General features: G+C 29.3%; 4 protein-coding genes and 1 long non-coding RNA gene across 7 annotated transcripts; 2 read left to right on the top strand and 3 right to left on the bottom strand.

Annotated features, from left to right (window-relative positions):
- Positions 1-6,849: 6,849 nt before the first annotated feature.
- LOC109809438 (polynucleotide 5'-hydroxyl-kinase NOL9) lies at positions 6,850-12,633 on the bottom strand. Its single transcript, XM_020372754.3, has 9 exons — positions 12,507-12,633; positions 11,322-11,593; positions 11,201-11,234; positions 10,034-10,203; positions 9,718-9,901; positions 9,427-9,607; positions 8,981-9,080; positions 8,285-8,412; positions 6,850-7,042 (listed from the first exon to the last, which is right to left on the bottom strand). The coding sequence occupies exons 2-9, from the start codon at positions 11,581-11,583 to the stop codon at positions 6,989-6,991; spliced, it is 1,113 nt and encodes a 370-aa protein (XP_020228343.2). The 5' UTR covers positions 11,584-11,593; positions 12,507-12,633; the 3' UTR covers positions 6,850-6,988.
- Positions 12,634-14,390: 1,757 nt separating this feature from the next.
- On the top strand, positions 14,391-18,418 carry LOC109808827 (Transducin/WD40 repeat-like superfamily protein). The gene is made up of 17 exons (XM_029273218.2): positions 14,391-14,600; positions 14,682-14,794; positions 14,987-15,095; positions 15,214-15,278; positions 15,379-15,417; positions 15,658-15,754; positions 15,871-15,967; positions 16,087-16,150; positions 16,226-16,302; positions 16,378-16,456; positions 16,707-16,783; positions 16,880-16,964; positions 17,044-17,112; positions 17,201-17,268; positions 17,345-17,393; positions 17,573-18,064; positions 18,149-18,418. Exons 1-16 carry the CDS (start codon positions 14,435-14,437, stop codon positions 17,951-17,953), a joined length of 1,635 nt encoding a protein of 544 aa, XP_029129051.1. The 5' UTR covers positions 14,391-14,434; the 3' UTR covers positions 17,954-18,064; positions 18,149-18,418.
- Positions 18,419-19,467: 1,049 nt separating this feature from the next.
- MKK3 (mitogen-activated protein kinase kinase 3) lies at positions 19,468-24,299 on the bottom strand. Its single transcript, XM_020373245.3, has 9 exons — positions 23,985-24,299; positions 23,615-23,869; positions 22,237-22,455; positions 22,013-22,150; positions 21,703-21,870; positions 21,134-21,247; positions 20,751-20,858; positions 20,331-20,422; positions 19,468-20,000 (listed from the first exon to the last, which is right to left on the bottom strand). The coding sequence occupies exons 1-9, from the start codon at positions 24,084-24,086 to the stop codon at positions 19,640-19,642; spliced, it is 1,557 nt and encodes a 518-aa protein (XP_020228834.2). The 5' UTR covers positions 24,087-24,299; the 3' UTR covers positions 19,468-19,639.
- Positions 24,300-58,657: 34,358 nt separating this feature from the next.
- LOC109806954 (LOB domain-containing protein 25) lies at positions 58,658-60,641 on the top strand. Of its 3 annotated transcripts, none has more exons than XM_029273577.2 (2): positions 58,658-59,076; positions 60,044-60,641. In XM_029273577.2, exon 2 carries the CDS (start codon positions 60,058-60,060, stop codon positions 60,559-60,561), a length of 504 nt encoding a protein of 167 aa, XP_029129410.2. In that variant the 5' UTR covers positions 58,658-59,076; positions 60,044-60,057; the 3' UTR covers positions 60,562-60,641. The 3 variants fall into 3 exon arrangements, with proteins under 3 accessions (XP_029129410.2, XP_029129409.2, XP_020225072.2); XM_029273576.2 differs by having other exon boundaries at positions 58,661-59,013; positions 60,026-60,641; XM_020369483.3 differs by having other exon boundaries at positions 58,668-59,013.
- A 9,684-nt stretch (positions 60,642-70,325) lies between these two features.
- Positions 70,326-70,667, bottom strand: LOC145955220 (uncharacterized). Its single transcript, XR_014431866.1, has 2 exons — positions 70,603-70,667; positions 70,326-70,510 (listed from the first exon to the last, which is right to left on the bottom strand). It is a non-coding gene; the product is annotated as an uncharacterized LOC145955220 (long non-coding RNA).
- Between the last annotated feature and the right edge of the window lie 1,422 nt (positions 70,668-72,089).

Raw genomic sequence — 72,089 nt, 5'->3', positions numbered from 1 at the left:
AAATAATTATACTTCAATTATTTATTCAACTAGTCATCAACATGTTTAGTTTATATATGCCCTTATAATTGTTTTTCTAATCAATTTAAATTCTAAACAGAATTTTATCTTGCATCTAACCCATTATTTTAATCATTTTTTATTGGGACTTAATAAAGGATAATGGTTGTCCTAACCTAAATATTGCATGTTTTCATGAGATTTTCAGCTTTGGGAATATTATGACCCAATTTTCTCCTTAAACATACCGACATGAAAACCCTAAAAAATTTAAATTATATAATTATTATACTTGACAGAAAAAAAACAGATTTAAACCTTAGATATTAAATAAAATCACAATATTTTTTCAATAAACAACTGTTTAGAATTTGAAGCACAAAAAAGATAAAATCATAAATTTACCAAACGCCAGTGACAAGACAGAAGAATATAAATTTTCAAAAAGTATGCACAATGTGAAGACCTTGCATATGTGCTAGCTAGCCATACAAGGATATTGAATGCCTATAGGTAGAGACAAGAAACAATAATCTTAACACACATTATTATTAAAATTTCAGGTTACTTGAGTTTTCAAAACTCAAAGAGTGTCATTCTATGGTGATTAGGGATGACAATATGCCGGATTGGGTACATGTTTCATGATACCCATTCTTATTTCTTGCGAGTCAAACTTATTTTTGTTTCTGTTTTCGTACTCGTTAGATATATAATTTTTATCCTCATTTCCATCCCTGTCAGGCATCGGGCATACTCGTATACGTCAAAAATTATTTTTTTGTAAAAATACTTAATATTTATAAATTAATTTTCTATTTTATATTATAATAAATAATCACACATAATAAAATATCAAAAAAATTTAACACATTAAATTAAAAACAAGTATTAAATTAAGAATGGAAACAAGAATAGGAAAGGAGATAGATACGGGTACGAGACGAGTAAGTATATATCCATACCTGTATTCAATTTAATATATCAAATTTTACCATATTTAATCAAATTGAGTATTTTTTATCAAAATCAGAACGAATTCAAGTATTACAAGTATTTATCATCCCTAATGATGACAGCTAAACTTACAAATTAGTCATCAACAAAATATTAAAGTTGATGGTAAAAATCAAAGTCACGATCTTATAACATATGAAGCTAGATCAATATTTTATTGATTCAAATAGATCATTATTTATTATTATTATGATGTGGTGACATTTGAATAAAGTTAGGTGGGGCATAGATACATTCCATGATATACGCAAGAGCTGAAACAGCCCTGCTGCAGGCAGAACAGTGGTGACAAAGCAAGTGGTACTATAAACAAACAAACAAACAAACAATCTTGCTCTATGTCTTAGATGAAGCAATAGGGTCAGAAGCTATATATGGTAGCACCATAAATAGGGTTTTTTTTTAATTATTATTTTTTGAACTATATAGGGTTATTTAACCTCAAGAGGATCAATCTCTCAAATTAACACAACAGTACCAAACAAATTAAGACGATGAATGCGGAAATATTAAGCCCTTAATTTGCTCATTAAGTATATCTTGATTGATTGATTAGACATACATGCCCCCATGTTAAAAGTTATGTTAAAGTTGGATATACAACAAATATCTTTAAGAATCTTTCATTGTGTTGTGCTAGAATCTACATCAAAGTCAAGCATTCACGCTACAAATGTGAGAAACTTCGTTAATTTAGGTACAACTTATAACTTTATATTCTCTTCAAGTGTGAAAAACTATATTCTATATGTATCTAATATACATATATATATATAAAATAAACAATAGCCTGATTTAATTTTATATTGAAGATAAATTGACACTTCTCAAATCCATATTTTAGATAAATGTTAACAATTTTGTTTTATATTGAGGATTTATTTTTAGTTCGTAATTAGATTTTGACTTGAAACGACTTCAAGTGGCTTTTACATGAAATACCAAAATATATATTAATTTTATCTATTAATTTTGTAAAAACATTCAAATATAAATTATATAATTCCAAAATCAATTTTGTAAAATCAACTTTGCAAATGTTCATCCAAACATGCAGTAAATACATGTTTGGATAAAATCAATTAATACTTCTTTTATGTACTTTCAAGTTCTGTAGTCCACAATCTAAACACATAATAGATTTAATTATATTTTTAATCTTCCAAATTTAAGATATATATATATTTTAGGTTCTTAAATTAAATTTTTTTATTTTAAATTCATAGATATCAAAAATATTATTTTATTTCCTTAAATTTAATTTTTTTATTTTATAATCTCAATAAATATTATTTTAGTCACTACTTAATATCATAACTGATAATAAAAAATTGAAAGGAACTAAAATAATAACTTTTGTTATTTTAAGGATTAAAAACACAAATTTTAAATTTGAAAGATCAAAAATACATACCAAACTTGAAGAATAAAAATATATTTAAATTTATATATATTTAAATTCAAATAAATATATATATATATATATATTTGAATTTACATTGAATTATTACAAACTCGTTGAAATGCGAGATAACATAGTTTGATGCGTGCTTGGATATACATTTTCAACTCAAATGTCACTATTTTTTCACATCAAATTAAAAATATAAAAAAACTCATAAGCTACTTCTTCTGTAGCTTATTCTAAACATGGATCTATTTTGAGCAAATATATTATCAATTATGCAATTAAGACAAATATTCACATATTTAATCTTGCCTTAAAGAATTGTTTTACATAATTGTAGAATTAAAAATACATCATAATACAAATTAAATTTATAAACGCTTCCTTAAATAGACTCTTAGTAGATCACTAAAAACGGTATAATGATAAAAAAAATTATAGTAGAATATACATAATCATAAGTTTAACTTGATATTATTATTGTACTTATGATAGATAAAAAAAAAAAAAAAAAAAACTCTTAACAACCCAAGTGAAGAAAGTCACTTAGGTACATCTTATCCAAAAGAAGTCTATGGTTAGAAGAAAAATGGCAAGAAAAAAGTAAACATGGAAATGTGTTGTGGAAATGAAGAATATATTTTGGTATGAATGGAATTGAATTGGGTATAGATTTTGATAAAGTAGTCCCCTCATAATTGCTTTGGTCCCCTAATTTAGTAATTAGACACTGCCATGGCGTATCCACAATTTTAGTGGAGAAAATGCTAGTAAGTTCTAGCATGTTATTTAATACTCTCATTTATTATTTTAGGTCAAATTTTACATGAACTCAGTCAATAATAAACAAGCAACGTGTGAGGTACTCCAATGGAGTAGTATCAAACACAACCTAACTAATGTGTGGGTTGTTCGAAGTGTATATTTTATTCAACAACCCATATATGTTACCACCACCAGATTTCTAACATTATTTAGCTAATTCTTAAGCCATAAATATTTTTTAAAAGGGTTATCCATCAAGTAATGAAAATAATGTCATAAAATTTGAATTTACACCTATGAAAAAGGTAGAAATTTATACCAAATTTTTAATTATATGTGTGAATTAGGGATAAAAATAAGTAAAATTATGTTAACTATAAACTATTTGATAATATTTGATTCAACTTGAATCTCGACTTGAGTTCACTATAAACTATTTTTATAACTCGAACTTGACAAGATTCAAACTCTTGAATAACTCGATTTAGTTCGTTAGTTTGAATCACATGAATTAAGTCATGTTTTTTTTAATATAAATTTCAAATTTTTAATATATTAATATATTTTAGATAACATAATATTTTTTAAAAGAAAAATATAATTTATTCTATTAACTTTGCAAGACTAAAAGGTATGATAAAAAAAAATTAATTATAATTAAAGTTAACATGATAAAAATTATTCAACCTTACATAAAATAATAAAAAATTGAATCCATAACTAAGAAACCTTAAAATGCTCACTTCTTATATCCTTATTAACTATAACTACATTTTGAATGTTTTTTTTTTTTTTTTAATTTAGTAAACTAGTATCAAATAAAAAGTCAATTATATAAATTAAATTTATATATCAATTAAGTTGATTCATTATCCAAATAAGTTAAATAATATGTAACTCAAGTTCAACTTATTTATTTATTAAGTTTAATTTTTAACTTAACTTCAACTCATTTAATTCATAAACCAAGTTCAATAAATTAATTATCAAATAAGTTTTAAATTATTTTTGAAATGATTTAATTCATTCCTCCAAGTGCCCACCTATCTACCAAATTTGTGAATTCATTGACATAATTATTTCACCTTAAACAGTGATATTGATTTCAAGTTCTAAATATATAGTTATATAAAGAAAAAGTTTTATCATTGGAAGATATAATTTTATTTGACTCCAGCATAACAATACGTGTGGTTAAGACCAACAAAAATAAAAAGGGTATTCAAAACGTACTTTATGAAAATCGCAGACATGAGAGTTTGGTGTCTTTGCAAAAGCACCACTTCAAGTCTTTGTCCAACATTTTCCCCCTTTTCTTGCATAATTTCAATTTATCGTCATACACTCATTTTTATTTTGGTTTTTGGGATGAGATCGTGAAGCTAATTCTGAATTTGTTTGGACAATAGTTGACAGCGTTTATCTCAAAGCAAATAGAGTGAAATGGGGTGAGCGATGAGTGTAAGAAAAAAGAGAATGAGTGTACTAGGAAGGAAATTTGTTGTTCCGACCTATGTCCATTGTCATCGTTAAGATCATTGTTTTTGAGATGTTATCCGCTTTAACGTTTATTGGATCGTCACAGTTTTGTTCTTGAAAAGATATCTTAGTGGGTTAATGAGAGAAAGTGTTTATAAATTATCATTAATCTCAATTCTTAAGTAATGAGACTTTTTAGATATATCGGAACAAGACCCCTAGTCGAAGCTAAGGGACAAGAGTGATCTAGATCCTATTTTTAGTACCAATGTTCTGACCGTAAGTTGCTATCATCATTAAGGTCATCGTATCTAAGATATTGTCTGTTTTGACACTTGTCGGACTGTTATGATTTTGTTCTTAAAAAGACACCTCAGTAGATTAAAGAAAGAAAATATTTATAAACTACTCTTAATTTTGATTCCTAAGCGATATAAGACATTTTAGGCATATCGAAACATTTGTGAAGTGCAGTTTCTTAAAAGTATAAATTAGAAATAAAAATTAAAAGTATTCAAAAAATAAATAATAGAATAAAAGGGGAATAATAATAATAATAAAGGTGTTTTGTATTTAATTTATTTTTACTTAATACATCTTTAATGAGAGTCGAAGACCTTAAAGTATGACTAAATTTTACGGTCCAATCAAACTAGTTCAGTTCACATTCAATCAATCATTAGCTTACAAGTTGTATATAAGAAATTTCAGTAAAATAAAATGCGGAACAGCTAGAAGACAACCCAATTTTGTATTCCCATGTTTAATTAAAGAAACATTTCACTCCGGGATAAATAAAATAATATTCTCCTTGTAATCTTTTAAAATATGAAGAAAAAAAAATTACAACAATTTTGAAAAGATAAAAATGGCTTTATAATGTCTTATACAAAGATATTAAAAAAAATAAAGTAAAAATAAAAAATATTTTAAACTATTGTATATTGTAAGTAATCGATTAAAATAATTTAATAATTGCTAAAATAAAAAATATAATATATAAAATATTTATATATTATAACATTGAAACTAACAAAATAATATTTATAAACAAGATTAAAAAATGCTTAAGAAATATAAGTCATAAAATAAATAAATCATTAATTTGCAGAAAAATAAAAAAAACCTATATTATATATTTTTTAATAAATAATAAACTATTTTCATTTTATAGTGAAATAACATATTAAAAGTATATAATAAATATCAGTATCTTATAATTCATCATTTATGAAAATATGTAATATGTGATTTTTTTCAAAGAAAGAAATATCTCCTTTTGATCTCATACAACACATTTTCACAAATGAAAAGCTAAAAATTAACAATAGTCTACTTAAAAAGAATAAAGATAATTCATTTTCTATTACAATAATAAATTTATTTAGATTTATTTCACTCAATAATTCATGTTTTATATTAAATTTTATCAATCTAATCATTGAGTTAAATGACTTTAATACATAAATCAATAATATATATAAAGCCAGTAAGAATTCAAGAGCAGTTGATTCTACACATAAAAAGCATATAACAGAAAACAACATGATTATACTCTTTATAAACATGCTTTTTCTTGGCTGATCTTTTATATCCTCCGATCCGAGATTGAAGCACTAAAATTAACCAAAAAAATATAGAAAAAACTGAGGCTTAAATTGAAGTGTGGTATAATAATTTTAATCTGATGTTAACTACTAGCCCTAGTTTAGACCTCGTAAGTATAGTTGCTCAACATCATAATCCCCATGCAATAGAAATAAACCAATGTTATAAAGACATGAACTGTTTCATCCAATGATTTAGCGATTTCAAGCAATAGTACATATTCATCCTTAAAATGAATGATTATCCTACTAAAATATAAATAAATAAATGGATTTAAAACATTTAATATTCTCAAAACATTGCAAACAATTGAAATGCAATTTTAGTAATTTAAATGTAGAACAAACAAGCATTTTGAAATAGTTAATAAACAAAAACAAAATTATATTATAAGAAAAATATATTCTGTAAAATGAGTCAGGTTTTAAATCTCTAAAAATTATGAGGTCATTTTTCATTCTCCCATTTTTCAACATATGTCATATATGAGACAAAAAGTATAACATTTTTTTGGTACAAGAATCACGTATGACACATTTTTTTGTCAATAAAAATCAGTCAATTTGTAGAGATTAAAACCATAAATAACCTTTATATATTTTATTTTATAAAATAACAAAACAAAACAATTAAAGGGTCAATACTCTTTGCTACAAACTAGTAATTGGATAAGGAATGACAAAGTGTCAGAAAATAGAAACACATGAATAACTAGTTTGTGGTCAAAGTATTTGCTGACATGTAAGGTGAGATACATCCCTGAACCTGAAAAGAAGTCATTTTTTTTTTCATGAGAAGAAGCATACATTATTTAATCATGACATCGTGAATAATAATAATAATAATAATAAATAAATAAATAAATGAATAAAATGTGTTTTAGCACATGTAGTACATTGATGTTCAGCATTATAGGTTCAGGCTTAGAGAAGGACAAATAGAAAGAAGGACGGCAGGTAATAAGCTGAAAATATTATTGATAGATGTAATGTGTTAGAAATAGAATATCTTGACTTTTCCATAAATTAAAATTTGATTATACATAAATTAAAAAACATGTTTTGGAGTAATAAATATGAGAAAACTTTTCAAAATAACTTATGCGTAAGCTAGTTTCATCTTTTGGAAAAAAAAATAATTTCTAAAAGTGTTTATGTAGAAGTTTAACTAAAAAGGTCCTTATACTAATTGGTCAAGTACTACTACCACATCAACAATAAGAATATACCAACTAATATAAAGAAACAGATCAAGAGACATGTTCTAAGATAATTAAATATATCTTAAATATTATCTAACACCACCTCCTTAAAAGTAATAAACCCCAAAACATAAGATAAAGGACATAGCCTAACTAGCAAATGAACATAGGCAACTATCACTCCCTTCAAATCACAAAAGTGTCAGTAACTTTGACCTGAACTTATAATAAGACAGATCCAAACAGCTAGATAGAAGAGAAGTAACTGCAATCCATTTTAATAGGAAAGAATCACCAAGGGAACAGAAAAACCCAACAACCCAATACAGCATAGACAAGAAAGAGAGAAACAATGTTGGACTGCCAATAGTCCAAGAAACTTTGAGCTCCTGCTCCCAAACATGCAATGTCTCCCTTTTGAATGGCCAAAACCACAAGAAACTTGGGACAACTCTTGTTCCCAGACTCGCATCATGACACCCACAGAAACACTTTATTGGCTAAAAACACTAATCTAAGGTGGCTCCAGCTAGTTACTTTCATCCTAGCATAGGCCAAATACCTAGTGGCAGGCAGCTCAATCTTACAGGCAACCACTTCATCTAATATCTCTAGGGATAGCTTCACCATGTTAGTTGTCTTTGCCTCTCACAGAAGCAGCCCTTTGCTCTTATAGATAGAAATATTTAACAGAACACATTCTAACAACTAGTAAAAAAGCTGTAAGACAACAAAAGAAAGCAGTCTGGATAAACATTAACATATTATCTACCGTTTCTACAAAGGAATGTAAAGCAATATCTTGCCTGCAATAAACAAGAGGGAATTTGGATATAGCCATGTAGCAAGAGGTTGACTTTTTCCAAAGAACTATGTGGCACAGGAGTAATGACATAGAGCACACCTTTGACCATGTCAATGCCCCTCACAATCCCTGAAACATAAGAAGTAAAGATGTGTTTAACAAAGGAATATACTTAGAATGACCGAAATACATAACAACTACTAAACTAGAATAGTAACTGTATGATATGTACCAATCATGAATACACTTTTATTTTTCTTTATCTTCTACATTTTTGGAAGTATGATAACCTAAATAGATAGAGATCCGTTAAGCTATATTGCACTTGAGAATTGAAATGTTATTGCAAAGCTAAGAGACACTGATAAACTTGTTACAACTAACAAATGCACATTAGCTCACAGTATTTTTGATTGCCATACTAATACCAAAATTTTGAAAAGTGATTTTATTTACAAGTTTAATTTTTCTTTTATAAATAATTATACTTCTCATTTCATTTACGAGGCATTTGATGTTTTCAAGACTTGTAAAATACAGAATTGAGCATTTTCAGCTAGTTTGCAATACTATTACCACCTAAAAAATTGCTTTTTAAATTTGAAATTTCAATTTTGCGAAATATTTCAGGAAAATGTCCTTCTTTCAGAGCAAGACATAATGAGACATTTTAAAATTCAGTATTCAAATCACCTACCAAGACCAAGACACCATGGTAAATTTTCAAGTCCTTCAGAATCAACTGCTAAGCCAACAATGGAAGCATTCAAAGTGAAGAATATTTCAGAGCTTGGGACCTACAAAGATAAGGATAGACCAAAAAAAAAAATTGCTCTCAGTACCTTAATATAAATAAAATAGATATATGAAATATTGTTCAAATTCCTAATGAGAAAACAGCCAATTTAATATTCATATTTATATTTTATATTAAAAATATTTGAAAATGAATAAAATGCATGAAAACCAAACATATAAAGGGCAGCTCAATCACAAGACTCCACTATTGTGGTTCTTGGGAAGGGTCAAATTTATGCAACTAAAACTTCTAAACCATCAAATCACAAGGAATCAAGCAACCATATATTATAACTGAGGTGTGACTCATAATCAGAACTGGCAACTAGTAAAATTTAAATCAACCTCACAATGAAGATGTTGAATCTTTATGCTTGCAATGGGAACTTCATAAGGACAGTGGGAGGCCAAGGCATGTGCAAGTTCTTTGATCGTAGAAATACTTGAATCTCTAGAAATGCACTGTCTGAAATAAGCCATTATTCGGAATTCACGTAGGAGACGTGCATCCTTCCGAACAATCATCCTAGGGGAACAAATAGTCATATTCTAAGATACTTGATGCATAAAAAATGGAAAAAGAAGAACCAAACTAGCAGCCACAATTGATAAGTTTCTGATCAGGTTCAAACTTACGATCTATTTAACAAGTTCTGATGAGCTGAATTTATTTCAATTAAGTTAATTGTTTCATCATGTTCTCCATCTAACCAGAATTCACCGGAAGGTAGGTTCTTACTTTCCCTGGATATGCTTATCTTAACTACATGTGTTGGGGAAATATATTTCAACATGTCCACTAATACATCATAACCAACACCTGAAATGCAAGAGAACATAAACCATGAACAAGTACTATAAATCATAACAAATGATATATTGCTACCATTCTAGAAAAGAAATAGTTTCTGTGCAGCAAAAGTACAAAAGAAAAGTGAAAAAGCGAGCTTACCTTTCACCCAGCCAGGAGTATTCACAATAAGAGGTAACTCGATCTTAAAAGGATTTTTTCCCTTCTCAGAGATGCAATACTCTTTTTGATAATAATCATACAAGGCAAATACGTAACTTAAGTATGTTGATGGATCTCTCTTAGATGAAACATCACCAAAGAAAAGGCACCTGTTACATAATAAATGACAATTACTGAAGAGATTCCATCACATGTTCAATCAAATCATACCCAACGAATTGCCTAACAGTTACATGATTGAATACAAAGATCCAACACACAATAAGGGCTCATTTAGATAAACTTTTCTAGAAACACTTCTAGGTAAAAAAATAAGAAAGAAAAATGAACTAAGTTTCTCTACAAGCTAATTTATACATTCTTTTGTATTAGCTTTTCCAAAATCGAAATTGGGAGGTGAGTTTTGCTCACATAATGCGTGAAGACAATGCAGTAGCTGACCATATGGCTGGGTTATCTCATGCATATAGTGTCGAGTTTATGCATTTTCAAGCCCCTCCTGGGGTTTGCTGGAACCTGCTCAGGCAGGATGCTATGAGGGCTTTGTAGCCTGGTTTTCCCCCACCTTTGGCAGTTTTGATAAGCCAAAAAAAAAAAAAAAAAAAAAATTCCAAAATTATATTTTTAACTTATGCATAAGCTACTTTTAGATCATACAAAAGTTTATTTCAATTTTCCTTCCTATTTTTTCTCTTAAAAATTTTTCTGGAGAAGTTTATCCAAACATACCCTAAATATCATTCACAACAATGAAAAAAGGCCTCCAATCCTAACCACTGTATCCCCGTCCCCTTCCACGCACAAAAAAAACATGAGACTAGAATGCCTGGGACCCTTGACTCTTACAGCATCGCCAGAAAAAAGGCACAACCGTGTACAGAACAAAATCATATAAAAAAGCATCATAATATAAAATATTGGGATTCGTCAATATAAACAGTGATCTGATGCGAAGACAACTCTACTTAACAAGAAGAATTCAACATGCCTAAACTTCACGTAGTCCAATATACGTGACTACTGAATAGATGTTAAATTCCATTGCAAGTCAGCTGTCTCCTCATACTTCAAATTCAAAGCAACATTAATAAAATCATAAAACACAGATGCAGCTCCCAAGTTATGAGATGAGATAGCACTTCATACCTCTCCGGTGTTTTCATGCATGGAACTGTCAAATCTAAAATAATTGGAAAAAAATGAATAAATTTGAAATAAATTATATAACCTTTTTATGCAAAATTAAGATAGGGATTCACGATCCTACCTGGAGTTACTTTATGAACAATGGTTAGTGAAAGAAAAGCAGGAGGAGTAAACTCAGGTTGGCCAACATCAGTATCCAGATAAGCTACTTTGGGGTATTTGTGCAAAAGGACATTTAGGAGATAGCGGGAGAAGGTTGTTTTCCCACAATTCTTGGCACCGCATATAAGAATAATAGGAGGCCTTGAACTGTATACAATGGACTCTGCAGCCTCTGACCATTGCTCTGGGATGTGTATGTCCGGTGAAGGAGAAGAATCCATCTCTTTTTCTCTGTAAAATTGCAAGACAGCCTTGATTGATAAAACAACTTTTTTTTCAGCGAATTTCCAAATGATGTAAGGGTGGGCATGGTTTAAAGAGATGGATATGATTTACTTAAACCCTAAATCCTTAAAAATAAAACAATTAAGGGTCTGTTTGGTTGTGAAGATATAACATGGTATAATAGAATAATTATCCTATCATTCTATAATTAATTGTTTAGTGCAACAATAAGATATGATTTGCTTATCTTATTGTCTATCATATTTTGTTAGTGTATTTTTATCCTGAAAGGGGAGTTGGGTTAGAAAACAATAAGATAAGATAGATACTCTTCCTACCTCCCTCCCTCTCCCACCACCACCTCTATTGCAATCACCATTGCCACCAGTATCGTCACCACCACACTCACCATTATCTAGTCAATATCGAACACATGATAGGATAACACAATAATGTTATCCACTATGCAGCAAACATTTGATAGAATTAAAACTTACCATGCTCTTGTATTATTCTACTATATCATATCTTGGGCATCAAGCGAATCCTAACACCAATAATTGCTAATGTTTTTATCATGCTCTTATATCCTATCCTATTATATCACCACCAAACCCTAAAACCAATAGTTACCAATATTTCTGATGAGGTTATTCAGAGCTTGCAAGCACGCTAAATATCTAAAATAGATTCACGTTAATTCATCAACACACGTGAGGAACCATACCTGGAAACTATTGATTAGCTAGCTACCTATAAACCACATCCGAGAAAGAAAAACGGCGCTATACATAGATTTTCATGGCTATGATATAGACTAAGCATATGCATAATCATATTATAATTTTTCTAATTCCTAATGGCACACAGAAAATTAAGAAGAAATTTGAATGAAATAGCTTGAGTAAGGGCAACTAACCCAAGGAAGAGAGGGCAAATAGTGGTGTTGAGGTTGATGAACAAAGCAGGGTGAGAGAGGTGAATAAGATTTAAGAGGGGTTTTGTTATTTCGTTGAGACTGGGAAAAGCTAACTTCTATGGTTACTCCAAAAAAAATTAAATTTATATTAATTATTATTTTTAATTTTATATTAAATTATAAGTATGTTTTTATATCTTACTAAAATATGCCATTCCTGTTTTCCTTTTACACTATTATGAAATTATTTTTAATTATTTTTATTTTAATTAAAAGATTAAGTGATTGACCTAAATGATATTTGTAAATGATAATAATACTTATGTGATATATATATATATATATATATATATATATATATATTTAATTTAAACATGTTTTTAAATTTTGTAAAATTAAAAAGTTTTAATTTTGACTCGTATAATTTTTTTCATCTATATAAAATTGGAACTATTATTTTTAGTTGTTGTTTTTTAATGTGAATATTCTTAACTATTTTTTATTAAAAAATTTAAATAATCATATTAAGTATCTTTTATATTTGTTAATGTTATAATGTCCATATTTGATATCTTTTAATTTTTTTTTTTTTTTTATAAATTCTTAAAATAAATGTTATTATCTATTTTAAAGTGATAGTTATTTATTAGAGATTAAAAATAATGTGTTTCAATTTTAAAAAAAAAAAATAAAAAAGTATATATTTTAGTTAAAAAATATTTTAGTGTACTCCAATTTTCCTGTTTTATAAAAGACTAAAAATAATATTTACAAAATTTAAAATAATAAAAAATAAATAAATAATTACAAAGACTTAAATCAAAATTCATTATTTTTCAAAAATTGAACAATTATTTAATTCTAAATTATATCAATAAATATTATAAATATGTTATTATTTTTAAGTTAAAAAGAATATCTTATCTTAAGTCTTAATATTTTTGTTGTTTTCTAACATTATTATTATTATTATAACTGATATTTTAGTTTGTGTAGCATACTAAAATAATTATATAATATATAACTAATTTATAATAAACTAGTGAAAAAGGAAAGTACTATGTGATTATGTGCCTCCATAGCTACTATGTCTCCCTTTGAATATACATGTATTAAAGGAAGTAGTGTTCAGTAATGCAATAATAATTTAAGAAGAAAATTATTATATAATTTTTTTTTGTAATTTTTATTAATTATTATCATATAATTTTTATAAAAGATTAAACGAAAAAATTTCTCTAATAAATTTTCATATATAAGATTTATAAATTAAAATTATATTAATTATATAATATAATAACACATTAATTTAAAAAATGATAAAGACATCATAAAATATTAATCACATTAATTTTAAATTATTGTAGTTTTAAAGTAAAAATAATTTATAATTCACATAAAAATATTAATTATTAAAATTTGACGTGGTATTAAAAAAATAATAAAACATTACTAAAATTAGAATTATAAATTTTTCAAAACTTTTTAAAAAAATTACTTTCATTTATGTCGATAAATTTATGGTATATATTTGTTTTATTTAGTTATGAACATATTTTGATATTAATGTAACATATAATTGTATTATCTCTTGAAATTTTTTTGTTTGGTTCGTTCCTGGAGTATCCGACAGCTGACTAATCTCCTCGCTACGTTGGAAACACTTCAAAAAGTGTGATAGCTAGTCCCAAGATTTAACGTGACTGCATACACAAGTCAGGATTCAAACCCCTGACCTTCCTTAAACGTGAATCAACTTCTAGTGCTGAAAAATATATTTAATAATAAATTATTGTGAAAACATACATTGAAAAAGAAAAAAAAAAAAAAGAAAATCCCGTATAAATATAGGTGAACCAAACATAAGAATACGTAGTTATTTAAAATTTTTCTGAATTTCCCGCCTCTCTTCCAATGATGGCGCCGAAATGGTGGCCATTCATATGAACTCACAGTGCCAAATATATTCCTTGCATTTTCCTCTTCCAAACTCAAACCAAAACCCTAATCCCAATCCTCTTCTCTCCATGCTCATGGACACTCCAAGCTCCCACTCTCTCTTCACGCACGTCGCATCCAGAGAGCTCTTCCGAGGTTCGTAAACGCTTTCTTCGCTTCGAACTTCTCACTCGCTCTTCCTTTTCTCACTCTTTCTCTCTCTCTCTCTCTTCGCAGTTCGTAAACGACCTCGTATGGACGGATTCGTCTCTGGCTTCACCGAAACTGGAGTCGTCGCGCTGCAACACCACGCTGAAGACAGCATTCCTCTCTCCATTTCCTTCTGCAAGGTACTAACGCAAAATCTAACTCATCATAAGGTTCTAAAACCCTAAAGTTCGGTTATGAGGTTTTTGAACTCGTCGGCACTGTTATGGTGTTTGTATCTGTCGCATTTGTATGTAGTTTCATGCAATATTAACCGCAACTGCGATTTCGGTTAAAACTTTCTCTGTATCTTTGCTTATTTGTTTTTCTTGCAGACGTCAAAATTTGCGCATATCCTCGCTGTGTCTGATGAGGACGGGTATGTGAGCTTGTTTAATAGTCGACGTAAATTCTCCGAAACTGCAAGTTTTGAAGAAAACGCAGGTGTTTTTTTTTATTATTATTATTATTTTTTTTTATGATGTAATAAGTAAATAATTGTAGAGGTTGCGTAATTTTGTGGTTTGTTATGTGAGATTTATTTGTGCTGTTTTGCTCTCAGAGGAGGCGAAGATTTGTGATTGGGTTTCGCATCAGAATGCTGTGTTTGATCTCTGTTGGATTAAGGTAGGGGAAATCATTTGATAAATGAAGTAGTCATTAGTTTGAGTTGTTTGTTTTCTAGTGTTTTGTGTATGGATATGATATGGTTTATAATTGTTTGCAGGGAGATACACAGATTCTCACTGCTTCTGGTGATCAAACGGTAAGTGATTGCGTTATGTATTAGCTGAATTGTGGTTGTTTGTTAGCTTAGGACTGCGCTACTGAACTTGTTGATAAGATTTAGATGAAATTGGGAATTTGGATGGTGATTTGATGTTTACTGAGTTAGAATTGAATAGGAATTGTGAGTTTTATAATTGAATATATGAGTAGGTTTTGTTTGAGTGCGTTTTTTTTTTTTTTTTTGAATGTTCTTATGCTCCATTTTTATCTTTTACAGATAAAGTTATGGGATGTTCAAGAACGGAAGTGCCTTGGAGTTTTAACTGGGCACACAGGAAGCGTGAAATCTATGTGTTCTCATCCAACTAATAGTGGTAATGTTTTGTTTTACCTGCATTTCTGCATAGCTATGAGTTTTTCTGCAACTGCAGAGTGCACATTATGTATTATGTATTAGTTGTTAATACTTGTCTTTTCTCCAATTTTTCAGATATTATTATCTCTGGTTCAAGAGATGGATCCTTCCGCATTTGGGACTTGAGATGCAAGTCCACTGCTAGGAGTAGACGTGGAGAAGTTAACATATGGTTAGTGACATTTTCTTATTTGTAAAACTCCTGTAGTAATTGTTTTCTTGATCTGTTAATCACTTGTTTGTATTGATTCTTTTTTAAAATATTTTTTTCTCATTTGTTTGCTTTTCTAGTTCAATGGGTGGTGTCAAAGGAGCACATATTTCATCTCGGGCAAAACGAACTAGGAGGACAAAGGTTTGCTTTTGATAGACCAGTGTTCCTTCACATCTTGCAAATTAAATTTGTTTAACAATTCCTATTTTTTTTCAGACTGCTTCCATGAGTATTACATCTGTTCTTTGTCTCAAGGACCAGGTTTCCATAGCTACTGCAGGGGCGGTGGATAGGTTAGTTGGAAACGTTTATTTTTTCAATGTTTTACTTGAATTAATATATTTTACTAAGCCACTGGTTTATTTCAGCGTGGTGAAGTTTTGGGATACCAGAAATTTGAAAAGTATTGTCACTCAGACATGTCCTTGTCCTCAGTCAACTGAAAAGGTCGGTGGGAACTGTGATGTAAAATAATAGTTTGTTTCTTTATACATTCAAGAAGTTGCCAATTAATGGTGTTGGATAAACTGGGTCATGATTCTTGTGTTCAGTAAAAGGTTATATAATGGACTTATTGTCTCAACTCTAAGAATAGTGTTGAGACCTTAAGTCCATTATATCATAGGATTTTGTTTCCTATTAAAAAACTCGACGAAATAGTCTTGAGTCTTTTGACAGTTCTTTGTTGTCATTTCAGCAAAGCTTACATGGAATATCTAGTTTGTCCCAAGATGACAGTGGACTTCTTCTTTCAGCCTCCTGCATGGATAACCGGTATCATCCTTTGATAGTGTATCTATTTTATTTTTCTGAAGTAAGAATGTACAACAAAACTTAAAATGTACTATTTCTCCTTTTTGTTTTTTGCAGAGTTTATTTGTATGACACTCTTCAACTTGAAAAAGGACCTTTACAATCTTTTTCTGGGGGTCGAATTGAATCATTTTTTGTCAAGGTGAGAGTGTATCTAAAAAAATTTCAGCTTTCAGTTTGTGTCCTAACTCCTAACTTTATCTGATTTTGTGTAATTTCAGGCTGCAATTAGTCCTGATGCATCTAACCTTGTCTGTGGTTCTAGTGATGGAAATGCCTATGTTTGGAAGGTTACATTTTTTACTTTTAATGGAATATTGCAAGTTGGATACTTAGGTTGCATTTGTTATATAATATCACTGAACTTTCAAAATTCAGGTTGACAAGCCTCAGGATGATCCTACTATTTTGAAAAGTCATGATGGTGAAGTTACAGCAGTTAACTGGTAAATTGGAAATCTAGCGTGGTTCCAGTTCTCTTTATTTTAATATGCTTCTTTCTAACATTATTTATTTTAACAGGTGTAGCTCTGAAATTGGAAAATTAGCAACTTGTTCTGATGATTCTACAGTGAGCAAAACTAACCTATTCATTTGAGTTGAAGTTGTACTTGACTTCAACCCAAATATTGTTGCATATTATTTGCAGTGTCTTTCAGTTTGATATTGTATATTAGCCTTTTTTATATATATAAAATGCATCAGATGTTTCTTTCAGCATTGTAATTCTTCTCAAATTGCTCTTTTCAGGTTCGGACATGGAAGAAAAACAATTATGTCTCTAGAACACAGTGTGCATCTGCCATCCGAAGAAGAGTAATGGCAATGCCTAGTATAGAATGCAAAATGCTTTTAAATAATAATGGAAAAAAATACCCAAAGACAGCAGAAGATGCTTTTATATCTGATGATGCACACCACCCAATTACGTCACCCACTCCAATCACACCACCTAAAAGGAATATATCTGGAGGCGATACGAACCAAGTTTCCTCAGGATTTGATCTAATTGAATCGTCTGAAAAAACTCCAGAATCTGCTTTGAAGAGCCCCTCATCCGTATTGAACCCTCCATCCTCCCTTAAGAGAACCATCCGAGACTACTTTTTAGCATCTTCAAGAACCTTGTAGGCTTGTTAAAGCAGTGAAGTTCTGTTGTGAAGTAAGGATTCTTTTGCACATAGCGCTCTTGTTTTAGAGGTAGCATGGGTGGCTTGGAATTTTTGCAGCTCTGTTCTTTGGGTAAGGTTCTTTTTCCGACGTTTTAAACATTTCATTATTTGTAGCTGTATACTTGTGGTAAGGCTTTTGTTGTCGTTTCTACAGGTTATTTGAAATGTAAAGCACATATAAAGGAATTGTTATAGCAACAATATTTGTTTTTTTTACCCAAATTCAGATCAAGGGTGAAAACATGAAAATCTGTACAAATGTTTGCTTCTGCTGATTAGCTAGAGACAACCGGAGTGTGAGCTATATTTACTTGATGTTGATATGAATTCTGATTGTCAAGTTGTGGCCGTTGTGCAATACAATTAAAAAGTGATGTTGAATCATACCTCTTTAATGTGAATGAATGAACTGTTTGAAAGGAAAGCATGGCTAGATAACGCCTGGTGCAATTGAAAGCACGAGAACTGCGGTAGAGAAAACTAATTGCAAATGTTTTATGCACCTTATGCGAAATATCGTGTGGTGGCTTTCTCGTTTCTTCTACGGATCAGCATGTGCTTTCGTTAACCACGTCTCGGTTGCAAACATTTTATGAAACACTAAGAAAATATTGAAAATTATAATATTACTGAATAAATTTGCTTTTAACTTTATAATTTTTAATAAAGGTTTTAATGATTATTTTTTTCTAAAATTGTGGATTTTTGCTCCCCGTATTTGTTGGTCGCGGGTGCACCGTATCTCATTCCCCAACGGAGAGCGAGTGGTGCATGTGAAGTTGTTCGTTCTGCAAATCGTCGTTGCAATGCTGCGCCTAATATATAAATATGGTTCTTATAAGTATTTGATGTGAATTTAGTTACTCATAATTCGTGAAAGGCCGAGCATTTCTGACATTTTGAAAATGTTGAAAAAAATATGAAATAGATACAAGAAAAAGTAAAAATAGAATATTAAAACAAATATATTTTTAAGAAAGGGACACCAAGATTACTATAAAAAAAATTAATTAAAGAAAGTAGTGCAAGATTTCGACCTTTCCTATGATTTTGCCCTTTTACACGATGCTGCCTTAAGATTCGAATATTCCCTACTTTCCTTCCGTCCTTTTATCTTTTTTATGCTTGAAGATCAAATAAAACTATAATACTACACATTGTTGCGAGTGTTTCATATAGCTCGTCTCAATCTAATCTGGACAGCATAATAGCATTAAAAGCGTAGTCAATGTAAAACATTATTTTCAACAAAAAAAGAATGCCGATATAAAATATTGTATGTGGTCTGATGACAAATATAAAACTTAGTCTAATCCCTGTAATAATGTTGAACAATGTACGTGATAACTAATATATAAAATTAAATTAAATAAAGTCATAATTAAAAATAATAATTAATATCACCAGGGGAAAAAATATCTTCTAAAACGACGATTAAAAAGGTGCAAAGGGATTAAGGGAGTACTGAAGTAGTTGTAGCAAAATCACGTGTTAACTTTAAATGAATTCATATTCACATTTAACAATTTTTCATTAACATAGATACATGGCAAATTTGTAATGTTACATCTGGGAGACAGTGATTCTGTGTCAAGTGTGTTGAATTCTGAGTGACACAGTAACACCATAATGTAATAATATAACATTACTGATTAATGTAAAGCTCTTGTTTGACAATGGAATAACATCCAATAAGGCTTGTGGGCTCCACAATGAATTGTTCATGAAATGTACCCATTCTTTTGCTAGGAATATCAATTCCAAGATCCTTGAAGTTTGGCAAGCCCTCAACTTGAATGCCATCTCCACATATGAGGAATTGGTTTCCAACTATGAAGGATCCTGATACCCTGATTGCAACTCCATCTTCACCATGAGCACGGCATTGAAGCCTCTCAACAACATGCACCAACTTTTCAGGAGGCCAGTCACCAACCAATGTAGTTCTAATACTTGATAGAGATGTGAAGATATCACTTGGACCACAATGTTGTTTCCCAGAGAAACTACAAAATGTAAAAGGATAATGTTATTATTGTTACTGAGGTCAACAAAAGACTTTGGAAGGGAGTTCATAAAATGTCATTATCCATTTTTTGATATTCTAAACTGATTAACCATAGATCTACTCAGTTTGACCAGGCCATTGATATAGTGGACCAAAGTAGATCATAACAGAGCTTAATTAAGAACAAAATTTGCTGCCCTTATAGCAGCAACTTTCTTTCAAGTGAATTGTTTCTATTGTATTTCTTTTAATCGTAGTAGAAACAGAGTAAATTGATACAGATGACATTTTGTTGATGCAGAAATAAAACATACAAAACATTACGCACCTGAAAATTGAGCTTTCACTATATAAGCTCTTTGTATGTTGCCACAAATCATCAGGTCCATCAAATAGCAAGTAGTAATGTATTGTCAACATCTGAAGAGAAAAATGCAAAGTAAAATACGTTCCAATAGTAAGTACCAATTGAAACCTCTCTAAATCTCTAAAATCTTGACATAAACAGTTACCCACATAAGAAAAACAGTGAATCCAAGCGAAACAAACTAATGAAATTTTAATTTTCTTCATTTTGAACTCAAATGAATGTTTGGTGTTGTGAAGGGGGGGTTGTCATTTTATTTAGACATAGTTTGCAAGAAGGCCTAAAATATATAGTGCATCAAACCAACCCATGAAAAACGAAACTTCACACTCTTAAGTATGTCTGCTCAAATAATAGAGATAAAAATTGGCAGCCACTTACGTCTGCTAAGTCCTTCATTCTTTGTGTAGGATCAAAAACGCTTCGAACATATCCCTCTAAATCTACCTTGTCATTCTCATACTTAGTGATAAAGGGGTGCAAAAGCAGCTGCAATAGGGCAACACTGAATTACCAACTATGTAATCTGTATTTAATGGTTAGAACCAACACATTCTGAAGAAAAATAATATATTTTTCACCAGACAAGAATCCAAATGTCAAAAGGAAAGAAAATGAAACGATAAATGCGCGATCACCAAAATATTTGTGTTTAAGGTAGAGTGGTAGAAAAAGCATAGAACACTGAACAACCACAAAATAGCATACGGCAGATGCTAGACATCATGCTAATATCATATTAAGGTTAATCGCATTTCTCTCACCCGCTCTGCTGTTGGCCTAATATCTGGATCCTTCTGTAGGCAAACATCAACAAAGGAGCAGAATTCAGGTGAAAACTTGTTTTTTGTCGGTGATGGTGATGGATCATCCAGGATCTGTCACGAAACTAAGTATAATTATTTGCAGACAGAAAATGTACATCTGTGGAATCAGATTACTAGAATGGAATAGAAGTTCGTGGCAAACAACTAAGAATTTATGTGAAAAAATCAGGACGAGTTATTTTGACTTTTGAATACATTGTATGCTAAAAAACTAAGAATTTATGTGAAAAATCAGGATGAGTTATTTTGAGTACATTGTATACCATTGATACTACATATCATATGAATTATCTCATTTATCTGAAATTTATGGGATAATTGCAATGCTAAATCAGATATACTTTGCTTCCTTTTGCGTGATTAATGCTATTATTACTTCTGATGAAATTTTTCTACAAGTGACAAGAAAAAAGACGTGAAAACAATGATCACCTAGGATGTTTTTCCCAGACAACATGAACATTCAATCATACTAAAGGAAAAAAAATAAGCATTCACACACATACCTGCAACATAAGATTGACAGGACCTTCATTAGCTGTATATGGGAATTCTCCTGTCCCACACTCCAGAAGAGCAAGACCCAGGCTCCAAATATCAGCTGGATAAGAATAGCTTTCATTTCGAATTCTCTCAGGTGACATGTATGTAACAGTTCCAACAAATGTAGCACACTGCAAAGTAGCAATTTTTTTATGAAGAGGAACAGAATGGTTATAAATTTATCATAATGATCAAATGATTAAGTTGACATTTGCAAACAATTATATGGAAGCAGTAAGTGACAATAAATTAAATCTGATAGAATATACTAACCATTGCCACTGAATTCTCCAAGCCAGCACTAATACCAAAATCAGTGATTTTTGGCTCCCCTTTGAGATTTACTAATAGATTAGCAGGCTTTATGTCTCTGTGAACTAGATGTCTGACTCCATGCAGATAGCTTAGACCCTTCAAAAAGATAAAAAGCCAGTAAGCATATCTTTGTGCTTCTTGAAATTAAAAACTGAATAAAATTACAAGATTATTTTCCTTACATGTAGGAGCTTTTGAAACATGGATGACAAAATAGGTTCAGGTATCCTTCTATGCATTCGCAAGATATCTGCAAGTGATCCTCCATCCATGTACTCCAAAGCTATGCTTATCTGTCCAGAATCTGGGGTGTAAAATGCCCCATGAAATTCTACAAGACCCTGATAACAAGGTGCTTCGCATAATGTCCTTATCTCAGTAAGGAGTTGCTGCCTTTTCTCCTAATTGGTACAAAGAAATGCAACCATCAGGCAAGCATGTGATAAGGCCTTTTTAACTTTTTTGTGATTTTCTTGGAATCATTCATTGTTGCCCTGTTCTTATTTGGAGTCAGGTGCAATATATAGTGTACTACAGTACATGATTAGAAATCACAAAGATTATAAAGAGAGTTTAAATTTTATGCACTATAAGTGTAAATTTTTTTTACATAGTCAACTAATTAAAAATAACCCTTGAAATAACTTCTAAAGTAATTATTACAAACCAAAAGTTGTTAGCTCAAGTGGCCCGGCACTTGTACTCCTTAATCAAGAACCAGGGCTCAATTCTTGACTTGGATATGGAGTCACGATAGTTGGTACTACTTTACTCCTATAAGGACAGGCTCAATAGGAAGGAGTAATACTTCCTTATATAACCAAAAAAGTAATTATAAATAATGTATGTACTGCCAATATACAAAATTTTTCCACTCATCAAATTACTAACCACCATGTATGATAAGTTTATTGATTTTTACAATATTTATCTTAAAAATATTACTACCAACGATTTCTAATTAGTTGACAATGTAAACAAATTTGCACAACCAGTGCATTAAAATTAAACTCTATTACAAAATGTCATCAAACCAGCCTGAAAACCGGATTAAACCGATGAAATCCAATTTTCAGACAGACCAGTGACAAGTTTGTGTGCATGTCGCTCAAGGCTCTTGACATGTTTGCGTGTGCTTCACAAGAGGAGATGCGTGCGGCTCGAGGTACAAGTGATGCCCAAGGAGGTACGGACTCAACCCTTGCACCCCATGTTGGGGGCACTTCAACTTACCACCGAAAAACTTCACCACTTCAGTAGCTTGTTTAATATGTGATAAAAGTAACATGTTTAGTATATTGACTCATGATTCAATTAGTGACCTACTGGTTCGACCAATAATCCACTAACCCAGTACCTTGACCTAGCCGACCACCAGTCCAGTTTTGATAATATTGCTCTATATAGTGTGTGCATTGTAATTAGGTTCTTGTAAAGAACTAAAAGTAACATGAAAAGGCATAGTCCTACCCAACATGACATGAAATTCAAAATTCAGACTACAATGTGTAAGCTACGGGCAAAAATACCACAAGAATCAAGGGCAGGAAACAAGAATACCTTCTCAAAGATATTGATCTTCTTCAGTGCCAGAATCCTATGTGATGGTATATGTATAGCTCTCTGCACAACACTACTAGCACCACTCCCTATTGCTCCAAATATTCTCATCTCATGGGAAGCACACTTATACGTTTTCTCACTCTGATCAGTTTCATCCACAGACCTAGACGTGCACTTCTGCAACCCAAGCTCGTTGATATTGTACACCCCATATGATCTACTCAATAAGTTCACAGTCCCACCATCCGAAAACTTGTCAACAAACCAAAACCAGAAAATTCATATTAGACAAAACCATTCATACCCATTTCAATATTATTAATTAATATCATGTTTTGATAAAGAGTAGTGAGTGAGAGAGGGTTACTGTGTAAGAATCACAAGGGTCCAAGGTTGGACTTGACGAGAAACCCTTCTCGGCGTCGAATAAAGGTGCGAGCTTTTTTCTCAATTCCTCCAACCCAGACATTGTTTTGAGGATTCACATCAAGAAAATTGAAGGGGTTGCGAAGGAAACAAACCCAAGAGCTTTTGCGGTTCTAATCTAAACAGTGGTTTCAGTTTCAACGTGCGATTTAAGGTTTTTGTGTGGAAAGGAAAAACGAAGTAACAGAATGTGTTGGTGAGATTGAAGGTACAAGGTGGGTGGATTTTGTGTCTCGCACCAAAATCAAACGTTGCATATAACAAAAATCAGAGTGCCTTTTATTTTTATTTTTCATTTTTCCCTCGCAAGCGGTTAATGTTTATAGCATTTTATTATTTTTTTAACACATTTCTTTTCCGTTAAAATTTATTGGATATTACAAAATTTGATGAGTTGTATTGAAGGAATCTCTTTGATAATTTTATAATTTTTTAATAAATTGTAATTGACAGAAAATATTGGTCAAAAAATAAAACTAATAAGAGTATATGTTAAAAAAAGTACGTTATTAACTGAATTCTCTATCGTTACATAAGTTGTAAAGGATAGTTAAGTAGTTATACAAAAACAAAAATATATAAAAATAAGTTGCAGAGGATAGAGTGTCTTTATAAATAAGATTTTATGTTTAAATTTTGAGTATAATAAAAATGTGATTGAATTTTTTTTATTAAAGATTATCAACAAAATTACATAATTTATAATATTTTCAATCAATAATATGGTTACTAAAAAATAATTATATAATTATATTTCTAAGTTAAGAGTCTTTTAACTTCATTAAAAAATTAGTTAATTAATTAAAAGTAATAAATTTAATAAAACTGTGTATTATTTTACAAATTATTGAAATTTTTCATTCACTTTTTTCACTTAATTATCTTTTATCTGATTAATTAATGGGTGCAAGTCATAATGTCCAATTTTAATAAAAATATATAAATTCAAGTTATTAATTATTTTTCACCTAATTACTTCTAGTAATAGAAGTTGAGATAATATCTATAAAACTTATGTAGATGTTTAATATCTAACAAAATTTTTCATGCTTAAGAATGATAATTCTTAATAATTATGAAAAGGGAACTGCTACGGTACCATGAAAACTGAAAGATTTTGGTACATCACATTATATGAATAAATAAATTTTAAAAAATAAATTAAAAATAACATAAATTTTAGATTAAAAATTTATATAAAACAAATCAATCAAAAAGACTAATTCAAAACAAAATAATCAAAAGGTCAATTTTCATAACAAATTTTATTTATTCTGACCAAATTAAAAAATTAAAAACAAAAAATTATAATAATATTATAAAAACATTAAAATAAAAAAATAAATAATATAATTGAAAAACTAATTTATACTATAAATTTAAAAAAGTTATCACCAAAGAAAAATTAAAACATATTAACAAAATATTAATATTAAACTTTTTAATTATAATAGATACTATATTAAGATATAAATTAAAAAATTAAAAATAATATAAAGATACAGATAAATTATTAAAAATATTAAATTAAAATAAAAATAAAACAAGTAATTATAAAATAAAAATAAAAACAAAATGACTGTTCCGGTACCCTCACAATTATAGTGGATACCGTAGAATTTCTCTTATGAAAATTTATTTAGTTGATCATAAATATTTATAAAAATATTTTTAAATATTATTTTGAAATCAAATTTTTTATTATATTAAATAAATAAATAAAAATAACATGACATTTTTATTATATTAAAATTTTATTTTTATTTTAGAAAATTTAGTTTTTCATCTCTCCACGAAAGTAATTACATGAAAAACTATTCCTAGAAAAATAATTTTCATGTCCCAATGTTAAAAATTAAAAAATATGTTTGATTTAACTATTTTTAATAATAAATTTATAATATATATTCTCAAATTAAAATTATTATATTATTTATTTAAATAAATAAATAAAGCTAGCATCACAAAAACAAATATATATATATATATATATATATATATATATATATATATATATGTGTGTGTGAAATATGACTACCACTTATTTTGAATAATACAAATCAGAACAGTTTTTTATGATCTAAGGTATTTTTTTTACATATGATTAAAATATACATGTCCTTAAAATATGAATAATTCATTTAACTTTAATTTATATTCTTTTACTTTATTAAAACATAAAAGGAAGTTGATTTTTTTATTATTATTGAGGATTTGATGGATTTAAAAATTTGTATTATCAATTCAAACTCAAAGAAAGAGTCAAGGTGGCATGGTGAACCAACCACGAAACTGCATCGCTTAATTTTCATTTTCTTTGAAAACATCGAAAATGATGCTTTTTTATTTTCAGTTTTAACCTTTATTTTAAAAATATTTTGTAAAATAAATCAGAGAAATAGTCTTTGGCAATGGCTTCAAGTTCCATGTGCTCATTCTCAATTACAGTGACTAAGTCATGGAGATTATCAATTATATTAGCATCACCTTTTTTAAACCATAATTGTTTGGCCTATTGCTTCTAGTGAGCTTCCTCATTCTGTGATAATTTGAACTAAGTTTACATTGCAATCTCATGTAACAAAGACATCCATTCTTAGATTCACAATCTCAATATTCTCGAACATCTAACAATTTATTGTAGAACTGATTGTTACGACCCATGTTTCCACACGTACTTGAAGGTGATTGTATTACATTCTCTTACTTATTTCTTAATCTTCTATTTTTTCAGCCTGACATGAATCCTCATGTAGCCTCTCCAGAAGTTAGAATTATTCTTATCATCGTACTAAAGAAATTGTCCAAGAAAATTACCCAAGTTCTTTCCCATGACAACAGACATAAATATATCCTGCAGGTAAATTATGGACCTGAACCCAAAAGGCTGCATGGTTCAGTGGTATATTCCTAGGACCTCACCATCATGGATACGGTTGAGTAGCAAAAAGTTGTTGTTAAAGGACCAAGGAACACCTTCATACATGCATTTGAAGTCTATCTTGTGATGGTAGTCCTTTTCTCTGATCTCCATATCCTTGCTACCCTTTCTTTTATAATCTAGAACCTGATTGGTTTGTCTATAAGGAACCTTGTAACCAAACAGAGTTGAAGGTTCTTAACATTATCTTGATTTTCTTTAGAACAGAAAATCAAATCCTCCTCTTCTTCTTTCACATTGAATATGCTTTCCATATTGTTAAACGTTTAAAATGCATAATCAAACTCTAAAATAAAGATTATTGATTTCCTAAAATCAAAAAAATTGTGAACAATTTCAAAAGTAAATTGACCATAATGTTTTATAATTCATGAAATTTATCTCAGGAGGATCATGGACAATAAGTCATAATCCTAATGTTTTTAATCTTTAAATTTCAATCCTTCTATTTTTTTATTTATTGTTATCTTACAAATTAAATTTTGTCCGTTCAAATTGTCAAACACCATAATTGGGTTTGTAATTGTTTGAACATAGTTATTTAGGTTCGATATGTAATTGTCTTTAAAGCGCATTTTAGTAATTGTTGTTGATAACTAAATTCTAAGCAATATCAATTGAAAAGAGTTTTGACTCATTTGAATTTTTATTTTTTATTTTAGTTTTTGTTATTATCTAATTCTGATTTCTTGTGTTTTATGCTAACATGTTCAAAAATACAGTTTTACAGTGAGATTTTGGGTTGAAATAAAATACTTGCAAGTTAAAGAAATTGATATAGAATGTTATTGATTATATAGACTCACGCTCTACTTTTTTTTTCTTTTTTTTTGGTAAAATTCGTTCCTCTAAATCAAATGTTCATGTTTAAACTTCTTATCATCACAAGATTGATCAGAAAGATTCACGCTCCACTCCTTTTTGTGAAATACTACCTGAAAATGATGGTGGATAAAAGTAAACATATCTCTTTGGACTTATACTACATCATAATTTAATTTCTAATTATATATAGTTTTATTTGTTTGTAAAGGACAATAATGAGATTATCAATGATTTGAATGGGCAGGAAGAGAGGAGTTTACGTCTTCACCAATTAGTTTACTATTGGATCCACTTTTAAATGATCATCTCCTTAATGTAACTCTTATTTTTTGTTTTCTCACTTCTTACCAAATTGCAATAATGATCTTGATGTTATTGTTGCAGTTTTGTCTTCTCTTGTGCTTAATTTTCGTTTATGTATAACAAAAAGAAAAGAAATCCTAGGCATTCCAAGTAGTGATAGTTTGTATTATAGGCAATCCTCTAAAAAAGTTAACTCGATTCACAACACTAATAAGATAAAAAATAATATCACTTTTAAGTGTTGAGCAACCATGTTCTATGTTTCTCAAATCCACAATATGGACCGCAATAATTGACATGAATGACATTTACAATGTTGAATTTGTTCAACCATTGTCTATCTTTGTATCTTTGAAAATATTGCTAAGACTTTTTACACTTGTTTACATATTATCCTTTAAAGACAAAATGTTTGAAGTTAGTGTTGAGTCAGACTCAATTAAAATGTGAATCTTTTGGATAGTGTGTGAAGGGGTGATTGCCTTAATGTTATTTATTGACTTCATAATCATGGGATTAAGCTTTTCACTAACACCCCACGCACACAAGATGTTTGATTACGAGCTTTCAAGAGAGTAGAGAATCTGCGAAAATCGTGAGAGAATGGGAAAGTTTGACATTTTCCATCTATCCCCAAGCTCAACACCAAAAAACTTCCAGATCTTATTCCTCCCACAACCACAAACCCAAAATCCCTCCTTCTCTCAATCCCTCCACCCCTCCTTTGTCACTCTTCTCCAACACCATCATTTCATTCTTATCCTTTTTTATTGATTTTATAATTCATGAATCATTTTGAGAGATCAGGAACAATAAATCATAACCTTAATATCTTTAATCTTTGAATTTCAATTCATTTATTTTTTGTTTTAATTATTATTTGTTATCTTACAAATCAAATTTTGTCCGTTTAAACTATTAAATATTATAATTAGGTTGGTAATTACTTGAACATAATATTTTAGATTCAATAACTGAATTTTGTCTATTGATATCATTACGATAAGGTATGTTTGTCTTTACACACATTTTAAACATAACATACAATTATAAAACAAATCATAATACTCGATCGACCAACCTATTTCCAAGAAAAAAAAGATGAACACTTATAATTGAAAAATCCTAGAACAAAAAAATTACAATGTGGTACGATACATATTTATCTTAATCATTTTATTCTACCATTGTACTTTTTTTTATAAACACATTTTTTTTATTCTCTATAAAAATGACAGAAAAATAAGTTTTTTCATCGTAAAAATTTTGAAAAAAAAATTGATTCTCTTAATGTGAATAATATATGCGAAGTCTTCACAATATTAAAAAAGAATTTTTATGTTTCGAAAACTAATATTCAAGTCATGTTTCTAACTTTTTTTATAGGCTAAAACACTAATTTGGTCCCTTATAATAATTGTTTGTTTCAATTTAGTCCCACTTTTATTTTTGGTTTCAATTTGGTCCCAAACTAATTAATTGGTTTCAATTTGGTCCCTTAAAAATTAATTGGTTTCAATTTGGGACTTCCGTCCAAATTATTTAAATGGAGTTAACTTTTGTCCACGTGGATGCCACGTAGATGCATACGTGGATGCCACGTGGATGACAATTTTTTTAAAATACCTGGACCTAGAACGTCCCGTTCTGAAACCGGAACGGGCCGTTCTGGTTTCATTTTTGGTGTATTAATTTTGCATTCAGAACGGCCCGTTCCAAATGCAAAATTAACACACAAAAAGTGAAACCAGAACGGCCCGTTCCGGTTTCAGAACGGGACGTTCCAGTTTTAACTTTTTTTTTTTAAAATATAAAATATTAATAATTTTACAAAATATATATTATTAATTATATTTTAATTATGTTGTTATATCTAATAAAATAAATATTTTAATAAAAATAAGTAATTTTAAAATTTTTACCATAAAAAAATATTTTTCAAAATTATTATATTTTTTAATAAAATTAATAAAGAATATCATAACAATACGATTTTAGTTTCTCCCATTAAAAATTAATAATTTTAATATATATATATATATATATATATATATATATATATATTGCGGAAAAATATAATGTATATTTCTCTGATTTAGGAAAAATACAAAAGTGGTACAAATAGAATACACTAAAAATCTGGAAAATAATTCTCCCTATAAATGTTGTATCTAAATAATTAAAGGAGGGGAAATAAAATTGATCTTATTAACATTAAATCTTTACAAATCAGAATTGAATATTCTGATTGATATATGCTGATTTCCAACAGATTCTGATTGATATGTGCTGATATCCAACATATATATATATAATGTTTTAAAATTAAACAATTATTTATCTATTCAAATTAACATATGTTATAATTTTTGATATTATATCAATAATATTATTAATATATTTATAGATAAACTAATATACTTTTACAAAAATATAAGTATATTAATTAGAAATATATATCTGATCTTATATATTTATATTTTTGTAAAAATATATTAATATATATTTATCAAATTATTAGTTTATTTATAAATATAGAAAAAATATTATTGATATTAATTTATTAATAATATTAAAATATTAATAATATATAAATTTTATTTATTTAGTAATAATAAATATATATCATTTGATACATTACAAAAAATTATAATATATGTTAATTTAAATAAGCAAACAATTATATAGTTTTAAAATATTATATATATATATATATTAAAATTTTAAAATTATTATATTTTTAATAAGAAAGACTAAAATTGCACAATCATGATATTTGAGAGATTAAAATTATTCAATTAAAAATGGTGAGACTAAAATTACACAACTATAATCTTTTAAAGACTGAAATTACTCAATTAAAACCTTAGGGATCAAAATTGCATAATTATCAAAAATACAATGAAGGCACTATTCTCAGTTTTGGAACGGCCCGTTCTGAATCCAGAACGTCCCGTTCTAAATCCAGAACGGGCCGTTCTAAAACCAGAACGACCGTTCTGGTTCTGGTTTCAGAACGGCCCGTTCTGATGCATTTTTGGTGTGTTAATTTTGCACCTGGAACGGGCCGTTCCGGATGCAAAACTAAAACACCAAAAGTGCAACCAGAACTGCCCGTTCCGGTTTCAGAACGGGCCGTTCTGGGTCCAGGTGTTTTAAAAAAAATTGGCATCCATGTGGCATCCACGTATGCATCTACGTGACATCCACGTGGCTAAAAGTTAACTCCGTTTAAATAATTTAGACGGAAGTCCCACATTGAAATCAATTAATTAATTTGGGACTAAATTGAAACCAATTAATTAGTTTGGGACTAAATTGAAACCAAAAATTAAAATGGGACTAAATTGAAACAAACAATTAATATAAGGGATCAAATTAGTGTTTTAGCCTTTTTTATATATACTATAATAGCATGTTTTTAAACTAAATTATATCAATTTTATTTTGTTGTGCACGTAGGTGCACAGATTTTTAATTATACTACACATTAGAAAGATGGTTGGAATGCCTATTGAAACAAGAATTTTGTTGTCCTAAAAATGCAAATTGTTATCCTATAAGAAGTGAATTATGTGATTATACTTCATACTATATTATCTTATAACATGAAAAATAATAATATTTTTTTATTACTGTTGATCCCATTCATCTCAAACACTTTTATTCAAAGATTTGTTGCTTATGATAAGACAATAAAAATCAGTATTTATCAAAAAAAAAAAAAAATGTATGGAAAGTAAAACAACATTAATGAACATAAAAAAAAATGTAAAAGTTACAAACTCATACTTTGATAAGTTAACAAATTACACAGATAAATCTTAAACCCTAAAATTCTAAATCCTAAACTCTAAACACTCATTTATTCATAAATATTCACATCCAAGAACTGCAAATCATACTAATTCATCTTTTTCTTGTATTAGAAACAAATTATTTTATTATAATATATATTATAGGCTTATATAGCATAACAATAACAATATATATTTTAGTATACATCTCATTCATCCACAACACCGTTGTGATTCAACAAAAACAAGGAAAAATATTAAATTGTGCATTAAAAAAATGTGGGAAAAATAAAACGATCATGAATAGAGATTTCAAAAAGTAGTTTGAATTAATATTTTACAATTATTTACATAATATACCATACTATATTATAATGTTCAATAGATAATACAATATTTTAAAAAGTTAAAGTTAAATTATGATGAAAATAAACTTGTAATAATTAGTAAGAAATAACTTTAATATTTTTTTTTTTTCCCACAACTTAAAGATTTCTGAATTGTCATTGGTGGAATATATAAACATTATAAGTAAGATAGGCATTTTCCATCTTTCCCTCACCCTCATGCTCAACACTAAAAAACTTCTAGATCCTACTCCTCCCACAACCACAAATTCAAAACCCCTTATTCTCTCACTCCCTCTACCCTCGTTCGTGGCTCTTCCAGGTTCTCATTCTCTCCAACACCATCATTTCATTCTTATTTTTCTTTTTCTCTAAAAATGGAAGGCAATGTTGGCCGCCGCGAGGGAGGGGCTAGGGCTGAAGAGGATGGTGGGGATAGCTAAAAGGAAGATAGGAATGCCAATTGTTACATAAAAAGGTAATGGGTGAAAATCTTTTATTAAAAGACAATTCAAAAAAATTTCTTTTATTTTTTTTATTTTTTTTATTTTCTATTAATTTTATAATTCATGATATTCATCTTGAGGGATCAAGAACAATAAGTCATAATCCTAGGGTCTTTAATCTTTAAATTTCAATCCATTTATTTTTCGCTTTAATTGTTATCTGTTATCTTACAAATCTAATTTTGTCCGTTCAAACTATTAAACATTATAATTAGGTCGGTAATTACTTGAACATAATCTTTTGAATTCGATAAGTGAACTTTGTCTATTATTATTACTACGATAAGGTATGTTTGCCTTTAAACACATTTTAAACACAATATATAGTTATAAAATAAATCATAATACTATGATCTACCAACCTATTTCCAAGAAAAAGAAGATGAACACTTGCAATTGAGATAATCCTAAGACAAAAAAATTGTGATGTGGTAGGACAAGGTTGTTAAAATCGAGATTTTATTTAAGATCGGAAAGGAGGTAAAAACTCGTAACTAGAAGATTGTAATTTAGATCGTAAAATCCTACATTTCTATCTAAAATACTTATGATACATATAAATAAAAAATAAAATAGATAAAAAAATAATCAATACATAATATTAAAAAAATTTAAACTAAAAGTTCATAATCAGAATTTTAGAATAGATTAATAGAGTTAAAATTTATAATTATATATTACATTTTATTTAATTTTTGAATTTACTATTATTTAATTTACTATATATATATGTTAGTGTTATGTTTTACATAATTTATTTCTTTATTATTATTATTATTATTATTTAATTTTTCTTATTACATTTAATATATTATATGTTATACTAATTTCAAAAACAAATAAAAGAAGTTAAACTTATTTCAAGAAAACTTCTAACAAACTTGATGAAAAAATAGACTTGATGAAAAAAAAAAAGAGACAAAAACTTGCCCATTGGCCCAATTCTCTAAACCCTTACCCTTTCTTAAAGACTTCATGTGGAACACAATTCACTGTTGTCTCAAAAGGCAAGTTAGCGATGACGATGCAGTTTTTATAACTAACTGCTTCAATGACAGCAAAGAGATCGTAAATGAAAAAGGAAATATTTTCTTTAGATTTTTCAACATCGTCAAAAATCAGCGATTATACATTTTTGTGAGAAAAATTGTGATTTTACCAGCCAGTAATCCTATCTCCAATTTAGCATGAAACCTATTCCTTAAGATGTAAAGTCATGCAATTTTACGAGTTAAATTGCAATTTTAATAACACTGTGATACGATACATATCTATCTTCTTCATTATATTCTATCACTATATTTTCTTTTATAAACACATGTTTTTCTATTCAAAATGACAGAAAAATAATATGTATTTTTATTTTAAGAATTTTGAAAAACAGATTGATTCTCTTATGTGAATATATGCAAAGTCTTCACAATATTAAAAAAGAATTTTATGTTTCAAAAACTAATATTCAAGTCATGTTTCTAACATTTTTTTTATTTTATTATTATGATAGCATGTTTTTAAACTAAAATATATCAATTTTATTTTGTTGTGCATGTGAGAGCACAGATTTTTAATTACACTACAGATTATAAAGATAGTTGGAATAATGTCTATTGAAACAAGAATTTTATTGTCCTAAAAATATAAATTATTATCCTATATATATAAGAAGTGAATTATGTGATTATACTTCATACTGTATTATCTTATAACATGAAGAAAAAAAAAAAGAAAAAAAAAATAAAATATATATATATATATATATATATATATATATATATATATATATATATATATATATATTATTACTGTTGATCCCATTCATCTCAACACGTTTATTCAAAGATTTGTTGCTTATGATAAGAAAATAAAAATTGGTATTTACCGAAAATAGAAAGAAAAATAATAATGAATTATGCATTAAAAACTGTATGGAAAGTAAAAAAAAAACATGAAAAAAAATATAAAAGTCACAAACTCGAACTTTGATAAGTCAACAAATTACACAGATAAATTATTCAGAACACTCATTTATTCATAAATATTGACATTCAAGAACTGCAAATCAATACTAATTTATTTTTTTCTTGTATGAGAAACAAATTATTTTATTATATTATATATTATAGGCTTATATAGCATAACAACAACAATATATATTTTATTATCATCTCATCCATCCACAACACCTCTGTGATTCAATAAAAACGAGATAAAAGAAACTAAATTGTGTATTAAAAAATGTGGAAAAAATAAAACAACATCATGAATCTGAGATTTCGAAAAGTAGTTTGAATGTCATTAATCTGCGAAATTTGACATCCCAAAATTACAAATGAGCACGGGTAAAGATATTATAGATGACTTAAAAATATAATTTAATTTAAAAAAATTATTTTTTAATAAAATATTCATAATTTTAAAATTGATCTCCATATTGATCCTTTCAAATTATCATTATGATTAATGTAATATTAGAATAAAAATAGATATATGTATTTTCTATTTTATTATTATTATTATTAACATTTATGATTGTCGTTGTTCTGACACCCTTACTACCTCAACACATATATAATATAATTTAATTAAGAAGAATAAACTTTCAAAGGGTTCGTAAAAGGGTTCACATAAAACTTCAAATCTGTTCTTTCTTCAATATAAGAGAATGACTAAAAAATAAAACTTGAAAGGTGAAATTTAAGAGTTTACAATTTTAAAATCATTTATTACAATACCAAATTCATATAAATATTCTGTCATAGAAATCCTCTGCCCCGATGTCACACTATCAGAGCATTCCCATAATTTAACTGTTGGCATTCTAGAGGCCACTCGTAGCCGGATCTTCTTCACCTAAAATATCCACAGTTTATACGGTGAGAAAAGAAAATATTTATATGCAAAGTACATACAAACACATCACAATATAATCTCATCATAATTCATTATTTAATAATATATATATATATATATATATATATATATATATATATATATCAATCATTCATCATCTTCACATCTCAATTCACATTTAACATATCTCATTTCACATACATATCTCAATCCATCATAATCCACACCAATTATACAATTTACAACATCATTTCCATATTCATAATTCATGTCAATCTTACAATTAACAATATCATTTCCACATCCATAATTCACACCAATTTTACATTTAACAAATATCATTTCCACATCCATAATTCACACCAATCTCACAATTAACACTATGCCAAGACCTCGCCACATCCGACACAAGTGATACGGGTTAATTGCCTCCCACACCAAACTAGGGTCACGTCCTCCCTGTAGCATCACTTACCCAGGGGCCGTGCCATCCCTAGTCATTAAGGAGTACGCTCGTCCCTGAAGCATCACCTACACAGGGTTCGTATCATCCCTGATCATCCAGGAGTACGCTCGTCCCTGAATCATCAACTACCCAGGGTTCGTATCATCCCTGATCATCCAGGAGTACGCTCGTCCCTGAAGCATCCACTACCAGGGTTCGTATCATCCTCGATCATTTAGTGTGAGGAACCACAATCACATTACAATCCACATAGTCTCTTGCAATTAACTCTATGCCAGGGCTTCCATAATCGACATAAGTGGTGTGTGTTAACTGTCTTACTCATCCCACACCCTGCTAGGGTCACGCCCTCCCTGTAGCACCACTTATCCAGGGGCCGTGCCATCCCTAGTCATTAGTGTGAGGAAACACATCGCGATCACATTTTTAATCATGTCCATACAACATCTCATCTCATATCACGATTCCATATCACATACACAATTCCATATCACATACTCACATCCTCAAGCAATTCACATCTCGATCATCAATTCTTATAAAATAATATAAGAATAACATTCATAAACTAATATAATAAACATTGGAATTATCAATTTAATATAATTTTAACATAAACAGTAAAATCCCCAATTGTTCCAAAACCTAACTCACAGACACTTTTCTACAATTTCGTTCTCCCTCTCAGATCATCATTCTTACAAATTATTAGCATATCTATAATCCTCAACACATACAGAATCTAATGGGATCCTCAATTTCTCAAATAGAAATCATCCAATTTTTCACAACCTAACTTGCAGGCACTTTTCTATAATTTCGTTCTCTCTCCCAGAGCATCATTTTCACAAGTTAAACATATATTCGTAATCCTAAATATATATAGAATCACATAAGATAATTAATCCTCCAAACAGAAATAATTATAAAATTATTCATAACCCTAAGGGTTCTTCCTCTACCCAATTCCCTCATGTAACTCTACATATAAATAATCTCCTTTTCCCCCGTACCTGGATAAATAGGAACTCGGGCAGAACCTCCTCCTCTTTTTCCTTAAACAAGGATCGGAACTAAAACTGGAGTAGAACCTCATCCTCTGAGTTCCTCTTGGTCTTCAGAGAGAAGAAGAGGAACGAAAGAGAGAACAGAAGAGAAGAGAGAGTGAGAATGAGAGGTGTGTAGAAATGAGAGGATTTGAGGCCTATTTATAGGATTTTTCGCCCACCTACCACTACGGCCCGTTCCAAAATCTGAACGGCCCGTTCTGGGCCCTTCAAACTTACGTAAATTTTTCAACTGGAACGGTCCGTTCCCAAACCAGAACGGCCCGTTCTCAAACCCAACAGAACGGCCCGTTCTACTTCCAGAACGGCCCGTTCTCCAAACCAGAACGACTCGTTCTCCCATCAGAACAACCCGTTTTGCTTCTACAATTTTGGCCATACTCACTATTCCAGAACGGCCCGTTTCAAAATTGAAACGGCCCGTTCTAGGTCACGAATTGGGCCTTTGACCCGCGAAAAATGGGCTGTTACAGTTGTAATATTTTATACTTCATAAAAGTGTGTAATATCTTTTAAAAATTGTATCTTATAACTATAATAAAATAAAAATAAGGCATTAATATCATATCCCCATTTAATCATTGGTCATTTAATCATTGATCAGGTGAGAGTAGTTGTCTTATTAATATTTTATAATTATTTACATAATATACCATACTATATTATAATGTTCAATAGATAATATAATATTTATATATATATATATAAAGTTAAATTATGATGAAAATAAACTTGTAATAACTAGATAAGAGAAATAACTTTAAAATTCTCTCATATATATATATATATATATATATATAATCAAATTATACTAATATAATTTTTTATTAGCTATCACTACACCTATGCAATTTGTATGTATCTTTATCACTCAAAATCATCTGAAACTTAAGTTTAATTATCTTTTGAAAATTGGAAGAAGTGTTGATGTTAGAGTTAGTTGTTATTTTTTCTTTTAAAAAAAGTATCAATGTAATTTATTTTTGAATAATTTTGTTATATTCTTTCTTATGTGATCTTTAAATGTTGTTATAATTTTTTTCTGAATTTTTTGAACATATTTTTTTGTTTTATTTTAATTATTTGCTAGATTAATTATAAATTAAAATATTATTTTTTATGATAAATATATTATTTTTCTATTCACTCCACTTTTATTTTTTTTAAAAGAAATATGATATAACGTAAAGATGAAATTAATTATAATTATATTGATTTTAGTTAGAGTAATAAAAATAAAATTTTGTAAAGCATAATTATGATGTATCATATAAATGATATATAGTATTTTTAATGTTATAAATTATATATATATATATATATATATATATATATATATATATAAAAGAACTTAGCAATGAAGTTCATTAGGAGATAAACTAATCAAGACGTTCATACTTTACCTAGAGCGTCTAGACTATTTGCTAGTCACCATAATTTTAATATCATGCCCAACTATATTTCTCAACTCATTGTGAATGAAATATCTTAAGTTTTTTCTTCTAAAAAAAATGTATATGTGAGATGAGGAATCCATTAATTTTAAGAGTAAGTTTCAATGAATTTACTTGACTCAATAATTTATATTTACATTAAATTTTAATGATTTAATCATTAAAATTTCTTAAAAAATAAAAGCTATTTGATACTTTGTTTTATCAATTCAAATTTGTTATGACTCGCCTAGCCGTCACACAACAAAACAACACCACACAGAAATAGAGTATGCATATAAAGGAGTAAATATATATACATATGTCTAGCTTGGGGCTCAACAAGTCAGTATCTAAAACTAACAGAATTGCTACACCGAGTAGCCCACACACCAAAAGTCAGCTCCTATTACCACCTGTAGCCCTGCTATTACTCTCCAGCCTATCCATGCTCTATTCCCATATACAGTATGATCATTGCAGTCTAACCCACATGAAAACAGGCAAGGGTAAGCTAGTGAAAAGGAATCAACATATAGTTATATTTATAAGCAGCTTCAACTTAACAACAACATCATCATTCTCAACAGATTTAACATACAACACATAAAAACATACAACTCAATCACAACTACACAACACACTGCACATATACAACTCATATCATCAACAAATCAACACAACAATAGCTTATGCGTCGTCACGCTTTTCAACTCGGAGATCTCCTACAACATGGGTGAGCATTTTAAGTGGCTAGGTCCTATCAAACCGACAACAAAGAACCTTTTTGAGCTTGCTAGGTAAACAACAAATTTGGATGCCAATCCACAGTAGGATAATGATTTCTCATACTTTTCCACTTAAACAAGGAAGTATAGTACTATGTCAGGATAGAACAGCTGGGTTTTAGGCCTACCATGACATTAGTTAGCTTAACTAAGCCACATATGGAATTAGCCTACCGACTATCCTCCAAATACTACAACCCTCCGATACTCAGTTAGGAACTAAGTTCCCGACTTCGTACTTTACTCGATTGGCCGCTTGTAATCGGTATAGCTCGACCTGGCCCCTATACCATGGTCGCTTTGTACACGTGTGCCTCAACCTTGCCCACACACGGAATCAACTAAGTACTAGAGGAGAACAACACAATGTCCACTCCAAGGGACAACTTCCCAAGGAGGGTTTTCAACAATTGGGTTCTCTAAGCACCACAGCTTCTCAATCCTCACAATGGGATGAGTAAATTTGAAAACATCTCCTCTAGTCCTAGTGATTAACAACTCATCATCACAGCTTAATCAGCTTAATCAACATACAACAAAGCTCAACTTAACATCTTTAACAACATAAACAACATACAGCATAACTCAACTTAACATCATTAACATCATAAACAACATACAACACAACTCAGTTTAACATCTTAAACAACATGATCATCTCAACAGCACAACTCAGCTCAACAACTTAAACAACATGATCAACTCAACAACACAACTCAGCTCAACAACTTAGCAACACAGTCTACTAATAACTTCTATATAAATTTCAACACATCTACACACTTCACATCATGCTTCTCACAATATTATCATCATGCACTTCACAACTTTCAACTATATCATCTCATCATATTTCACAACATAATTAGCCAACTCAACATAAAACAACTTTAACCACTTAATTTCAACATATAATAGATCAACAACTTCACAACATACAACATATTCAACACATAATACAACACACCCATCATGTTTACAACTCATCTATCATGCTTATCCTTATCTCATATGAAAGATAAGAAGATTTCCTACAACTCTCTTGAAGACACCAAGTCCTAATTACTTCATCTACCTTGTTAAAAATTCTAAAAACCGAAACAGCTAAAACCAATGTTGGCATCTTGACCCCTCTTCATTAAAACAGTCATATATGGAGTTTTAGACCTTCTTTTTGGGTGATTCCAACGCCATTGGAAAACTAACACCCAAGGCTACAACTTTCATGAAGGCTTAAAGACCAACATACTCACGCTCGATGCATTAAAATCACGCCCGGTGCAAACTCAACTAGAGAACTACACAGGTCTCCGAGCCCGCCACAATTATCCTACGCCCGGCGCAACCCCAGACAGAGACTCTGAATGAGTCTCCACACTCAGCGTGCTCCGATCACTCTTGGCGCCATATTAGTAACAAAAACACAAGGCTCACGTCTAATAGTGCGCCCGGCGTGGTTCTCTCGATGCCCGACGTGATTCACCCAGGGATTTCTTATTTCAAATCACACCCGGCGCGACTAGCTTTGCGCCCAGCGTGAAAAGACAATGGTGGCCTCTGATGGATGCACGCCCGGTGCCAAGAACTGCGCCCGGCACAACCTCAAATAGACAACCCAAAAACTTTAAAATTTCACACAGAAACCTGCAAATCAACCCGCTCAAATACATGCAATTCATGAAATGAACTACATTTACATCATACGACTCAAAAACAAGCTCTATTTCAACATGCAACCATCAAACACATCAAAATCACCATTTTCCCCAATTTTTCCAAAACCCCGAAAATGAACAACTCTTCAATCCAACCATTAATCTTCTGAAATCAAGCATCACTTGAGTTCCTAAACTCACTTACGACCAATCAATGCAAAAATCTAGCTTCCCTTACCCTTACCTTGCAAAGAAGAATCTGAGCTCCGGGGAAGAAAAAGGAAAGAGGAAGAAGACTCGGTGCTCTCAACTAACTCTTTACGCGCCTCTACTCAGCACCTTCAACCACAATAATCACCACAAGGAAGTCTGAGAGTTTGAAACTAAGGAAAAGGAAGTGAAGAGAAAATGAGAGTGTTGAGGGGAAGGAGGAAAACAAGGAGCGGGTCTTACAAAATTAATAAATAATTATATAAATATTTTATACGTTGATATAAATTTATATAATAAAATATTATATATTTTTTTTTACTTGTTAATTTAATTTATATATTAAAAACTTTTAATTTAATAATTAGACAGTGAAAATATATTATAAAACACAAATTATTAAAAGAATTAAGTAAATCACTCATTCTTTATATATATATATATATATATATATATATATATATATATATTTTTTTTTTTTTTTTTTTTGTCCACAACTTAAATATTTCTCATTCGTCATTGGTGGAATATATAAACATTATAAGTGGTTTCAAGCAAACTGTGCCAAGATGTTCCACAAGCACGCATGCATGAAAAAACAAGAAAAGGAAACATTCTACAAAGTTAATCATTACTTTCGAGAATGATAATCATAATACATATTGGGAGGTCGTTACATGAGATAAATCACAAATGGGAATTGTTTTTATCAAAGATCGGTCGAGATGGGCGATTTATTGGGCAAAATTGGTGAGTCTCTTTTGTCGAGTACGTTAGTTATTTCGAGATAGGGGTGGTGCCTGCAAAAGAGACTCCGATGCTAAAGTTAGTTTTTGATAGAATAGGTCTCCCATATATATAGTGTATGTACCTTGATGTAAATAGAATTTCCCTCTTAGACGAGTATAAGGTTAACCTGTGCTTGAGGTTCGCCGTGGCCCAATGGACGGTGGGCCTTTGCTTAAGTCGATGTCATGTAACGCCTATCCGATGTCATGCGATACTGGGATACTGAGCTTATTACTTTGATGAATCGGTGCCCAATTGATAGTTTATGATGAAGCCCTCCATTTGTTTGATGGCAATATTAAGAAGCAAAGAGATCTAGGAGATAGTGCATTATGATAGATTGCGAAAGTAGATTCATGTATCTCATTGGAAGATGATAACAACTTTAATAATTTTAAGCTTTAATTTCGCAATCATATGTACACCGACACACACACACTTTAACTAACTAGATATAACAATATCAATTAGTAATCCAAAAGCATCACATACTTGATTTTAATAATAGCAAAGAATTTGAGCATGTTCAAGTGGTCAGCTCATAAATCCATCATTCTTTTAATTGGATAATATTTGTACCTTTTGGGCCTTTCGTCTGTATCAAGTTATATTAATTACAGTCCTTTTCAAACCATCCCGGCCCAAAGAGAAAAGAATGAAAAAAGGGGACAGGATCGAAGAAAATTATTATAAGTGTTCTTTTTTAAACATGATTTTGACATATATTATGGGTAATGGGTATCCGTGATTGTTATGATAATGTATATAGTCTTAAATTTAAATTTGTTTTGTCAATATACTTATCTTACATTTTAAAAAAAGTACTCAGACATAAATTACACCTAGTGTACTTTAATTAAATTTTAATAAGTATTGTGATGCTTAAAGTGTGTTTTTTAAAACTAAAACCTATAAGTTGTTTGGAAATTTAAAAGTTAGAAGTTTAAAAATTGAAAACATATAAATTAATTGATTCAATAAAAAGTGTTTGGTAAAATTAGTTGATTCATATAGAGAAGGGTTCAAACGACACCGGTGTAACTTTTACTAAGTGTTACACCGCTCAATAACTTTATATTAAATGTGAATTTTGTAAATCCAACCGTTAGATAGAAAGTTCATATCTCTTAGATCATATATGTCAAATTTTGTTAAAATTGAACAACAACTTGAAGGTAATCAAAGTGTTCATATTTTAGTATATTTTGAAATGTATATATTACGTCAATTTTGTTTTATGAGAATGAAGTATCAAATCATCTTAGATTAATAAAAATTTTGATATATATGATCTAAGAGATATGAACTTTCAATCTAACGGTTGGATTTACAAAATTCACATTTAATATAAAGTTATTGAGCGGTGTAACACTTAGTTAAAATTACACCGGTGTCGTTTGAACCCTCCTCATATAGATATATTACTTTCAATATCTGTATTGATTTCTAATATTTTATTATCTTAAATGACAATGTGTTGAAAAAAATATTTTTATAATGAGAGTGAGAAATGTTGTCATAAAGAAAAAAGGTTAATAAATTAAAAAAAAAAGTAAAAATAATTTTAAATAAATTAATGAGATAAAAAAGGAAAAAATTATGAATTATAAGTTACTTTGATTAACTAATAAAAATAAGTTATAAAATTTTAAAATAAATTATCATTTCAAACAATTTTTTTTACCAATCTAGCTTACAAGCTAGTTAAATGAATTTATAAACTCCTCAAATGCTTTATAAAATACACTTTTATAAATCTGTCATATAACAATATTAAATAGTGTTGCTATGAGCATGCTTTAGCTTAAATTATTTCAACAAGATTTAAAAAAAATGTGTTGTAGTCGTAACATTATTAGTTGTGATAATTTATATTATCCTTAATTATTTTATACTGTTAAGTTGAGTTGTCAGTGTTGAGAGACTTAGGAATTTGAGAACCCTTTAAAAGTTTTAGTGGTGTTGAGATGAGGTTTCTCTAGGCAGAGATCTAGTTTAACCCTTAAGAAAAGAGTATATAAAATTTTTGTTTTGAATAAAGTCTCATAAACTTTTTTCTCAATTTTCTAGAGAAAGGAATTTAGAGACAAGGACGTTGGTCCATTAGCTCTTTTTCTCTCAATCTTCTAATTTTCTATAAATATTTTTCTAAGTTGTGTTGTTGTGGTAGAAATCTTTGAATCAAGTAGCTGATTTCGTTGTGAAGCCCTAATTATTCTTCTCTTTTACCTCGGACCCGAGCTATCCCAAGGTAAGGGAAGCAGGGAAATTTAAGTGTGATATACAAATTGAGGGTTGAAAAACCATTTATGAGTTGTGTGTAGTGTGGAATCAAATTATGTGTGGTGGTGTTGATGAATTCAAAAAGGAAAACAAGTTGAAAAAGGGGAGTTTGAGTTGTCCAAAATCATTTATTCTTTGCAAAATTTTGTTTGCATGTTGAATTTTAGTGCATTTTTTTGTTAGTTGTAATGTATATGTTTGTTGTTTTGTGTTACATGTGTATGAAACTTGTTGGATTTCAGGTTGATTCAAAATCAGGTTCTGCATACGTAAAATTATGATGTCGCATCGCCTTCAAGGCGTTAGACGTTGTTCTAACTTGAGGCTCTCTTTCTTAATCACATCGGACGTAGGATTGGTGGCATCGAGCATGAGAAGAGAGACTTATCTCAAGTTAGAACAACAACAGGCGTGGTTGAATGGCATCGGACGTGGGAACCTTGAGGGCTCTCTAACTTGGTGATGTTAGGCCTAGAGTTGAGTGGAGCCTAGTGTGGCCAAGCCATAGCTCTTTATTTGGATTTCATTAGGCACCAAGGTAGTGACGTCAGGCTAAACTCAGGTAGAGAATCTTTGCTTGAGGTGGAGTTGGGCGTGGTAGTTTATCATGCTAAGTGCGAGGTCTCAGGGGCCTCTACCTTAGTCACACTAGATGCTAGTTGTATAGTCCCAAGCGTGAACAAGGTAGAGAGCTCCCTACCTGAATGGCACCGAGCGCTGGATATGTGGTGTCAAACGCAAGTTGTTGATGAATAATATGATGTAGTTGATGAAGTGTTGAATACTTATTGATTTTATTTGTTAAATGAATGAATGATGAATGGGCTGCAGAGATGAAGTAGTATGTGATGATTGTGTTGTGAGTTGTTAGTTAAGAAATAGATATGAGTTGAGTTGTGTGTTGACAAAGTTGGATGATGATTGTGTAGTTGTGTTGAATATATGATGTGTTGTTGAGATGTATGTTGATTAAAGAGTTGAATATGAGTAGTGATGATTGAGTGTGAGATGAAAAATTGTATGTTGATTTTATTACTATGTTGAATCTATAAAGAGTTGTTGTGTTGAATCTATAAAGAGTTGTTATGTTGTTGAGTCGAGTTGACCACTTAGAACTAGAGGAGAGGTTTTCGAAAGTTGCATATCCCATTGTGTGGATATTGTGTTATGCTCTGAGAGCTCAATTTGTTAAAAATCCTTCTTAGAAAGTTGACCCTTAAAGTGGATAGTTGTGTTGTTTCTCCTTTAGGACTTTGTTGGTATTGTGTGTGGGAAAGGCCGAGGTACACGTGTATGAAACGACCATAGTATATGGGCTAGGTCGAGCTATATTGACTTCAAGTGACCAACCGAGTAAAGTACAAAGTCAGGAACTTAGTCTCTAATCGAGTATCGAAAGGACGTAGTATTTGGAGGGTAGTCAGTGGGTTAATCTCATAAGAGACTTAATTAAGTTAGCTAATATCATGGTAGACTCATATCTAATTATTCTATTCTAACAGTAGTATTATACTTCCTTGTTTAAGTGACAACGTTTGAGAAACCAAGTTGTTGTGTTGTGGATTTATATCCAATTTGTTGTTGATCTAGTAAGCCCAAAAAGATCACTATGTGTTGCTGGTTTAGTAAGGTCAAACAACTTAAACTACTCACCCTGTGTTGTTGATTTAGTAAGGTCAAACAACTTAAACTACTCACCCTGTGTTATAGAAAATATCCTAATTGAAATGTGTGACAATGCATATAGTTCTTATGTTGAGCATATGATGTGTTGAGTTGATTGTATTATTTTGTGTTGAACTATGATGAAATGTGTTGCTATGTTAAATTTAAGTTGTTGTTATGTTAAATTTAAGTTGTTGTGTTGATTTGTGTTGTATACTATGATGCCTTGTTATGTTGTTAAAGATAAGATAATGATGTGATGTTCATGTGTTTTATATATGTTGTTTCTTTTTACTCTAACTTACCCTTGTATGTTTCCATGTGATGTGATTTGCAAGATTATATGTGGTATGGGGATAGGGTAAGGATAGGACTGAAATGTTGATTTGGAGGCCATCCAGTGGCATAAGAGCTAGAAGATATTTTGTTGACTACTCGATAGTGATAGATTTGTATAAACAGTTGTAGTTGCTTGACTAACAATTTAGGATGGATAATTTACATTTATCGGATTACTATATTTATATTACACATACTGATGTTATTGGTTACCTTTATATACATGTAGTATAGTACCAAGTTTTTAGTAATCATAATTCTATAGAGTTAAGTTAGATATTTTTCACTGCTAATAATTGTGTTAATATTTGATTATATTCAATTCAACACTTGAAAAAAGTCTTCCAACATTTAAAATATCCATATTTCAATAAATTATTTTAGAACGTAAACATTGTGAGATTTTTTTTTCTCCTATTTTGGGTTCACTATCTTTCTTTCTCATTGCTCCCCCACCTATATATCACTTTTTTTCACTATATTATTTCTTTTATTTATGTTGACGTAAAAATTTATCAAAAATTTTATATTTGAGTTATTAAATTTTATTTTATCTTATAAAATTATAAAATTAAGAATTAGATGTTCAAAATTAAGCAAGTGGCATAAAAAGTTATAGAAAATGACAACATATCATGATTTTGGGACACTTTCATAATTATAAACTAGTTTCGATGATCTTAAAAAAATATTAAAGTAATTCATCATCTCACGGGAAAACAAATTAAATAAGAAAAGAGGAAAATATAAATTAGTTATCATTAATTAGAGGGGAAAGTGTAACATGTTTAATCTAATAATAAATCTAATACAACAATCCATTTTATTGTTTTTCACTTTTTTTTTTGCTGCTATTTTACTTCTTTAATGATATATTATGACTATTTTCTAATTTTTTTTATTTAAACTTTATCCCCCCCCCCCCCTCCTTTTAACTACCCATTTGTTAAAATTAATTTCTGTAACTAATAAGTATAATTTTTTATTTTTATTATTCAACCTCCCTCTCTTCTTCTTTCCAATATTTCTTTATGATGGAAAATTAATTTTCAATTCCACCAAAATTACCTTAAAGGCCAAAATAATAAATAGTTGATTCTAGAAAGTATCTAAATTAATTATATATTTATCTTTGAAAACTATATATTTATATAAAATAAATAAATAAAAATTTACGCAGTGCAAAGTATCGGATCTGAAACTTATTACATCTGTGAATGAAAAGTTATGTTTGAAAAAAAACACTATTAGGATATATTTGATAGTAAGAAAAAAAAAAGAGAAATAAAGTTGAAATAGCTTTTATTAATTCAATTGAGTAAATCAAATGTTAATGACTAAACATATCCATATCTGTGCATGTGTTTTCAGTGAAAATTTTAAAAATGATAGATATCAATTTTAATTGTAACACTATCATTTCTCATTTCTTTGCATTTCTTTGCATTTCTTTGCATTTCTTTGCTATTTAGTAGATAAATAAAAATGTGTGAAACTTACACTTTTTTATTTCTTCATCTATCACTTTTATTGTTACTAAACATCGAAAGTTTGTATTTTCTTTGAATTCTCTTTGTTTCTCTCTTTTTTTTTTTTTTTCTATTAGTTTCCAAATAAAATGTTAAAAGATGATCAATCAAATTTGGAATAACATTAGCCATCAATAATTACTTTACGCCGATAACATAATTCCTTTGAAAAAAATCAATATAATGAAAGTTAAACAGCAAGTTTTTTATATATTTTTTTATTTTACCTGACTGAAGAATGATCAATAATTGAGGACAACACAGTACATACACAAATTCAGAGGAGAGAGATTTGCATGAGATATCTTGGAATATCTTTATAGAAATGAATCCTTAAATGTGTGCCCTACAAAAAAAGAAGGGACAGCAAAGGGGAAGAACCTAAAAATTTAGTATGTACCATCTCATAAAATAGTTAAAAGCTGATCAATATTCTTTCTTTGATCATTTTGGCTTCTCATGTTTGTTTGGATGTCCATCACTCATTCTCATATGGATGCAGTGAGCAACTATGGCTTCACGTTTTGCACAGTGCAAATATACAATAGCAAAGTTAATGACCCTAGCTATATCATTTTTTTATTAATGCATGACATCAAAAATTTTATAATTTTTTTATTTATGAAAACAATAATAAAAATTGAACTTAAGTCTTCATATAATTTTTTAAAAGATCAACCCAGTGATCATTAGTAGCAAAATTTGAATCTAAAATTTAACATACAAATTATTTAAATTCTCCGCTACTAAATCGATTTTACTATACTCATTATCTATTAATTGCTTATTAATGTGATTTAATCTTAAAATTCTCAATAACCTCATCACATGAGAATTAGTAAATGGATAACAGTATATTATAATAAACTACTTTATCAATACATTTTAGTTAAATTCATTAACTGTTAAATAGTTGTTTAACTTCGAATTTATTTTATATAATTATGCAAATAAAATTATATACTAGTATTAATCAAACCTTCAATAACGAACCATATTTATTCACGTTATCTTTGAACATGTTTAAATACACGTCCGGAATCCATATTTAAGTAAATCTCACATCAAAATTGATAAAAATAAAAATAAAAATTATTTATTATATAATGGATGTGAGAAAAAGTGATGATTTGTAACATTATAACTAGGTGAGTTGAGGGAATTATAAGGATCTCTAACTTAAGGTCTAGTTAACCTTGAGAGTGGAAGATATATAAGGTTTCTATTGAGAACCGAATCTTATAAACTCAACTCTCCAGATTCTAGAGAGAAGTACTTTGAATCAGTGAATTTTCTTTTTCTCCCTTAACATCTCTTGAACTCGGATGATTCTTTTCTTAGAATCCATAACCCTTCTTATGTATTTTGATTCAGGTTCGGAAGCTTGAATCGACCCTTCTATTCGAAGTTCTTCTAAGAGTTCGATTCCTTTCTTCTCTTCTCCTCGTCCTCTTGGTGTAATTTCTGAGATAAGGGAAGTTAGGAAGAGTTTTAATGAATCGTTAGGTTAAATGGATTGTGGATTACATGCGTTTAAGCATTGAGATTGCATGAATTTGGGACTGGTTATATTGAACTCGAGGAGTAAGGTTCATGGGGTAGGAATTGGTGATTTCTTTGATTGTGGTTGCATGTATTGTTTTAGCCTAATTTTAAGTCATATATGATGTATATATAGTATTGGAAGCCTTACATATCTCATATTTTCTAAGTTTCAAGTGAATGAGACGTTTTTCGTGATCTACATTAAGCAGAAATTACAGTCACGTTGGACACACCTTCGTGGCGTCAGGCCCAGTTCCAACGAAAAGGCTCAATCTTGATCACACCAGTACACGATTCACTACAAGAAAAATACAAATTTTCGATGGACATATTCCGTTGGTAAAAAGAAATATCCGTTGGAAATTCTCTATTTTCGACAGATTTCCGATGGATGCAAATCCGTCGAAAAAAGGGACGTTAGAAAAAAAATCTGTTGGAAACAATTTAATCCATTGGAAATTTCTAACGGATATATCCGTCGGTAATTATCCGTTGTAACACCCCGGAATTTCTACTATCACAATATCAATTATTGTCTATTTTTATATATTTATGAAGATTATTTTTATAAGTTATTTTGGTTAATTAAAAGAAGTTTTTATAAAATATTTGTAAAGGTTTTTAATAATTTTAAATTTTTTGTGAAAGTTTTATAAAATTCTATTTTTTTTACGCCAGAACGGGCTGCTCCAAATGTGGAACGGGCCATTCCAAACAATGGAAATAAACTGTTTTTGAGGAAGCAGAACGGGCCGTTCCAAAAGTGGAACGGGCCGTTCCAAATGTGCAAAATGGCCTATTTGGGTTTTTCCGGAATGGGCCGTTCCCAAAGTGAAACGGGCCGTTCCAGAGTAATAAAAATGCTTAAAAATTTAAGTTGGAAACGGGTCGTTCTCATTATGATCAATATGTGTAAAAATGAACTCCAGAACGGGTCGTTCTACTTTTTGAAAACGGGCCGTTCCGATTTTGGAACGAGACGTTCCAGTTGAAAAATTTGCATATATTCGAAGGATCCGAAACGGGCCGTTCCGAAATCAGTACGGGTCATTCCGGGTGTGCCAGGATGCCTATAAATAGGGGCAAGGGGGGGTGAAAATTTTATACTGAGTGAGAAGATGAAATCTTAGAGAGAGAAAGAGGAGAGAGAGAGAGAGAGAGAGAGAGAGAGAGAAAGAAAGAGAGGGAAGGAAAGAGGGAATCCAGAGGAGGAGGCCCTGCCCAAGTTTCAACTCCGCTTGTCCAGGTAAGGGGGGGAGTGAGAAACCTCGCTCGGGGGTGTGGGGATAATTGTTGGATGGTTTGATTGTCGGATTGGCCCCCAATCCCTTGTCGTTGTTCTGTTTTATTTTCTGTTTGCTCTGTTCTGTTCCTCGTTGGAAATAATAAATGATTATGTAACCTCAATCCCTTGCCGTTGTTCTGTTTTATTTTCTATTTGTTCTACTTTGTTCCTTGTTGGAAGTAATAATGAATATATAATTAATTTTAAAAATAAATGTTTTAATATGAATAAATATGCTCTCTGTGAATTCCTGTGCGGACCTTATGAGGAGTATTTATGACATGACCATGTGAAATATGGACAAATGACATGAGACCTAAGAATGGACTATTGAGACAAGTTATGATTGTGAGAACATGAAAAATGATGACATGATATACTTAATGAAATTCTGTAATAAGTTAAATGTTGAGTTAATGAATATAATGAATGTGTGACATGCATCATATGCATATGTTACTCCAGGTGTGCCGCTGAGGCCGCATACCAGTGATGCTAACATGGTGTACCTTAGGGTCACCGACAGTTGTGATATGCTAACAAGGTGTACCTTAGGGTCACCGACAATTGTGATATGCTAACAAGGTGTACCTTAGGGTCACCGACAGTTGTGATATGCTTAATAAGGTGTACCTTAGGGTCACCGACAGTTGTGATATGCTAACCAGGTGTACCTTAGGGTCACCGACAGTTGTAACATGCTAACAAGGTGTACCTTAGGGTCACCGACAGTTGTAACCAGGTGTGTCTTAGGGTCACCAGTGATGAATGTGAAACTTCCTTATGGCGCCACATGCATGCATTTATGAGTCGAGTCCATGACATCATAGCATGATAAATGAATATATATGTGATATTAATTATTTATGTGTATTGTTTACATGTGACTTATATATGTTGTGTGTGTGTGTGCTATCTAACCTTTATTTCTTCACCTAAAACTGAGTGAGAAGTTTCTCGCTCCCTTGTTGTTCTTGTATATGTTTAAATTATGTTGCAGGGGATCATCATCATGAGGATGTTGGTGATGAGGCTTAAGAGTTCAGTTGGGCATGCTTTGATAGGATGTGACATCGGGCATAGCTAGGCTTATTTCGGGATGTTATTATTTTAAAAGCTTTAATTTTCTCTTCTTTTGTAATTTTGAACGTTCTTGAGAAAAGACCAAAATGTACATCTTTGTCATATTATTTTTATTACATGACTTGAAATTTATAAATTAATTCCTAACTAGGAGGCACTGCCACCTTTGCTGGAATTAATCTATATTTTCTTTTATATGATTTCTTGAATCTTGATACTTACATGATGTCTTCCTATGATTTATGAGTTACGAATGTGAATCTTCTACCTTTTGATATTTGAGACAATTATTTTATCCATGAAAGAAGTTGTTAATTATGAAAGATTTTATTTACTCAAAAAAGAAAAGAAACAATATTTGTTTACATTTATTGTGTATTAATGTTGGGGTAGAGGGTGTCACATTTGTCATAAATTACCGACGGATATATCTGTCAAAAATTGTTTGAAAATCTTTATGTGATTAATCCGACGAAAAATTTCTGTTTAATTTTAATAAATTTATTAATATAACACCCCTCATATTTGGTCTCTCAAGGGTTCTATTTCACGACACTTCACTTTTTAGTGTGTTTTGTCCTTACTTGCACAATTTCTGAGAAACTTTTTAAAAGGTCACCCATCCCTATATTACTCCAAGTCAAACACGCTTAACTGTGGAATTCTAATGAGATAAGCTACCGAAAAATAGATGTATGTTGTTAGTATAAGTCATTCTCAACTATACAATCTCATACTTATACTATCTCTGGATCTCTCTCATTCCGATGTGTCCGGACCGTTATAAAAATATAATAATATATATAATAATTATATTACCAATAATAATAGTTATATTATATTTAATTAATCTTTATTTATATATATACTTACTTTTATAATTAACAATCTACTTATTTCTATTTAAAATTAATATTATGATACAATTTAAATTATTTATTATAAATGTAAAAGTTTAAATAATAATTTATATATTTTAAAATATTATTTTTATAATTTATAAAATTATAAATACTTATTTATTACATACTTATAAATTAAATTTTAACATTTTAAATAAATCATTAATTAACTTAATATATTTATTTATCTTAAATCTAAGATATAAAATTCAAAAAATGTATTTATCCTTATTTTATTTTCTAATTATCAACCATTAATAAAATACTAATTTAAAATCTTATCTAATTATATCATAATATTTTCATATCAAATTTAAAACTAGATATTAGTCATACAAAAATATCAAGATTATATAGTAAATTGTCAATAAATTCTAGTTAAATAATTTAAAATAATTAACTTTTTAAACTATATTGTTAGCAAATAATTTATTCCAAAGTTAATCAATTTTTTTCTATTTAATTATTAGTAAAATTTAATAAATTTTAATTTAACAATTGGATCGATGAAATTCAACATACACCATGAGTTATTGAGCGGAGTAACTTTATCAAGAGTTATTTTGTAAGTCATTTGATTCCTCCTCCTCCTCTCTCTCTCTCTCTCCCTCACTCTCTCTCTCTCTATATATATATATATAGATAAAATTTTATTAATTTTTTTAATATATGATTGTCAATTTTCGTAAAAAATTCTTACATTTTCAACAAATATAAATATGTTGAAAATATTCCATCAGTAATATAACTTTTCCTACGAAATTTTTTCCACCGAAAATATAAATTTTTTGACATATATTAATCTGTCGGAAATTACCGACGGATATATCCGTCAAAAATATAAATTTTTCGATAGATTTGTATCCGTCTAAAATTATCGACAGATATATCCGTCAGAAATATAAATTGTCCGACAGATTTATATCTGTCGAAAATTATTCGTCGGTAATATCTTTTCCTACGAATTTTTTTTCGTCAGAAATATAAATTTTTCAACGGATTTGTATCCGTCGATAATTTACATTTTTCTTGTAGTGATTGGTGGCAATGGTTGTGAAGAGAGAGACTCGTCTTATGTTGGAACAACCCTGAGTGCGGTTTGAATAACGTTGGGTGTGGTAGCAAGGGAAAGTCTCTTACTTAGTGACATCGAACCCTAGTTGGATGGCACTATGCGTAATTAAGACAAAGGCTCCTTGTTTAGAGGATGTTAGGCACCACTGAGGTGACACGGGTAAGATTCAGGTAAAGACTCTCTACCTGATATGAGGTTAGACATGAGTTTGGCCATGCTAGACGTGAGATACCAAGGGGTCTCCACCTCAGTCACATCGGGCATGACTTATAAATGGTGTTGGGCGTGAGCGAGATAAAGAACTCCTTGTCTCGATGGCATCATGCATGAGATATATTGTGTCGAGCGCATATGCTTGGATGATGGGTATGCTTTGGAATATTGTATAAAGATGGAGACTAACTCTATGTATGTTGATTGAATATGACATATATAGATGTTTGTATGGTGTTGTATGATGATGAGCATATGTATGATATATTTGTACAAGGTTTTTGATCTCTATATGTATTAACTGAATGTGATGTATATAGATGATTTGTTCATGAGGTGTGAATGGTGATAAATGCAGCATGACATTTAGGCATGTTGGCTAACTTAGGACTTGAGGAGAAGAAATTATTTTTGAAAATTGGAAATCTTGGAGTGGTGCTCGAGTAAACCATACTATTGAAAACTCTTTAAGTAAGTGTGTTTCTTATAGTAGGTTTTGAGGTGTGTTGATGTCTCTTCTAGGTCCTTAGTGGTTAAGTAAGGTATGAGGTTGAGGGTTATAACCCTTAACCAAGTACCTAAAAAGATTGTGTGGTTCCTTGAGGATAATCAGTAGGAGAATTTCATATATGACTTGATAATCCATGCCAAGGTTGTGGTTAGCCAATACCCAATTGTATTATTTCTAATGGTGGAATCAAACTTCTAGTGTAAGTCACAAAATCGCCGAGAAACCAGTAGAGGAATTGTTATCCCATTTTGTTGTGATTAAGCTAATGCTTCGGATACATAAATGATTGGGTTGGTTAGTAGAATCACTTAAATTGCTCATGTTGTTAGGAGATCTCCGTAGTTGAATGTGTAATGACGCATTATTTGAGGTGTATGCATATGATGTATGTTGTAGTATGTTTATAAGCGTTGTTAGATGTCTTATGTATCATGGTTTGAATGAGATATATGATAACATTAGAGTATTTAGCTTTCATATATGTTTAGGATATGATGTTGTATGATATAAAATTATTTCCTATGTTTACATGTTTTCGAATTCTAACTGACTCTTGTTTCCATTGTGGTTTGGATTGTAAAGTAAAAAAAAAATGAGAATATTTAATTAGGTGACAATGAATTTCAATCAAAGTCTAGAAAAATTCAAACACACGGAAGCACAAAAACGAGTTCAACAGATAACAAAAGAACTCTTATTGATTGCTAACAAAGGATTACATGCATTTATGTTTAATTAGAAGCCTTTAGGCTTTAAGTGAAGGACTGTGAAAGAATAAAAATTATTTAGTTTGATAGTATATAAATAATAATAAATAAAATTATGTATTGACATAGTAAAGTATTTTTATATTGTCTAATGATGAAATTAATGTAGTGTATACAGAGTTTTAAATTCAAACTTTGGTATTAATATTATTAATTTGATGAATAGAAAGAGTATTTTTATATTTCTATTTAATTAAAAATTATATTATAATAATAATAATACATTTTTTTTACTTTAATAATAATTAATTAAAAAGTCAAATCATCAATAAATTTTTATTTTGTGAATTATACATAAGTTTTTCCACTAATAATGCGCATCACCATTAAATCTTATACAATTTAGGTGCCTTATATTTTTATAAGTTTATTTATTTTATAAGCACATATATATGTGCCTATAATTTAGTAAACAATTCTTGTTTAAAATCTATCAAAACGGAATAACGTGAAATAGACATATTGGAGTTCTAAAATTCAAACTTTGTTTTGAATCTTAGACCAGTCACAGTTCAATTTAACTTAATACGATGTCATGAAATATTTTAAAACTTGACAACTAGCAATATGTATTATTTTTTAATTTTAGATTGATAATCTTTTCCATAATATGATAATGTATTTATATCAATACATATTTTATTTTAAAAAGTATTAGTCATAATATATATTCCAATTTTTAATTTCCTATATTCCTAGCTAACTACTAAAATTTTGTAATTGTACCTGTCGGAAGGACACACTAGTAATCTTCTCGTATTCTAAAGGCCGAACGAGAGCTCCAAGCGAATATTTCAGTGAGGGGGAGGGCACCTGCAAAAGACATTCCGACGCTCAAGTCACGACAAGCACGAATATCGATAGTAATTAATGAACAGTGACGTTACCTCGAGACATGAGCTATTTATAATGACATTAATGGGCCATGTTCTCCATGGGCCCTGCAGCGGGATTACCCTATTAGGTAATACGTTCCTAATTGACTTATCCGTGTGATTAACCCTTAATTATTGATTAGGGGTGATTGCTGACTCCACGGTTTACTTCACCTGGGACTTCGGCTATTTTGTGGCCAATCGGGTGTTAGCTACCTGGTTCGGTGAGTTATGTTAACTTAACTCATCCTCCTCAGCCTATTTGTGGCCTAAGTGCCATTCCTGAGACGACTCGTTCGGTCATGCCTGTCAGCTACACATGCCGAAAGGTGTGGCCGAGTAGTCTTACCTATACAGTAATATATTGTACATAAGTTCTTTTTTTTTTTAATCATATTATGTGTATAAAGTATTTACTATAGATGACTAATTTCTAATAAAGAACCTAACTATCATCTTTAATAAAATTAATTTCATCTCAACTACATTTTTTATTCACGCAACTCAAATGAGACATTATTTTTTAAAAAATGTTCAACTTGTCATACTAAGGACTAGTTAGAATAAATTCTTAATTATCATATATTATTACGACATGTGTTTTATACACGAGACAAATTTACTCTAACAAAAAATAATTATTGTTGGAAATAAAATTCTTTTTTTAAAAATATTTAATGTAATTATATATATTATATATTTAAAATTCAAATCCAAGACTACTAATTAAATTAAAACTTAAGCTGAGAAAAAATATTCACATATTTTATGTTCAAATTTTTGAAAAAAAATTAATACTCTTCTGTAAAATAAAAAAAATTAAATCAACACTCGGAATCTTCAAAAATATGGGTCGACAGTTGACAAAAAAAGGATTAGTCTACGTCAACCCCGACCTGCCGACTTTCACCTATTGATATATCAACTTTAATAAATTATTATTTATACCTTTTTTCTTCTTTTTATCACTTTTGATTTTAATCAATTTTGGGAAACCTAGATACCTGTAGGTTTTTTCCCCCTTTTATGGGTATCTACAACGTCAAAAAGAAAAAACTTTACCACATAATACTATAATTACGTTGTTCCCCCCAAAAAAATTCTCACAATGAATATCAAAATTGAAACATCAGGGAAATATGAAAATGCATTATTATTATTTTTTTCCATGTGGATTGATACAAGTAATAAATGATTCGGATCAAACTTTCACCTTTTTCATAAGTGTAAGTTCAAGTTTCTGTAGTAATTCTCTCTAGATGAGTAATATATCATTGGTGCTTTGCTTAGTGTATTGGGAGTCTTTTTGTTCTACAAATTTTTATAGAAAAAAATACATTATATTATGTTGGATATATTCGTTTTTTTTAAGCAATAAAATCGAGATACTCTATATCTTTAATTTAAAAGTACTTAAGAATTATTAAAGTTTGTTGAATTAATTAGTGTTGTGTTTAATCTTTAAATTTCAAGATCTCAGATTTTTTTATATTCTTTTAAAGAATATTAAAAAATAGTTAATTTTTTATATTATTTTTTATTATTTAAAATTTAAAAATAAAATAATTCAAAAATTATATATACAAAAACAGAAAATCATTTTTACATTTAGGTAAAAACTATTCATTAAAAAACATGATTCGGGTTTTGGCTAGGACTGAGCGATAAATCTCATTTTATTAAACAGGGTCAAGTATTTTTTTTTTTTGCCAGTTTTAATTTAATTAAAATTTGTTCACGTTTAGTTCTTACATCTATATATTAAAAGTTACGTATTTAATTAGTCTCTTCATTCTAAAAACTAAAATATATGGTTTTGTCAAAATATAAAAATAAAAATGATTTTTTTTTTTATAAAAACGAAACTAATATCAGTACCATTCAAAATATAAAACATATTTAACACTACAAAATTTTAATAATTTGGATTTTTTTAGTGGCGTCATCGCCTTGTCTGGGAAACAAAGAAGCATATGGAAGGAGAAAAAAAACTAATTAATATAAATTCCACATAATCAAAAATAAAGTGAAGAAAAAACAGGATATATAAGATGGCAGTATATTCAAATGAATTTATTTTTAAGTTCTCCATTTTCTAAAGCTACGTCGATATAAATAATTGATAAACTAAATTGAAAAGTTAACTAAATTACAAAAAAAAAATTGAAAATCATTAATTTAACTTATTAAATTAGAAGACTTTAGTAAAATTAATTGTTAACTAAAGGAAAATTAATATAAAACGATACATTTATATAGCTTTTATTTTGCAAAAAAAAAAAAACCAAATAATTATAAAATTTTAATTTATATACATTTATAAGAGTTTTAATAGCTATACACTGTCACTTTTACACTGTGAATCAATAAAAAATTATAATTATAACTTTGATTATTTACCATAAAAAAAATTAAAAAAAAAAATTATCTTAATTATATTATAATTTGTGATTGAATGAGAGTTAACATATTCATATTAATTTTCTCTATTATGAATGACAACAAATTTAGTATATGCATAGCAGTGTGCGTACATAAACTGTGTTTACTGTGTGTAAAATCTATGGGGTGGATTACATTGCAAGTTAAGATTGGATATTCTTGTACAGTGTTTGACATTATTATAAAGGTTTTGTCATAGTCATTGTTTTTCACTTTTGTTGCCCCATTTTGCTTTCTTTCTCAGCGAAATGCTCTTTGCCTCCCTATGCCCCCGATCATGTCGTTTATCTGTTGTCTCACTGTGTTAATTTGCGGGTTTCTCTCATCTTGTCTTGCAACTAACTAGGGTTCCTCCTCAACCCTCACATCCAATAGTAAATTTTTCAACAATTCTCTCTCTCCGTTAGGTGGCACACTTTTTCACAAGCCAAATATTAAAGAATTAACAGATCTTGAAAGATCAAGCCTCCTACATTAAGGTAATGATCCAAATTAATTACATGTTGTTTGTTCAAAGAAACCTAGCTAGCTAGCTTCACCAGGTATACTTTTTTGTCCCAATTATTTTTTTTTCTTGTTCTTTCTTTGGAATTTTGTCTAATTAATAAATTATAGTGTTCTTGGCTTGGATATCAGGGTTTTTGGTTTTTGGAATTTTTTGAAGGTATGAAATTCTGGGTACCAACAACAGAAAGAGTTAAAATTTGAGAAAAATCTACATGTGTCCAATCCACCATTAATAACAAAAGATACCTGCATGGTTGGTGTTCCAATCTTGCCCTTCTAACCACTTCCAATATGGTGGAGAGAAAGAGATAGGTTAAAGAAAGAAATTAACATGCAGATATATATGGAACTTGAAATGAAGAAACTAAAGAAGCACAAATAATTAATAAAATTGTCATGCATATTCTATCCTATATCTTTTCTTTTCAATTTCCTCCCTCTTTCTGTACAAAACAGGAAAAAAGAAAACAAAAGAGTTCTGAGTACTGAGAATCTGTGAATAGTGGCACTCAGATTCAATGAAGACGACTTAGGCACAAAAAGTTCAAAAGAAAGTTCAAAAAGTATAGCAGCAGCAAAGTGCTTTAACAAGCAGGCAAAATCTCCACATAACCCTAATTAGTTTAATTAGATGTGTTTATACATGGAAGAGATCTATTAATTAAGTTCCAAATAGAACTAATCCAAGTGGACTATCTATTTATATTAATAATTTAAAATACAATTTGGTAAAACACACATATACAAAATTTGGCAAAATTAACACACATAAATATGATCATTTAGAAGATTCAATATTGAATATTATGTATAGAGAGAGTTTAAATCTATTTAAATACTGGTTAGAAGTATTTTTTAAGAATTTATGTATTGTATATAAAAAATATTTTTCAATAAAAGAGTTCTGAAAAGCCTTTTTAGGCTTGTATTTAGATAGATTCTTTGTATTTATAAATAGTTGTTTGGTAATTGATTAGTGTATAGTATGTTTTGATTTGTTAGGGAGAGTGAAGATCATGGCCTCTTCTAGCTACTCCAATTCTCCATGTGCTGCCTGCAAGTTTTTGAGAAGGAAGTGCATGCCAGATTGCATTTTTGCCCCATATTTCCCCCCAGAAGAGCCTCAAAAGTTCGCCAATGTACACAAGATCTTTGGTGCAAGCAATGTGAGCAAACTCCTCAATGAGGTGCAACCCTATCAGAGAGAGGATGCTGTGAACTCTCTTGCCTATGAAGCTGAAGCAAGGATCAAAGATCCAGTCTATGGCTGTGTTGGTGCCATTTCAGTGCTCCAAAGGCAAGTCCTAAGGCTCCAGAAGGAACTTGATGCCACAAATGCTGATTTGATCCGCTATAGTTGCACTGAAATGCCAAGTACTCATCATGGAATGAGAAGGGTGAGTGATGATGGAGGTGGTGGTTCCTCACTTGGTCACTCTCATGGTTTCTCTAGACCTTCTACTACTAGTTGGAACAATGATCCTTATGGAAATAATAGCTACCCCAGAGGTGATATATAACAATTGTGGTTTTCAACTCTTCCTATGCATCAATCATGGTAGTCACGTATTAAATTAATTTCACTTTTAGGGTTCTCTTATGGTAAAGTATTGGAGGAAGGGGGTCTTATTTTGTGCATATATATATGTGGTCATATGAATATAATATATGGTATTTTGTTTATTTTCATCATGGGTATCCTTTAACCTATTAGGCCACAAACTAATACTATAATTATTACTAATCTAAAGATTTTTTACATACAACAAAAATTAAATACAAAATTAATAAGTATTAATTAGATTGTTCTTATAATATGAGTGTAAAATGTTCCACTACTATCTCGATCCATCCTGTTATAATACTTGATATATTGGTGTAAAAAAAATACTTGATATATATGTTATTGTGAGACGAACTTAAACTAATTAATCTCCTACACCAACAAATGTGACTTCTCTCTTATAGCATACCAAACCGATAAATGAAAATTTGGCATGATTTCTCGTTGGCTGGGTTATATTATATATGTTCTTTTAATAAATTTTTTAACACTAATTGCACTATTATTTTGTGAGAAAATTAAATTATAGCTGAAATGGACCCACGCAATTACAAGCAATACATCGACTTGCTTATTTAAGGCTGGGGTGTTAGCCAAATGGAATCTTCCTGGCCTACTTTTTATTTAATATTAATATTAATTTTGATCTTATTCCAATAAGTATATATATGTGCCCACCTACCTTTTCAAGCATGCACTCCATCTTCCATGTACCTACTGATCTATATTCCTATTTATTCTTTAGGTGAAGATCTCAAAATGGCATTCACTATAGCTAGATATCTATCACTAGCTACGCAACATGTGTCTTACAATCCTTAATTATACATATTTAAGTTAACCATCTACATATATAGAAAGGCTACATAGAAAAAATAGATAAAAATGATTATAAAATTAACCTTGTTAGAACATCTTTATATTAATCATCATATATATTTGTTAAATGTTTTAAAAAAAATAGTGAATGTTTATTGCATTAATAATATTATATACTTTTTTTATTTTAACCATTTCTATGCAAAATATTAAGAATTTTTTTTAAAAGATATAACATTACTCAAACAGAAATTAATTAAGTTTGCTCTCATGTTGTGTTTCCCTTTTCCAATCTTTCTTTCCCTTAATATATAAAACTTAATAGTGTGAACAAATATCGGTGATGGCGTGAGAATTAATATACAAGACACTGTTCACTCTGCACGTTGCCGACGTATCATTATTTCACTTCATTATGCATAAAATGGTGGTCAAAGAAGTGTAACAATTAATATTTTTTTTTACATAATATTTCAAAACTCACAATTAAAATAAATGTATTCATAAGAATCTATTCTTGGAATACCAAATCGATGTTCATATCTTAATTTTAAGTCTTTCAATTATTGAGATAAGTGACATGATTAGTGGAATTATTATTTGGTGTTTTGATGACTTTTTTTAATGCATGTCTTTTGATTAATTAATTTGGATTTTTGTAAAAAAAAAATAATATCAGTATTATTAATATGAGTTAATCACATATATATTGTCAGTGTAAAGTTTTTTTTATACCGACAATCAATTATACTTTTAATTATGTCATGTCACTGTTAAAAGTAAATATATTTATAGTGACATAACATAATTAAAAAATATAATTGATTATCGGTGTGAAAAAATTTTACATTAATAATGTATAGGTGATTATCTCTATTAATATTTAGATTTAGATGTTTGTTTCAACATTATGATTACGAGGATGGAGTGATTGAGTGAATATGAGTGGCACAGAAGCCAAGGGATATAGGATAGATCTTGGAAGGGGATTGTTGGGTTTCTGTTCACGCATGTGATCGCAAATGGGTCATTCAAGTTTCAACCCATTACGACATCACTAACGTGCATGTTCCTCATATATCGGGAGAAATTTTTGTAACATTTCTTGAGATAATTGCTTTCTCCATATTAATATTAATGACATTCATTTCAATTTATCCTTAGTATAAATATATATATATATATATATATATATATAATTTTTATTTTTATTTTTGGTTGCCTACCAATCGGAACCAAAATTATTCTCTTGTACAACAAAAAAATTTATTTGGGTAGATAAAATGGTAAATATTAAATGACATGTAGGGTGCTTATCATGTTGGAAAATCTTAACTTATTATTATTATTATTCATTTAGTAGTTAGTCCAAAATTAATTAGTGTTCAATTTACCTTAAGATTTTACTTATCAAAATGAGGATAATAAAGATTTAGAAGAAGAATTTCACTTCAAATTAAATAAGTATGTTTATTAAAGTAGAATTTTAACATATAAGATTTATAAATTAAACTCATAATATGACTAATAAAAAATTGTTATAATTATAAATTTTAAAATAATTACAATAAAAATTAACATATTTACTATACATGATAATTTTTGTAATTGTGTGATAAAATTGCAAAACTTTCTTATATTGCGTAAACTATTTTGGAAGAAAATATTCAACTTGATTTCTAATTTTTAAAAAAATGTTTAATATTATTTTTTTTTGTATAAATCAACCTAAATATATAAAATACACATCTTTATCTTACGTGAGAATATTTTAAAAAAAGTTTCTTCGATAAGAGAGATTGTTTTAGTTTCATATTTAATTTAATTTATATTTATCATAATTATTTATGAATTAAATGTTATTATTTTTGAAATAAATTATTAAATTAGTACTAAAGTTTAAATTACTTAGCACAAATTTAAATATATATTTGAAATATGAATTTATTCAAATTTTAAATATAATTTATATATTTAAATATAATATTTATTTATACATAATTTATTTTAAATTTTAGTTATATATATAGTAAATATTTAACATGTACATTGTACAGGATAAAATATTAATTTTTACTAATAATTTTAATGAAATTGAACAAAAAAAATCTTAATTTTTATTTTAAAAATAGATTGCCAAATTCAATGCATAATATTTAAATAAATTTTTTATCTTAAAATTATATATTTTAGATTAAACTAAAATAATCAAAATGAAAATCGATATTTCTTGAAAAAATTATTGGTATTGTTTACGTGTTGGATTAATTTGACCAACTTTTACTAGTTTTGATGGCAGCCAAGTTCTTTATATGACACTTAATCACTAGTTCTCGCTCTGATTGCACCCAATGCTACAATTCCATTTTGGGACAACGATTAAAATTCAAAAACATTTATAAAATCAAACTTAATTATCTTCACAAGATAACGACAAACAATAAATTGAGTATGGAATAAAAAGAATATTAAAATTAAAATGTTCCCAAAAAGAAAAGGAAGGGGTTATTTATAAAAATAAGATATTAAGTACATAAAAATAAATTCAAATTTATTTAAGTATAAGAAAATAACAAATTTGTCAGATAAAATATTATTTAATTTAATTTTTTTATTTTAATATTTAATTTGGTTATTTAATTATTTAAAAATGTTTTTTATTGACGCCCCACCTGTTGATTATTAACAGTTTTAATAAAATTTAATATAATAAAATATTAAATATTAAAAATTAAAAAAAAATTATAATTATAAAAAAAATTAATGATATAAATAAAAAAGAAAGAAAAAATAATTTAACCTTTATTTTAAAATTTCGAGAGCAACTAATAAAAAAGTTGGGTTAGAATATTTTCAAATTCAATCAATTCACTCGATTTGGGTTACTTTAAAAATTAACTTTTTTAGTAAAATTAACACAAACACACCTTTTTTTATATGTAATTTACACACATGTTTGATTTCATTATCTTATTTAAAATTAATACTAATGTTATATAAAAAAATTGTTAATTTAAGTTTTTAATTAAATATTAGAATTTGATGCACACTTTAGACATAAAGTCACAAGTTATAACTAAAATTATATAAAGAATATATCTAATGAGATAATAGATTGTTATGAGAGGTGAGATATCTAAATCATATGCTTTAAATTTTATATAAAAATAATTATCGATCAAAATTAAAATCCAATTATAAATATTACCTTATAGTATTAATTTAATATTATCCTTCCACAATTATATCAACATCACCGTTGCCTACTACTATTGATGTTGCGGTGGTATGTATATGCTTATAATCTAATATATTAGGTTAAAAATTTTATTTAGTCCCTTATAATATTTTTTTGTTTTAATTTAGTCTTACTTTAATTTTTGGTTTTAATTTGGTCTCCAATAATTTAAATTATTGCAATTTAAGATTTCCGTCCAAATGATTTAAACGGAGTTAACTGTTGGTCACGTAGATGTCAGGTAGATGCCACGTAGATGCATATGTGGACGTCAAATTTCATGAATACACTTGGAACCAGAACGGCCCGTTCTGAAATCAAAACAACCCGTTCTGCTTGCACATGTTATGTGTTAATTTTGCAACTGGAACGGATCGTTCCAAATCCAAATTTAATACACCATGAGTGCATCAGAATGGGTCGTTCTGAAAGAACGGCCCGTTCCAGAATGCCAACTTCATGCATGCGTTGACCAAAATGTCGCAATGTGGTTCAAAAATTGAAAATAAAAATTTATAACATATAATAAATTCAAAGACAGAAACATGATTCAGAAACTGAAAACAAAAATTCAAAACATAACACATACTAAAAAAGTTCAAAGAAATTACTGAGAAAAGAAATCATCTGGGTAACGCTAAAGGGAAACCCTAAACCACAAAAATTCAGGTTGTACCTCCTCAAGAACAGGTTGTTATTGTTGGGGTACATCGTCAATGACTTCAAGGGAAAACATCGTTTCGTTTCATCCTTGACTGTATAGTGTCAATTTGGTAGTAAGTGGTTCACTCCAGTTTGACTAATAATGAAATAAAAACCTGCTATCATTGTCCTTAGTGATACACTGCATCATCCTTAACAATACACTGTATAGCCCAAATGTTTAGCAATTGAAGTTATCAATCCTCATTATTGACAATATTATCAAATCTAGTGTTTGAAATGCTTTGTAACTTGAATCTTTTTCCTTACACGATTTACAACCGTGAACTATAGTCATTGACCATTCTGAAACCAGAACGACCCGTTCTGAAACCAGAACGACCCGTTCTGGTTACACTATTGGTGTGTAAATTTTGCATCTGGAACGGTTTGTTCCAGGTACAAAATTTACACATCAAGAGTGCAACCAAAACGGGCTGTTCTGATTTTAGAACAGGCCTTTCTGGTTCCAGGTGTATTTAAGAAATTTGGCATCCATCTACGTGGCATCTACGTGGCATCCACCTGGCATCCACGTGGCTAACAGTTAACTTCGTTTAAATCATTTGGACGGAAATACCAAATTGAGGACTAAATTGAAACAAAAAATTAAAGTGAGACTAAATTGAAACAAAAAAATATTATCAAAGACCAAATAAGAGTTTTAACCAATATATTATTTTGTCACTAATATCAAGGTTAAAACATCACTAACATTCTTTTTAAAAAAATTCCATATAAATCCTTTCATCACTGAATTTTATTTTATTTTTGTAAAACATTTTATTTTATTTTTGTAAAACATTTGTGGCCAAATGAAACACTTTTCTTGTTTATAGATAATATTTAAACAATATGTGCTTAATTTTCTATTTATTCTATAATTGTTTATGAAAGTGTTTAAATAAATTATAAAATATTTTATAAATAAATTTATAAGATATCTTAAAGTTTATTTTGATAAGTTGTCAAATATATTTTATTACTTAATTGATATGAAAATTTATTAAAAAATATCTAAGTTTGAATCTTGTAACTTATATAAATATTTTTTTTTCTTCATTTTTTCAGCTAATATCAGTTTTATATATATATATATATATATATATATATATATATATATATATATATATATATATATATTATTACTTTCTACAAAATTTTGCGTTTCTCCTTCACAAATTTTTTTGTCCCTCTTTATTTTTTTCTTTTCTCCAATTTTTTTTATTTTATGTCTTTCCTCTAAATCCATATTTTCCTATTATATAAAAAAAAATTCTCGTACCTTTTTCCCTATAAAATAACGCATTTAAAATAATTTTTTAATGATGATTTTATAGAATATATAGAATTGATTTTTAAGTTTTTAAATTTATGTTTCTTAATTTTAATCATGGTTATATATAATTGATTTCTTATACTTTATTAATAAATTTATTTTTTTATAAATTAAAATCAGGTAAATGGTGATTTATAATTTTTTTATTTTTTAATATTAGTGTAATGTATAATGTATCTTTTAAAAAATATTTAATTATTTTTTATATTTTTATTTAACTTAAATATGTTTTTAGTTCTTATAAAACTTGGGAGTTTTGATTTTGTTTCCTATATTTTTTTCTTTATTTTTCATCTTTCTAAAATGTTTAAACTATTTTTAATCCTTGTGAAATAAATAAATTTTGGTTTGATCCTTATAATTTTTTTTCACCTTTTAAAATTTAAAGTCATTATTTTTTTGTCCCTAATAATTATTTTAAGAATCTGAATTTTTAGAAATATCAAACGTTGACATGATATCACTATCAGTAGTACATAATGTAACAACCCATCATAGTCGTCACACTACGGAACAACACTACACACTACAGGAATATATATATTAAGATAGTATAATAAAATAATTACAACACAAGTTGTTAATCAAGCAACCAACAGCAATCAGCTATATACAACAAAATATGCTAGTATAAGGTAGCCTAAAAAAAAACAATCCAACTCCAGGCACCTCCTGTGGCCTCTAGCAGTTATCACCCAGCCTATCCCTGCCCTGCTCCCATACAATGTATAATCATCACTGTCCAAACCACATGGAAACATGCAAGGGTAAGCTAGAGACAATAAGCAACTCATAATAATTAAATATGCAACACAACAACTATATAATCATCTTGACATCCAACATAGAAGACAACAACACGTATACTATACATCTTAATATCATTTTAACTTGATTCAACATATCACCACTGTATCAATACTTCAACGCAACTACTGTACAAACCATTGGAATAGTTACCATATTCATCACAACAACAACCAACACATGTATTGCACACCTCTCAACAACACATGTTTAAAAGCAACTTACAACATAACATCACTATCATCATCCTCAACAGTGTCAACATACAACACATAACAACACACAAGTCAATCACAGCTTCACAACACAATAACACATATACAACTCATATCAACATCAATTAAACACATCAACAGCTTATGCGTCGTCACGCATTTCAACTCGGAGATCTCCTACAACATAGGTGAGCAGTTTAAGTGGCTAGGTCCTACCGAACCGACAGCAAAGAACATTTTTGGGCTTGCTAGGTAAACAACAAATTTGGATGCCAATCCACAGCACGATAACAATTTCTCAAACTTTGCCACTTAAACAAGGAAGTATAGTACTATGTCAGGATAGAACAGCTGGGTTTTAGACCTACCACGATATTAGCTAGCTTAACTAAGTCACCTATGGAATTAACCTACCGACTATCCTCCAAATACTACAACCTTCCAATACTCAGTTAGGAACTAAGTTCCTGACTTCGTACTTTACTCGATTGGCCGCTTGTAACACTACTAGAAAAATTAAAATTAGAAAGGGAACAAATCCGTCACTAATTTTGATAAAATCCGTCACAAATCAATTAGTGACGGAATTTGTGACGGATTTTATTTTCTCCGTCACAATTAGTGACGGAATTAAGGCATCACAAACAGTATAATTTCCGTCACTAATTTCTAATAATAAATGTTTAGAAATTAATAAAAATCCGTCGCAATTTGTGAGGGATTAAATCCCTCGCAATTTGTGAGGGATTAAATCCGTCACAAACTGTGATGACTTTAATTAAGTAGAATCCGTCACAATTTGCGACGCCAGAATTTCGTCACAATTTGCGACGCCAGAATTTCGTCACAATTTGCGACGGATTTTATCCATCACTAACTGAGATGAATCCCTCACTAACTGTTGATGACTAAATTTGAGGAAACCATTGTTTTTAAGAGTCTGGTAATCGATTACCTATACATGTAATCGATTACTAGACAATGAAAATCATATGTTCGAAATTTACTTATTAAAAGGTTCTCTGGTAATCGATTACCCATTTCTTGTAATCGATTACCAGAAGATGAAAATTTCAAATTTGAATTTAAACTTTACAACTTGAAACTAAATCGTTATAATCGATTACCAAGTCTTGTAATCAATTACCAGAGCCTATTATTCTGGACTAAACAATAACATTTGTCTTCTGAAATTTAATAACAAGTAACTAAGTGTGCTATATAATCCTATCAGATGCAAACAATCATTGAAAAATGCGTTTATAGTATGTTAATGGAACAATTATTGATTCAAGATCTTGCGTATTTAATTTGTACAATTAATCAACTGTATATAATAACTCATTACTATTGTCCAACATATTATATTCATATGTTCTCATATAGTAAAACTCTAACAGTAATAATTATAAAAATTGAATGATAAAAAGGTTATAAATACCTTCAGTAAATCAGAAACCTTCTCAGTAATATATCTTTGTTCAATATTGACTCCCTCCTATGTTACTTATGAATATGAATGCACAGTATAACTTCATCAACACATTACACCTAAAAGTAAAACTTAATAAATTCTAGGAACAATATATATAAATTATTGCAACCAAAACTACATGCTTGGGTGGGTTCAAAACTATATACGAAATAAATAATACAAAAACACAATAACAAAACTCCAGCAACTTAGGTACTCACCAATTCCAGTTTCTGAATTATCAAGATTCCCCTACTTTTGATCTAGAGACAAGCCAGATCCTACTTTTTCCTGAAACAGTTTTTAATAGGCAAACTGAAGTCAAGTCAAGGCAATACAACCAATAACTTAAAAAACCAAATCAAATAGCACACCACTAACTGCAGACAATAACTTAAATAATAAATTGTGTTGCACAATTAAAGTGTTACCAAACATACAAACCAGGTGTCATCTAAAATAAAACATTCAGATGAACTTGGGGTTCCCGACAATAAAACATTGCACCCAATTGAAAATCTCACAAAAGAGTTTGATGATTAAAGCAGCTCCTTACCTCCTCAACGTGTTGGGCATCACCAAGCATGCTCCCAACAAGAACATTAAAAATCATTTCATATTCTAAATGTAAAAGACCAAAAAGCACAGAATCATAAAATAAATTTCAAATTAAGTTTCCACATTCATACTTAACACCATTGAAAGTCAAAATTCTTGAGCACAAATTAAGTTTTCAAGTATAATTATCAAATGATCTTTTGTGCAACAAACCTTTCTCTAACAGCTCCACCAGATAATACACCTCCATAGGCCCGGTTTACTGTCCTGCGGTTCCTAGGCAATCTGGACCTCTTGTATTCAGCAGGTCTCAAGTGTGGGATCTGCAGATTATGTAAGGATTAGAAAATCATGATAGGAGAAAATGAAACAGTATGTTATACTATTGGTATTATCACTGTATGTTATACTATTGAATTAGTAGCTAGATTACAAAATGAAACACAAGGTTGTGTCAAATTTAGAAAGAAAATTTGATAAAATTACTAGTCTAATGAAACGTACTAATTGGAAAACAGATCTACTAGCAGGATAACAAGTATAATTTTCATACTAAACCAGTTCAACAGGAGTAGCACTAAGCTTGTAGAATTGAGAATGCAAGACTCATACAAGAGTTAACGCACCTAAATGATAGATATTTTGGTTCATTAGGTAACATCAACTGATGATTATCATTATTCAAAAGCCAAGACAGGGGTTGGGATTCTTGCAGATTTGCCATCATAAGGGTAATGTCATCCCTTCCTGCAACTGTGAAGCAACATTATCCAAAATAAGATTTATTCCAAAGAAAAGAACAAAAGATAATGACAGAGAGAGGGAGAGAGAGCAACATTTGCTACCTGGTTAGCACATTCAAGTGACATCAGTTGGTGCTTTCCTAAATTTTCCTGCCAATGAAATCACCAAGTAATTTAGGAAAACATGTAGACATGTTAAAATACAAATATGATATTTTAGTAGTTATTTAATGGACTGATATATTAGGCATTTGAAGATGACAGAAGGATATGGCTAGTCTACATGAAACAAAAACCTTACCTACTGGAGGCACACTCGATTGGTTGATTCCCGTAGTGAGTCTTCCATTTGCCTAAGATGTTCCAAGTGATTGATCTTCTCTAGATTATTCCAATAGCTGAAAAAAATGCAAATGTAAAACAATATTAATCTATGATGGGTACTTAAACTTTCATGACCATGCATGTCAACATTGATTGTATATTTGTGCTATGAATTTATGATCATGTTAATGCTGTCAGAGGAAAAAGCTGGTTGAAGTTTGATGAAATTTAATCCATGTGAACTGTTCAAATTTATAAAACAGGCCCAGATCCAACTGCTAGTAATGATATCAAGGATGATAAGGACTTTGATTTGTGAAATTATGCATCAGGAACACCTAACTGAACCTATAGTAAAAAAAGTACACTTAACCCTCAAATTTAAGGGTAACACAAACTCAGTACACCAACCTCAAGATTAACTGCATAGTATTAGACTATTAGTACTTGCAATCAACAAAACATATTTGGATTAGTATGGTCCATATCTATGCTATATAGTCCAAAAAAATTTAGCAATTATACGCTAAAATTCAAATTGAAAGTCATAGAAGCCTTAAGGTAATTCTATGTTCTCTCTGATCTCCAGCCAAAATAAAAAAACTAAAAAAAAACATTGAAAGACCTTCTGATCCTTACCTTTCCATCTCCATCACTATCGAAGTAGCGAATCATATCAACCAACTCCTTGTCTGTCCATAAAAAATCATGAGCTGTAGCAGCGCTTTGTAAATCCCTCATATTTACAGTACCTTTACCTGCTTCTGCATGCCACAACTTCCCCTGTCAATCACAACAATCTTTGCACGCATTAGAAGCAACAAAGGAAAAGGGAAAAATATTCTTTGTTCACCTATATATTAAACCAAACCTTAATCTAGATAAAATACCTATATGTTGATAGAATTATTGAATCTGCAGGCTTCTCAAGTTCAAACAAACAATTTAGGGCCCATTTGTTACATATGAAAAGAGAAAAGTGATTCTGATGTAAGATAATCTAGTGATTATTTTTTTACAGATTTAGAAAGGAAAAAAAAAGTGAATTATGTTTGTTTACAATTATAAAAATCACTTTTATTTAAAAAAGGAAGAAGCTGATTTTATAAGAAACTGATCAAAATAGCTTTTGATTTTAATCAAATTATAGATTTCTCCTAACTTCTGATAAGTTGAAAAGCTTAATTAAACGCATGAAAGACTTCTAAGTGATTTCTTTAAAGAAAAAAAAAACTGTAACAAGCTAGCCCTTAAATATCCAAAAC

This window comes from Cajanus cajan, chromosome 2 (assembly GCF_000230855.2).
Source record: "Cajanus cajan strain Asha chromosome 2, NIPB_CcT2T_4, whole genome shotgun sequence".
Classification (NCBI taxonomy): domain Eukaryota; kingdom Viridiplantae; phylum Streptophyta; class Magnoliopsida; order Fabales; family Fabaceae; genus Cajanus; species Cajanus cajan.
The sequence above is the reverse complement of the archived record's forward strand: the minus strand, read 5'-3'. Positions and strand labels throughout refer to the sequence as shown.

What these genes read in the sequence shown, in the direction of transcription:
- LOC109809438 (XM_020372754.3), bottom strand. Translation starts at nt 11,583, where the DNA reads ATGGATTCTTCTCCTTCACCGGACATACACATCCCAGAGCAATGGTCA. An exon ending in CAGAACTTGTTAAATAGATC is followed by an intron (nt 9,608 to 9,717) that starts GTAAGTTTGAAC and finishes TTGTTCCCCTAG; the next exon opens with GATGATTGTTCGGAAGGATG. An exon ending in TTCAACATCTTCATTGTGAG is followed by an intron (nt 9,081 to 9,426) that starts GTTGATTTAAAT and finishes TTATCTTTGTAG; the next exon opens with GTCCCAAGCTCTGAAATATT.
- LOC109808827 (XM_029273218.2), top strand. Translation starts at nt 14,435, where the DNA reads ATGGTGGCCATTCATATGAACTCACAGTGCCAAATATATTCCTTGCAT. An exon ending in AACGAACTAGGAGGACAAAG is followed by an intron (nt 16,151 to 16,225) that starts GTTTGCTTTTGA and finishes ATTTTTTTTCAG; the next exon opens with ACTGCTTCCATGAGTATTAC. An exon ending in GAAGTTACAGCAGTTAACTG is followed by an intron (nt 17,269 to 17,344) that starts GTAAATTGGAAA and finishes TTATTTTAACAG; the next exon opens with GTGTAGCTCTGAAATTGGAA.
- MKK3 (XM_020373245.3), bottom strand. Translation starts at nt 24,086, where the DNA reads ATGTCTGGGTTGGAGGAATTGAGAAAAAAGCTCGCACCTTTATTCGAC. An exon ending in TGGAGAATTCAGTGGCAATG is followed by an intron (nt 21,871 to 22,012) that starts GTTAGTATATTC and finishes GCTACTTTGCAG; the next exon opens with TGTGCTACATTTGTTGGAAC. An exon ending in AGTGAAAGCTCAATTTTCAG is followed by an intron (nt 20,001 to 20,330) that starts GTGCGTAATGTT and finishes TACATTTTGTAG; the next exon opens with TTTCTCTGGGAAACAACATT.
- LOC109806954 (XM_029273577.2), top strand. Translation starts at nt 60,058, where the DNA reads ATGGCCTCTTCTAGCTACTCCAATTCTCCATGTGCTGCCTGCAAGTTT.